The sequence below is a fragment of the Lipotes vexillifer genome, unplaced genomic scaffold (genome assembly GCF_000442215.2).
Source record: "Lipotes vexillifer unplaced genomic scaffold, Lipotes_vexillifer_v1.1 scaffold1403, whole genome shotgun sequence".
NCBI classification, from domain to species: Eukaryota; Metazoa; Chordata; class Mammalia; order Artiodactyla; family Lipotidae; genus Lipotes; species Lipotes vexillifer.
Window position 1 is genome coordinate 6,252 of NW_006775845.1, and position 68,747 is coordinate 74,998.

General features: G+C 39.0%; 2 protein-coding genes across 2 annotated transcripts; both read left to right on the forward strand.

Moving 5' to 3' along the window:
- The first annotated feature begins 6,482 nt into the window (after positions 1-6,482).
- Positions 6,483-52,168, forward strand: ARSK (arylsulfatase family member K). The gene is made up of 8 exons (XM_007450226.1): positions 6,483-6,623; positions 14,179-14,308; positions 20,468-20,627; positions 34,703-34,985; positions 38,091-38,262; positions 40,199-40,423; positions 49,059-49,283; positions 51,782-52,168. The coding sequence occupies exons 1-8, from the start codon at positions 6,486-6,488 to the stop codon at positions 52,069-52,071; spliced, it is 1,623 nt and encodes a 540-aa protein (XP_007450288.1). The 5' UTR covers positions 6,483-6,485; the 3' UTR covers positions 52,072-52,168.
- Positions 52,169-62,993: 10,825 nt separating this feature from the next.
- On the forward strand, positions 62,994-64,289 carry GPR150 (G protein-coupled receptor 150). Its single transcript, XM_007450233.1, has one exon. It carries the CDS (start codon positions 62,994-62,996, stop codon positions 64,287-64,289), a length of 1,296 nt encoding a protein of 431 aa, XP_007450295.1.
- Positions 64,290-68,747: the final 4,458 nt, after the last annotated feature.

Consider the following 68,747-nt stretch of genomic DNA (forward strand, 5'->3'; position numbering starts at 1 on the left):
TACGCGGGCCTCTCACTGTTGTGGCCTCTCCCGTTGCGGAGCACAGGCTGCGGACGCGCAGGCTCAGCGGCCATGGCTCACGGGCCCAGCCGCTCCGCGGCGGCACGTGGGATCCTCCCGGACCGGGGCACGAACCCGCGTCCACCGCATCGGCAGGCGGACTCTCAACCACTGCGCCACTAGGGGAACCCATAAGTAGGTTACTTTTAAAGACCATATGAGACAAACTCCATTCTTCTCTTGGTAACCAGTTCTAATGTTCAATACCCTTCTACATCTCTGTATGTCTCCACATATAATTACAGCTACACTTGCTGCAGTGGAATCCTCTATTGTCCTCCTCCTGTTCCTTATTCATCTGATTTGGCACTTAGCATAATAAGCTAGCACTGAGGCCCCCTCTCTGCACCTAAAATACATATACATATACATACATACATATATATATATATATAAATATTAGTTTCAGAAGATTATTTTTTTTAAAGACAAAATAATCTGCCGCTTCCTAGCCCTGAAAATTTCTTCCCCTTTTTTGGGAAGTGGTGTGGAGAAGGAAGAGGCTCACCCACTCATGTTCTAGACAAAGCTTTACGGAACACTAACCATCTACTAGGTACCATCAAACCCATTTCCTTTCACAAAGTGGAAAGCTAATACCCAAAATGAGTCTATGTAACCTCATATTCCTCTCTTTGGGATACTTCCCTCTATTCCAAGCACTTCCAACACTTCAGAGAAAACTCTGGCTCTCTTACAAGTGTCTTTAATATTCTTCCACAGCCCCACACATTTTTTCCCTATACCTCTCCTCCCATTTTTTCTCCTCAATCTCAATGACTTTTAAAAATATGAGTGTTCATGTAGCACATTTTCACTCAGTGAAGGTTTTTTTTTACTACCAACCTAAAAGGGTTTTTATTCAACAAATCAAGCATAAAGAGCAATAACTATATCTAAAAAAGAAGAAAGTGACAACCATGCCAAAAGACAATGATATACCTCAAAACTAACATCGGTAGATGAACTGATATGTCCTACACATTCCAGTTAAAGCTATGGAACCTTAAGCTACCTCCACAACCTTAAGTTGTGGAGATACAAAGATTCCACAAAGCACAAATAAGAAGAATAATTTAAAAAACAGTAACAATAATGACACTGGAAGTTAATTACAGAAAAGCAAAAAATGATACCTTTAAATCTAATTACAAAAGTCTCAAGTTACTTTGTGATGACCATAACCTACACCATTACATCTTCCTTCTGAAAAGAATCAGTAAAAACAATCATTAAGTAAAAGGAGATTCCAATTACCTATTATTTAGCATTCTAGACACTTACCTTTTACCTATTATCACTTTATCTTCTCTTTAAATTGAATTTCAGATTGCTCCTTAAATGTTCATCCATCTAAATTAAGAAAAATATAAGACAGGCACATAAAAAAGATGACATACACAACCCAAAACATATTGAATTTCTTAAAACATCAGATTTGGGTTCAATTTTCATAATTCATAATTTAAAACATGAGAAATAATTATGTAAAAATTTCCATCTTTTTTCTTTCCCAAAGAGACACTAATTGTAATCTCCAAATTTCTGAATCAGTCTAAACTGTGTTGCCATAGCCACAAGGTGTAAAAGGAACATCAGAAAAAATCAGAAAAAAAAAATTACAGAAACTCAAAATACACTGACTTCAACATAAAAAACTGAGCCAGAAGAGAATGTCACCTATTTCTACGCTACTCTGCTTTGAATCTAGGACAGTTAAGGGCACTATTTACTCACAATCTGCAAGCTGACTACACTAAAGTGAATCTTGTTCTAAGCCACACAAGGAATTACAAACATGAAAAAAAGTTGCCCATATGATGCAACTAGACTAGTTTGTAATTTAATAAAATAGAGCAGACTTTTTAAAAAATATTAAAAATCCATCTAAATAGCCATCTGAAATACTAACACAAACTTTACATAACTACAAATTCTAAGTATCTTTTGATGGTATCTCTGAAGTGGATTCTGTCAAACAAAATTAATCTAGAATGCTTCCTGGAGAGAATGGAGGTAGTTTTGAAAAACTGAATAAAGTAAAAATGGAAAAAATGCTACTTTAGAACTAGGAAATGAACAAAATTTAGGTGAACCTGGTAGGGATGAAGACGTGTACTAGTGATATAAGTACTTAAATAGAAGGGTTAGTTCCACAGAAAAGGGTCTTACTGGTAAGAAGAGAAAGTACTGTGATCCTAATAACGTTTAGGAAAGTAAAATAAAAGTTAAACACGGGGTGAGGAAGTAAAATAAAAGTTAAAGCCTGACTTCCCATTTCACTAACTTCTTTAAGCCGCCATCCAGCTACAAATGATTACCCTCCTCACTCAACCTAATTTTACTGATTTACTCAGTTGTTTCAACTCTGTTCTTACAAAATTCCCCAGATTTTGTCAGCCCCTTCATTCTGCCATATCCACCCACCAAGTCAAGAAAGATGGATCTGGATTCAAGTCTCTGCAGATCTTGGGCACCTTACTTCACCTCCAAGCCTATTTCCTCATTGGTAAAGTGAGAACGAGATCACTTACCTGATGTGTACATAGATGGAGTACCTGAACACAATAGCTATTAGTTCTGTAGTCCGTATCTCCTACCACCCTCTCAATCAACTTCACCATTTTCCCATTCCTAACCAACAGTGGTTATTATATACTTTCTCTACACATTTAAAATCCCCAATCCTTCCTTCCTTGATTTCTCAAGAAGCAACCTTCTTGCCTATGTTCTTCAAAAGACAGCTAACATCAAACGCAAGTATCTCCTTCAAATTAGTCATTACACAAATACTAGACTAAAGCCTGCAACTTAACAGATGCTTTATGTTCTATACAGATGTATTCTGTCCCTCAGGTCAAAAAAAATCCCTAAATAAAGGTGATACATTTTTTGAGTTCCTTACGTATCCAACACCTACCAAACACTATGACCTTCCAGCTTCCAAAGCCTACTCAAAAACATTTAGTTTCCCCCCCTGTCAAAAAGCAGTAATTCTCAATTTGCTAAAATGAGAAAGGAAGAATCCCCTTTTCAATATTAGCTCATATTACTTTTTTCACCACTCCCCAATGCCTTCCACATCTCCTTCTTTACTTCTCCCATTCAGTCTGTCCACACTTGCTTCTGTCTACTCAAATGCTACATGTAATTCAAAGCCAAATTCAAGTGTCAAGCATAAAGCCATCTCAGATAAACCTTACATTAGAGTCTGAACTTACAACACTTACTGTCTCCACTAACATTTCCAAAAATGTATTCAAAGGAATATTAACATGCTTAAAGGTGTTAACAATATGACCTCATAATTCTGTGAATACTACACACTATATGTATCACTCTTTTAAAGTCACAGTGCATGTTAGCATTTTAACGGCTCTGAGAAACCCTATAGTAAAGACCCAAATATAGTTTAACCCAGCAACTCTGAAACTTATATTACTATGGAACTTTTTTTTGTTTTTGGCCACGTGGCACAGCTTGCAAGATCTTAGTCCTACAACCAGAGATTGAACCCACGACCTTGGCAGTGAAAGCGTGGAGTCCCAATCACTGGACCACCAGGGAATCCCCACTATGGAACATTTATTTCAATGAACAGCAGTTAACACTGTGAAGCACACTAGCATTCTTCAAAGTACCATTTGGGATATTCTGGTTTGGGGTTTTTTGTTTGGCAGTTAACTGTATTTTTTGTTACCTTTTATACTGCTATTAAATTTACAGGTCTGTGAGTGTTTGTTTCCCACAACTAGACTGGAGGTTCGTTAGGAAAAAAAACTATTCCTATTACTCTCTTTTATTTCCTAGTGTCTGGTACATTGTGGATATTCAACAAATAGTCATAGAATCACAGCAGGTGAAGAGAATACTGAATTTGTTCCAGATAGTCACTAACTGCACACTTAGTCTCCTTTTCTTAGGGCAGAATATAGTGCTGCTGGTATTTTGGACATTAAAAAACTATGAAGAGCCAAAGCCTAGACCAAGACTTTCAACTGAAGACTTCTCTGAACCGCAAAGTATTTCACTAAAGCAGGTAACCCATAACGTAGATATCTTTAACTGATGATCTAAACATACACATAATGGAGCCCTCCCTCACTACAATACACTATATACACACATGTACACACAGAAAGGTGTGCACAAACAACTCAGAAGTACCTTTTCCGACAGGGTAAGTTACTGATTAGCAAACATGCTTTATGTCCAGAAAAGAGTGATCAAATAACAAACAAACCTGAAATTACATGATAATTACCCAAATGAACTGGGGGATACCTGGGGAAAAAAAAATTGGTGGGGAAGGTGAAAAGGGCTGTTGAAAGGGAGAGATTATTCATGTAAAAGTGAAGGTAAATGGACTAATGAACAGTCAAAAGTAGAGGGAGACTGACTGCAGCTCAAAATATGAACTTTTAATAATTAAACCTGTACAAATATGGCACAGGCCCCTCAAAGGAAGTGTGCTTCCCATCACTAGAGATGAAAAGGCGCAGACTGCACAATCCACTTGGGAGGAATATTGTACCACAACTTGAATGTGAGATGAGAATACTAGAAGTCTCTTAGATTTTTCCAGCACTATATGTCTGGGACCCTAAAATATCTATCTCACTCCAACCCAGTACAGCACCTGCCGCCACTGACACTGCCAAGGGGACAGAGAGAAAGAAAAAGATGTGTTCCTGTCATCCTGACCAGGAACTCAGAACACACGTCCTGTGAAAACAAGGCCAGAGAGAGTAAATAGTTTACAAAACTCAATACTATGCCACAGATAAAGTTAAATATATTTTTTATGAATCTAAATGTCAGTCAACGTTGTTTCTACGGTAAAACGTGATCTACATTCCAAATTAACTCAAATATTTGAAACATAGCCTGTTCATGAGGGAGTCTATGTGTATTACTTTTCATACTGTATTATTATTTTGTTTTTTTCCCTAGAGTGTAAGCTCCTTATGGTCAGGTATTATTGTTTATATATTTGTCTGCTCCCACAGATCGTTAGTATTCTGCTTGATTAAAAATACTGCTTCACTAACAGAGATTAAATTCACTAGAATGGCATAACATTTTGCAGTTAATTAGAGACAGCATGGCAATGAGTTAGGGCAGAGACTACTCAAATTCAAGTCCTACTCAGACTGGCTCCCTGTGTAACCTTAGGCAGGTCATTTAACCTGTCCAAGTCTCAGCTTTCCTATCTGAAAAATGATGAAAGTGAGGATTACAGAAAATACTCCATGTAAAAGTACCTGGCACAAAACAGGTGCTCAATAAATGCATAGTATAATACCCAGCACATAATAAGCACCATATGAGTGTTAAATAAATAAGGTCTGTCTTTTTTACAATTACTGTATGCAAAAAATACTGTCAAATATTAGTATTAAAGGTTGATTTTATGTAAATAAATACTACAACTCCTTTTCCTGTCAAAATACTAAAACGACTAATGTGAGGCACAAATTATATACCTGAAACTATAATAATGAAATCAGGAATCTGGCTCTGGGACAGAAACCTGCTTCTTCCAGATTTCTCCAAAGGAGTTCAACAGTCAAGAGGATCAGTGATTTTTCAAAACCACTGCAACAAAACAATGGTATTCTGAATCTACGTCAGTTAATCGAACACGTCACACAGCCCAACATTTCTCCGAGAACCCGTCCAGCTTCTCTCCCTTGCACTCTGAAGGAAAAGTCCACCTAAGCTTAACCCCACCTAGAAGATGAAACTTTTCTTACCAGGCCCCGCTCCTCACACCACCAGAGCACAATAAATCCTTACTGCACAGGCAAAGAGGCGAATAGGATGAGGCAGGCTAGAAATACCCTTGGGAGGAAAGTATTCGAGGGGCCACCCGGTATCCATATCGCACCTTAGGCGGTCCAGACAGGCCCCACAAAGAACCGCCCAATCCAACTTAAGTGACAGACGCGCTGCCACCTCATCATCTCCCAGTTCACGGTCTCACCTAACACTCAGCCACGCTTGCTCGGCGCGGGCCCCTGATCCCTTCTCTCTCTAGGTAACATTTGAACTGCCTACCGGCTCCAACTTCTGCAAAAGCGACAGCGACCAAAACCAACCTGGGACAGACGCTTCTCCTACAGAGGCCAAATCTTAAGTCAGAGCGCAGGCGCATTTCCCAGGCATCGCTCACGTGACTGGAAATGGCTGGGTTCTAGTTTGCTCGGTATTTGATTAAAAGGTCTTAACGTGAGTCGAGAAAGGGGAATTTCTCCTTTGCGCATGTGTCCAGCCCGAGCCTGATGGGAGTTGTAGTTCCACGGGTGAAGGAAACCGAACTGAGATTTCTGCAGTCCCCGCCCTCTTCTTCTCAGGTGGAACTTCCTAGGGGAAGGGGCAGGGTCCAGCGCCCAGAGGCCGGGCTCCCAGAACAGCTCCCCGTGATGCTGCCGCTGTGGGTGGCGGTGGTCGCAGTCTCGGCGCTGGCAACACCAGCTCCTGGGACAGGTGGGCAGAGGCGGGGAGCAGCTCAGGCTTGGCCAGATGCGCCTAACGTGGTGCTAGTCGTGAGCGACTCCTTCGTAAGTATGGAAAGGCAGGGGAGGGGGCGCTCCGCTACATACCCGCGACCGGCCCACAGCCCTTCCTGTGCTGCTGGCTTTGGGGAGCAGAATCTGAGACTTTCAAACGTGTTTTACCCTTATGCAAAGTAAGAAATGCATTTGCCTTGAGGCCCCGTACACCCATACGTGCACCACATAGATATGCATGTAAAACAAACATACTTTAGTAAGATGCACTCCAATTAGCATCTTTGCAAATTTTTTTTTAATTGCTGACCTCGACCCACTAAATTATCTTACCACTACTAATAAACTTTCAATCCATACCCCCGCTTGATTCAATTGTGGGGAAAAATAACATTCTATCTCAACATAAAAGCCTGTTAGCTTTCCAGCAGTCAACGTTATTTTTATTACTCAGGTGTCTGATAATCCTGTTAGTACTGATTTATATTCATTAGTTGACATAATTTGACACTCGCCCATATTCCAGATTAATTGTGTATGTGTGTGTATGTGTGTTGTTGCTGTTTAATCCCAAACTTAAACAGTTTTTGTAACTCTCCCAAGCCATCAACTAAAAAGAATACTACTGTCAACATTACCTGATACTTTTAGTATTATCCATGATATTAAACCTAATGCTTGGACAAATGTTTGGTTACTAATTATAATATTAGTTTTTTGTGACTGGGTGTTACTGTGGTCACATAGATTATTGGTGTTAAGCATGTCTGGCACCAAAGAGTGCTTTTAATCATTATGTTGTATTGCCTTTCCTCATAGATTAACCCGTGATGATTAAAGTTACATAATCTGGATATACCCATAGGGTTTGCTGAGAATATTAAAGTAATCTTTATGATTATCTAAACTTAGGAAACAGGCAATATTGGAGAGTAACATGAAAGAGGTTTATTAGGGAGTACTCATGAGATCAAAGGGAAAGGAAGAAAGCAGGATTGTGCAGAGAGAAGTTGAGTTTTGTCACTGTCTCACTAGAGGCCTCAGCTGATCTTATGGGTAGTTCTCAAACTAGTATGATGCTTCAGAACTGTTTCCATTTGTGGTGAGGAGACCAGGCCTTTGTACCCTCATGTTGGATGGCCATTACTTGTGGAATGCTCCCAGAATGAGGCATCATTTTGGGCAAGACAACTCTCTTCAGCAGAGAAAATCTTTCACTCTAAAAGGGAACCTAGGTGGTGCATCAAAACATCCTAGAAACTTCTGAAGATGACTGAAATATTTGGTTTATTTTTTAGTGTAGTATAAGCACATAGATTTTTATATATTTGTGTATACAAATATTGTATGCAGACTAATACCTTATGAATATAAAAGAAAGGATCCTGAAAAAATACAAGCAAATCAAATTCAGCAATATATATAAAAGGTTATACACCATGACTAAGTGTGATTTATCCCTGAAATGTAATATCTGAAAATCAGTCAGCGTGGTAGACCACGTTAATTGAATGAAGGGCAAAAAACACGTGATCATATAAATAGATGCAGAAACAGCATTTGACAAAGTTCAATAACCCTTCATGATAAAAGCACTCAACCAAGTAGAAATAGAAGAGAATTTTTTCATTCTGATTAAGAACATCTACAGGGCTTCCCTGGTGGCGCAGTGGTTAAGAATCCACCTGCCAATGCAGGGGACACGGGAAGATCCCACATGCCACGGAGCAACTAAGCCCGTGGGCCACAACTACTGAGCCTGCACTCTAGAGCCCGTGAGCCACAACTACTGAGGCTGCGTGCCGCAACTACTGAAGCCCACACGCCTAGAGCCTGTGCTCCACAACAAGAGAAGCCACCACAGTGAGAAGCTGGCACACTGCAATGAAGAGTAGCCCCCGCTCACCGCAACTAGAGAAAGTCTGTGTGCAGCAATGAAGACCCAACACAGCCATAAATAAATAAATAAATATTTATTTATTTTTAAAAAAAGAACATCTGCAAAAAATCCACAGCTAATGTTATACTTAACTATAAAAGACAATGTTTTCTCCCAAAGATCAGGAACAAGACAAGGCTATCTGTTCTCACTATGTTTATCGCAATTATGCTGGAGGTTCTAGACAGGGAATTAGACAAGAAAATGAAATAAAAGTCATCTAGATTGGAAAGGAAAAATTAAAAGTATCTCTATTTGCACTTAACATAATCTTGTATAAAGAAAATCCTAGGGAATCTACTACAAAACTTTTAGAACTAATAAGTTCGTCTAGCAAGGCTGTAGGATGTAACATCAATATACAAAAATCAGTTGTATTTTTATACACTTGATTGATGAACAAACTGAAAGTAAAATTAAGAAAACAATTCTATTTAAAATAGCATCCAGGGACTTACCTGGTGGTCCAGTGGCTAAGACTCCGCGCTCCCAATGCAGGGGGCCCAGGTTCAATCCCTGGTCAGGGAACTAGATCCCACATGCTGCAACTAAAGATCCTGCACGCAGCAACGAGGATCCCACATGCTGCAACTAAGACCTGGCGCAGCCAAATAAATAAATATATTTTTAAAGTAAAAATAAAATAGCATCCAAAAAGTGAAATACTTAGGATTAAATCTAACCAAAGAAGTTCAATTCTTATACTCTGAAAAACTACAAAACATTGTTGAAAGAAATTAAAGAACACCTATATAAACACCTTATGTTTATGAACTCAGATTTAATATTGTTAATATAGTAATAATCACCAAATTGATCTATAGATTCAATGCAATCTCTATGAAAATCCCTATGACGTTTTTGCAGAAACAGAGAAACCCATCTTAAAATTCATATGGATATTCAAGGGACCCAGAATACCTGAGAACAAAATTGGAGGACTTAAACTTTCTACTTTGAGAACTTACCATAAACTACAGTAATCAAGATAGTGTGTTACTGGCATAACAATAGATAGACATATAAATCAATAGAATAGAATTGAAAGTAGAGAAACTCTCAGGTTTATAGTCAGTTGGTTTTTCAGGAAGGGTGCAAAGACCATTTAATGGGGAAAGAATAGTCTTTTCCACAGATAATGCTGGGAAAACTGACTATCCACCTGCAAAATGCCTCACACCATTTTCAAAAAGTAACTCAAAATGTATTGATGAATGGAACATATAAAACCCTTAGAAGAAAACATAGGGGCAAATCTTTGTGACTCTAGACTAGGCAATTAAAAACTGGGCAAAGGATCTGAAAAGACAGTTCTCCAAAGAAGTTATGCAAATGATCAATAAGCACATGAAAAGATACTCAACATCATTACTCATTAGGGAAATGCAAATCAAAACCACAATAAGACACCAATTCACACCCACTAAGATGACTATAATCAAAAAGAGACAATAGGGCTTACCTGGTGGTGCAGTGGTTAAGAGTCCGCCTGCCAATGCAGGGGACACAGGTTAGAGCCCTGGTCTGGGAAGATCCCACATGCTGCGGAGCAACTAAGTCTGTGCGCCACAACTACTGAGCCTGCGCTCTAGAGCCCACGAGCCACAACTACTGAGCCCACGTGCCACAACTACCAAAGTCTGCATGCCTAGAGCCCATGTTCCACAACAAGAGAAGCCACCGCAATGAGAAGCCCGCGCACCACAACAAAGAGTAGCCCCCACTCGCTGCAACTAGAGAAAGCCCGCGCGCAGCAACGAAAACCCAACGCAGCCAAAAATAAATAAATAAATTTATTAAGAAAAATAAAAGGAGACAATAACTAGAGTCACAAGAATATGGGAGAATTGCAACACTCATACACTACTGGTGGGAATGTAAATGGTGCAGCCACTTTGGAGAACAGTTTAGCAATTTCTAAAATGCTAAACATGAGTTACCATATGATCCAGCAATCCACTTTGAGGTATATATCCAAGAGAAATAAAAACATATGTCCACACAAAAACTTGTACATGAATGTTAATACTGCCAAAAATTGAAAACAACCCAAATATACATCAGCTGGTAAATGGATAAATAAAATTTAGTAATGTTATTCAACAATAAAAAAACAAATGCAGTACTGATAACATGCTGCAGTGTGGATGAACCTAGAAATTGTTACGCTAAGAGAAAGAAGCTACACACAAAGGGCCACATATTGTATGATTCCGTTTGTCCAGAGAAAGCAAATCTACAGAGACAGGTCAGCAATTACCTAGGGTTTGGGAAAATGGGAGGATTAGCAGGTGATGGCTAAGGGATACAAGGAATACATGATGGAAATGTTCTAAAATCGATTGTGGTGATGGTTGCACAGCTCTCTGAATATACTAAAAACCATTGAATTGTACAAATTAAATGGGTTTTATGATGTGTGAATTACATCTTAAACCCTGTTTTTTAAAAGAGAAAATAAGCACCTCTGCCTGGGTCTTAAAGGGCACAAGCATCCTCTCTGCCTCCCTCCTTCCACCTCTGCACCTGCATTGTTTTTAGTTTGGGTGAGGTTTCAGGAGTGGGAGGTGGGCACAGTACTGTATACCAGAGTCTAGTGAGGATCTCATTCAGTCTGGTGAACAGATCTGAAAAGAATGCTCTTAACAGTCTTGCTTGATAAAACATCTAGACAGTTAAAGTTACTGTTACATGCTTTCATTAGAATGATGTCTTGAAATCTAAACTTCACTGGTTTTCCCTGGCCCAGAATGATGAGGAACTGAGAACCAAGTCATGGTTCTAGAAGGAGTAATCCAGATCACAAAATCATATCTACACAAAAAGCTCATCCATCCCAAGGGGGAAAATGCCTGGACCCATGACAGTCCAGAATAATAGCAAAATTCAGAAATTAAGGCAATTGGTATCATCCTTGTCACTTTTATGCAGAAAGCCAATTAGTGGGCCTCTTTTTCTTTTTTAAATGCCCACTGTTAGAGTACTATATTTGTTTTGAACTGTAGGTATGATCTTGAGAAAATTGAAATGGGCTATTATTAAATTATGGAAGTTATTCTGAAAGCCATTCTGTAAGATTTCCTCTCCCAACTAAATGTGATAGAACTATAGTTTGACCTATGACTGACGATCCATTGTGAACCACAGTACCACACTATGGAAAACTTAACTTTCTCTGTGTTTTTATCAGCTAACCATGTTAAGATCCATTTCAGTTCAGAATTAATTATTATGTGGACCACCTCCCATTGATACCATGAGCAGTGGTACCAGTTTTAGTCTATTTTTTAAAGTATTTGCTAGTGTGTTAAAAACTACATGAAGTTAAAAAACCAAAATTTCTAGAAATGTTTAATATTTTCTCTAATAAATAGTAATTCTGATCTTTGTCTAGAGTATTGGTATGCTTTTGACATTGAGAATATGCGTAGCATAATTTAAATATTTTCTAAGAACCTAATCAAATACAAATCTTTCCACTGATGTACTTAATCCAGGTTTATTAAGCTTTGCAAAAATATACTGTTGAATTTTGAACATATTAAATTTGCCTTTTGTAAATTGAACAGCTCTGAATTAAAAACTCATTTCATTTAATTCACTAAATATTTGTGAAGTGCCTTATATATCTTAGGCAGTAATCTTTACGTGGACCACCTTTCACACATTCCACGTTAGAAACTTCCCCAAGTGAGGCAGTTATCCCCTCTGCCATTTGCTATCCCTGCTGCTCTGCACTTTAAAGATCCCTGCTTTCTAGCCTGCTTTCAATGCAGATGAAGTCCTTGTACCAGTCATAGAAATGAGTCAAGAAATTGCTAACATGAGTTATAGATATGCTGCTGTAGCCGTTTGCAGTGGTCGTTACACCCATTTGAACCTAGCCTGCAGGACTTGGAGTCCAAGCCTCACTGTTTGAATCACTGCAGTGCTTCTGCCACATGACTACGTGCTGCATCCCTCCAGCTAGATGAACCTGGGTGGCTGGGTTGTCTAGATTACAACCAGTGGCCACAAATGGTTATTATCCCCCATATCCAAAAGACTGTAGGAATAATACATCTAGGCATTTGGGATTTATGAGGATAAGTTTCTGAGAGTTTGAATTTATGAATTTAACAAAATTCTTATGCACTTTTGTCTTGAGCTCCCTAGCTCATCATTCAGGAAGTCAAGAGTTGTTTGCTTCGCATTCAGTGATTACTCCTGCTCGAAGTGGTATTTATTTCAACATACAAGCATGCTCTAATATTCCCCATCTTTAAAAAAACCTGACCTTAATCCCACATTTATCCTCCAGCTAACTCTAACATCCATCCCATTTTTCTGTTTCGCTTTGCAAAATAACTACTTAGAAGAGGTTTTTTCACCATGTCACCTCCCATTCTCTTTTCCCTGTCTGCTTTAGATGTCCATCCCTACAACTCCATTGGAAGTGCTCTTGTCAGCATCACCAACTATCTCCATCCTACTCATTCCAGTGTGCATTTTCTGGCCTTCTTTTACACACCCTCTCAACACAGCTATTACCCTTTCTTGACACACTGTCTTCTCTCAGCTTTCATGAGACTCAGTCTACTGATATCTTCCTCCCTCACTGGCCATTCTTTCTCGGTTTCCCATGCTGCCTTCTCCTCTTATTCGGGACTCCTCAGGGTTCCTTTCTTTCCTCTCTTTTCACTCTCTCCCTTAAAGGTTTCATTTAGTCTCACACTTTTCAATACCATGAATATGTTAAAGACTTATTTCACCAAGATAGAATTCTCTGAGCCCCAGATTCCTGTCTGAACCCTACAGCCTAATTTATATATCCATTTGGAAATCTCAGACATCTCAAAGATTTATGTATATTCCATATTTTGGATTGGTTCACTTTTAAACTGTTTATTTACAATTACATTGAAAACATACAATAGATATAACTCCAGGACTGGAACATCCTTTTTTCTCTTTTTGCTCTTTACCAAGAAGAGTTCTTCAATTCCCAATTCGATTCCAAAATACATATATCCAACCCAAACATCTCTTCCAATCTTCAGGCTCATTTCTCTAGCCGCTTAGTTGTTATCTCCACTTAAGTCCTGAAGGTATCTCTAACTTTACATGTCCCTTAAGTTATTTGAATGGCTGATCCTTCTCATTCTTTAGGTCTCACTTCCCAGAGAAGCCTTCCCTGTATCAAAGCAGGTCTCCCTTGTTATTCTGTATCTTAGGTTTTTCTCAATGCACATATCACAGTAACTTGTAATTATTCTTAGTTTATTTACGAGTATGTTTTTTGCCTCCCCTACTAGACTGTAAGCTTCATGAGGCCAGGGACTCTGTTTTTATTCACCATTGTATCTCCAGATCTTTCACAGTGCCTGGCACATACTAAATACTCAATAAACATTGGTTCACTCAGTCCATCATCCCCCAAAAAGAAACTTTCCAGGAAGTTCCTTTAATTTATTTACTATATTCAAATGGATCCAAATGTCACACTACATTGAATTCTCAATATTATGAACCAGAGAATGATAACAGTTTCTCTACCTGTTTTTATCTTTTGAGGATTCTTAGGATCATAGTGAAGTCTTTTGCTACTTGTGAATTTTATGGTTAAAATTAAAGGAAATTATTTTCTTTTGTGATGTAATCAATGGTAATTAAATTTCTTTATTCCAGGATGGAAGGCTAACATTTTATCCAGGAAGTCAGGTAGTGAAACTTCCTTTTATCAACTTCATGAAAGCACATGGCACTTCCTTTCTGAATGCCTACACAAACTCTCCGATCTGCTGCCCATCACGCGCAGGTATGAGCATGCTTTAATATTACTGGAAGTGGTCCCATACTGAAAATGTTTTCACAATTTAAAAAATTATACCCCACAATAGGATAGTAAGTCATATTTGGCATCTAATAAAAAAATTTTAATATATGTGATGTGTATTATAAGGTATGTATTGGGTATTGGGGCTTTTTAAGAATAGGAATTTTATCATAACCTAAATTGGTATTTAGTTCAAGTATTATTGTTTCATTTCCCTTAGGATTGGTGACAAAAAATCTTTTGACTATCCAGGCAAATTAGGAAATGCTCATATTTCCTTGAAGAGTTCTATTTCCAAGGAAATTTTTTAGTAAGAGATAGGGAGCTGGGAGGAGACTTCAAAGTATACCACAAAGTAGTTAGAACTTTTCAGATATATCTGGATTTTTCTGTATTATTTCAGATTACATATTTTTTCTCTTCAGTTTCAATTCACTTCTATCCCAAATCTAATTTTTCACTTTTATTATAGTAATTTAACAAATAGGCATAGTTTTAATGGCAAAATAACAGTGATATTAAGACATGACTAACTGAAAAATCGGGGAAAATTGACATTTTTATAAATTCTATTGTCTGATAGAGTTGTTTTCTATCTCCTCTAATTTATGATTGTTTGCTCTGGAACTCATAAATATCACCCAACAATTTTCTTTTGTCCATAAGTTCCTGACATCATATTCTCTGTGATTTGAGTCACAAGTTCTTTCACCTACATTTTCAGCACCATCAACTATATAATCACCAATGATTAAAGGAAACCTAAACTCTATTTTAAATATTTCAATGATGAAGGACCAGGTATATTAAAAACACGTTTGTTAATTTTTTTATTCTTTATTGAGCAAGTGGAATGAGCAATGGACCAGGGTGAGGTGATGTCTGGATTCCAATCCTCAATGGACCACATCAAGCAAGTCCCTCACAGTGTTGTTCCCAGCATCAAATGAGATAATGGATTTTAAAAAGTGCTCAATGAACTCTAAAGGTTTCAAAAATGTTAGGTGATGCTTTTTCTGGAAGAAGTATATTTTGGAGAGTTTGAACAAAGAGAAGGAATAATAGTAATAAAAACTAACATTTATTGCATTCTTACTATGTGCCTGGCAATATAACTGCCTTACATGTCTTAATTTATATAATTCCCCACATTTTCACAAAGTAGATATTGTTATTATCCCCATTTTGCAGATGAAAACTAAAGTACTGAAAGGTTAAATAACTTATCAAAGGTCACTCAGTAACTAGCATCATTGGGATTCAAAGCCAGGTAATGCCCCATTCCACTCCTAAAAAGAAAGCATTTTGTTAGATGAGAAAAGGATTCAACCCTGCCATGTGTGTACACAGAAAAGGGAAAAGGAAAGGGATTTCTTTCCAGTTTTACTGAGATGTAATTGACATATAACACTGTATTAGTTTAAGGTATACACCATATTCTAGAGAAAATAAGAACATTTCCATGAGTTGAACCAGTCAGATTAGGCTTATGTGCATCCACATAACACTTCTGGCAATCTGTCCCCAATATACAGTCATAATGCTACCTCCCAAAAAACCAACAATGAGGTAACTACCAAAGCTAAGCTGCAAACACTGGGGCCTTATTAACACTTGTGTCCCCAAGAGCAACATAACTGCTGAACACATGATAAATGCCATAGTCAACCCACAGTCAGTAAGGACCTGCTATCTGCCTGATCACCAGGTTTTCAGAATCTGAAACACATTTTAGGAAATAATTATAACAATTAATGAAAGCAGGTATGAAGTTCTGTTAATTTTTTATTCTTTATTGAGCAAGTGGAATGAGATAACATAAAGAAAAACTCCATACTCTATCTGCACAAAGCAGAGGAGGCTAAAGTACTGAAGGGATGCTTATACTGAATTATAAAGGCACACAGGTAGACACGGTGATAGATCAGATAAGACACAGCAAATACACTAAGATGCAACATCTCTTCACTAAAAATTTCATTTGGTCTCAATCAGCAATCTAGGTTCATACACATAAGTAATCACACATTTGCTACTGACGGGTTCCTCATCTTTGCTTTCTATTTTTTCATTTACTTGTATCTTCTTCAGTTTCTGTCATCAGTGTCTTAAAGTTTTTAGTGTACAGATCTGTCATCTCCTTGGTTACATTTATTCGTTAGTATTTTATTCTTTTTTATACAATTGTAAATGCATTTTTTGGGTAATTTTTTTCTGATAGTTCACCATTAGTATATAGAAATGCAACTGCTTTTTGCATATTGATTTTATATCCTGCAACTTTACTGAACGTATTGATTAGTTCTAACAGTTTTTTGGTAAAGTCTTTATGGTTTTCTATATATAATATCATGTTTCTGCAAATAGGGACAATTTTACTTATTCTTTTCTGATTTGGATGCCTTTTATTTCTTTTTCTTGCTTAACTGCTCAGGCTAGGATTTCTAGACCTGTGTTGAATAAGAGTGCTGAGAGTGAGCACCCCTGTCTCGTTCCTGATCTTAGAGGAAAAACTTTTAGCTTTTTACCATTGAATATGATGTTAGCTGTGGGCTTCTATATATTCCTTCTATACCCAGTTTGTCAAGAGGTTTTTTTTAATTGGAGTATAGTTGCTTTACAATGTTGTGTTAGTTTCTGCTGTACAAGGAAGTGAATCAGCTATATGTATACATATATCCCCTCCCTCTTGGACCTCCCTCCCACTCCTCCCCCATCCCACCCATCTACATCATCACAGAGCACTGAGCTGAGCTCCCTGTGCTATACAGCAGGTTCCCACTAGCTATCTTTTTTACACATGGTAGTGTATATATGTCAATCCTAATCTCTCAATTCATCCCACATGAATGAATGCTGAAATTTGTCAAAGGATTTTTCTGCATCTATTGAGATGATCATATTTTTTTTTAATCCCTCATTTTGCTAATGTGGTATATCACATTGATAGATTTGCAGATGTTGAACCATCTTTGCCTTCCTGGAGTAAATCCCAATTGATCATGAAGTACGATTCTTTCAAAGTACTGTTAAATTAGGTTTGCTAATATTTTGTTGAGAATTTTTGCATCTATGTTCATCAGAGATCTTGGCCTATAATTTTCCTTTTCTTGTAGTGTCCTTGTCTTGTTTTGCTATCATGGTATTGCTGGCCTCATGAGTTTGGAAATGTTTCCTCATCTTCTCTTTTCTGGAAGAGTTTGAGAAGGATTGTTTTCTTTTTTAAATGTACCTCTTTGGCTTATTCTTTTTTAAAAAATTTATTTATTTAATTAATTTATTTTTGGCTGTGTTGGGTCTTCATTGCTGCATGTGGGCTTTCTCTAGTTGCGTCCAGCAGGGGTTACTCTTCGTTGAGGTGCGCAGGCTTCTCATTGTGGTGGCTTCTCTTGTTGAGGAGCACGGGCTCTAGGCACACAGGCTTCAGTAGTTGTGGCTCATGGGCTCTAGAGCGCAGGCTCAGTAGTTGTGGAGCACAGGCTTAGTTGCTCCGCGGCATGTGGGATCTTCCTGGATCAGGGATCGAATCCACGTCCCCTGCATTGGCAGGCGGATTCTTAACCACTGCACCACCAGGGAAGCTCCAGAAGGATTAGTTTTAATTCTGCTTTAAATGTTTGATAGAATGCACCAGTGAAGCCATCTGGTCCTGGACATTTCTTCATTGGGAGGTTTTTGATTACCGATTCAATCTCCTTACTCATAACTGGTCTGTTCAGCTTTTCTATTTCTTCATGATTCGATCTTGGTAGGTTTTACATTTCTAGGAACGTATCCAATTCTTCCAATTTGTTAGTATAATTGTTCATGGTAGTTAGTCTCTTATGATCCTTTGTCTTATTGTAGTTAGTCCCTTATGATCCTCTGCGGTATCAGTTGTAATGTCTCCTCTTTAATTCCTAATTTTATTTGAGTCCCCTTGTTTTTTTCTTGGAAAGTCTAACTAAGGATTTGTCCATTTTATTTAAGAAAAAACAACTCTTAGTTTTTTTTGTTTGTTTGTTTGGCTGCGTCTTAGTTGTGGCACGTGGTGTCTTCACTGGAGGCGTGTGGGATTTTCGTTGTGGCACGAACTCTTTGTCGTGGCATGCGGGCTTCTCTCTAGTTGTGGTGTGCAGGATTTTCTCTCTCTGGTTGTGGCGTACGGGATCCAGGGTGCATGGGCTCTATAGTTTGCGGCATGCAGGCTCTCTCATTGAGGTACACGAGCTCAGTAGTTGTGGCGCACGGGCTTAGCTGCCCCACAGCATGTGGGATCTTAGTTCTCTGACCAGGGATCAAAACCGCATCCCCTGCATTGTAAGGCGGATTCTTTACCACAAGGGAAGCCCCAACAACTCTTAGTTTTATTGATCTTTTCTATTGTCTTTTTAGTCTCTATTTATTTCCACTCTGATTTTTGTTATTTCCTTTCTTCTACTAATGTTGGGCTTAGTTTGTTCATCTTTTCCTAGATCCTGGAGATATAAAGTTAGGTTGTTTATTTCAGCTATTTCTTTTTTATAATGTAGGCACTTAAAGTTGTGAACTTCCCTCTTAGAACTGCTTTTTCTGCATGCCATTTGTTTTGCTATGTTGTATTTCTATTTTCATTTGTCTCAAGATATTTTTTGACCTCTCTTTTGATTTCTTCTTTGGCCCATTGGTTGTTCAGGAACATGTTGTTTAAACTCCATATATTTGTCAATTTTCCAGTTTTCTTCTTATAACTGATTCTAGTTTCATATCATTGTGGTCAGAAAAGATGCTTGATATGACTTCAGTCTTTTTAAATTTATGAAGACTTGTTTTGTGTCCTAACATATGATCTTCCTGGAGAATGTTCCATGTGCACTTGAAAAGAATGTACTTTCTTTTGCTTTTGGATGGAATGTACTGAAAACCTTAATTCCATCTGTTCTAACATGTAGGTTAAGTCCAGTGTTTCCTTATTGGTTTTCTGTCTGGAAGATCTATCTGCTGTTGAAGTCCCCTACTATTATTGTATTACTATCTATTTCTCCCTTTAGGTATATTAATATTTGGGAAAAAAAAAGATTTATTGACTAAACAATGATAGCTGTAGAAAATGAGAGAGAAAACATAGAACACGTAAGTTTTTTGTGGCAAGCCAGTATATAGACAAGAAATAGGGAAAAGCCTTGAGGATTTTTGGGAAATGAGATCTGTACTTCATTTGACCAACTTGGAAAATTAACCAACAAATACTTAGTGATTATTTTTATGACTCAAGTCAGACAAGCTTTATATTTAATTCCATTTATTTACCTAAACAACTTAACCTGTAAGCCAGGGGTCCCCAACCGGTACCGGTCTGTGGCCTGTTAGGAACTGGGCTGCACAGCAGGTGAGTGGCGGATGAGCAAGCGAAGCTTCATCTGTATTTACAGCCACCCCCCATCGCTCGCATTACCACCTGAGCTCCGCCTCCTGTCAGATCAGCAGCTGCATTAGATTCTCATAGGAGTGTGAGCCCTACTGTGAACTGTGCATGTGAGGGGTCTAGGTTGAGCAATCCTTATGAGAATCTAATGCCTGATGATCTGAAGTGGAGCTGAGGCGGTGATGCTAGTGCTGGGGAGTGGCTGCAAATGCAGATTATCATTAGCAGATAGGTTTGACTAAACAGAGACCATAATAAATCAATTGCTTGAAGACATATCAAAACCCTAGCAGTGAATGGCAAGTGAAAACAAGCTCAGGGTTCCCACTGATTCTGCATTATGGTGAGTTGTATAATTATTTCATTATATATTACAATGTAATAATAATAGAAACAGAAATAATAGAAATAAAGTACACAATAAATGTAATGCACTTGAATCATCCCCAAACCATCCCCCCTCCCCAGTCTGCAGAAGAACTGTCTTCCACGAAACTGGGCCAAAAAGGTTGGGGACCACTGCTGCAAGCCTTAGAGACTCACCTGTAAAATGGAAATAGTAATTCATTTCATTTTTCCCCTTGATAAAACGAGGTAACAATCAAAAATGTTAGGTAAAACACTTACTGCAGATATATCTTGTTGCAGAGCACAAGCTCTAAACTAGTAGTCAGTCTCTTTTCTCTCGGTATAATTGTCTTAATCATTAAAACGAATTGTTAAGCTTTATTTACACTGATCCCATTTTTTTCCCCCAGCAATGTGGAGTGGCCTCTTCACTCACTTAACAGAATCTTGGAATAACTTTAAGGGCTTAGATCCAAATTATACAACATGGATGGATGTCATGGAGAAGCATGGCTACCGAACACAAAAATTTGGAAAACTGGACTATGTTTCAGGACATCACTCCATCAGGTAAAAAATAAAATAAAAATGATTCTAACAGGCAGCCCACTGCTATAATACATACATGTACCCTTTTTGACTTCTTTTATTTCTCCACAAAGGTGAATGTAAATCTCTTAATCCCTAGATTGTGTTAATTTGGCTAAATCTTTAGCTTTCTTTAATCTTCTTAAAATATTGAAATTATATGCTAGTAATTTTGTTTTTCTTAAACATTAAAGGTCTATAAAATTCTTTAGTCCATGATTTATTTTGATTTAGTTATACAATGGCTACTTTATTACTCACCTTACAGTTTGTTCTAAAGACCATAATCTCCTTGCTACTTGCTTTTTTCAGTTCTCCCCAACTTTATTCTATTGTAACTTTTTTTTCTTTCATTTTACTCAGTCCTCAAAAATTAGGCAACTAAGCATAGGGGATAAGAGTAGAGATCTAGAATCAGATTGCCTACTTTTGAATACTAGTTTCTCTGTTTACTACTAACTTGTAGTATAATCTTGGGAATATTATCTAAGCTAACTGAAGTTTAATTTCTTTGTTGTGAGCATTAAATGAAATAATATGTGCTAATTTCACAAAGTTTCACCAGTTTCTCTTTAAAATCCTTCTACTTTTTTGGAAAGTAAGGTTAATCCAAAGTAAGATACAACTATTCATATTATCCTATTTGAAATTGTTTTCTTTCTTTGTTTTCTCAGTCAGTCCAATAATGAAAAGAATCTAAGGTTGAATGCCTTGTATCGCATATCACTATCACTCTCTGTGTGAGGTGGTTAAAATATGATCTAAGTTTTATTCCTCAGTGGGATAATAATTCTTGGCGGGCACAGACCCTGTTTCTCTTTCTCACTACTTTATTCCCACTGCCAACGTAGTGCCTGTACATTGTAGGTACACAATTAAATATTTGTTTAATGAATGAATGAATGGAATAAAAAGTTATAACTTATTATTTGATAAACATTGATATTCTATCTCACCTGGGTTAAAAGGAAAAGAGCCACTTAAACGTTGACATTTGGGAAATCAAAGATGGTTTTCAGTATAATAATTGCTGTAGCATATTTTCACTTTACTTACTGTCTCACCTGAGCTTAGGAAGCTTAAATAAGCTATCAAGACTATTTGTATTAGTGCTATAGGTACCCACATAGTCATTTGACTGACAGATAGGTCAAGGCTGCTGTTAATAGCATGTCTGCAAAGGTTATATGAATTACAGCACGTTATCTTTCAGATTTTTCTGTGCAAGTTTAAAGATGGGTCTCAGAAAAAAAAAAAGGTCTCTCAATATCAAATAGATGCATTCAATGTTTTTGATAGACTGACTCTCAAAACACGTTTTTATAACTTTGAGCTACCTTTACCACTGAAATTAGCCATTTTTGAACCTGTTTATATTTTCAGCCAGAATTACAAGTCCCTTTAGTTTACTACTATAATTCTCCATCTGTATTTTTTTCAACATCAAATGATGCTTTCTGCTTTTACCAGTTTAAGGACACTAGTCCAGCTGTGTGTCCCTTACCATATATACTATACTACACCAGACTGGGAACTTTAAGGGCTACACGCTTGTTTCTTCCAGGCAACTGTTAAACAAGTGCTGGTGGTACTACTCATTAAGATGCCACTTACCGGCTTCCCTGGTGGTGCAGTGGTTAAGAATCCACCTGCCAATGCAGGGGACATGGGTTCAAGCCCTGATCCGGGAAGATCCCACATGCTGCGGAGCAACTAAGCCTGTGAGCCACAACTACTGAGCCCACGTGCCGCATCTACTGAAGCCTGTGCGCTCTAGAGCCTGTGCTCCACAACAAGAGAAGCCACTGCAATAAGCTTGCGCACCACAACGAAGAGTAGCCCCCACTCTCTGCAACTAGAGAAAGCCCACGCACAGCAACAAAGACCCAGCACAGCCAAAAATAATGAATAAAAAATAAATTTATTTTTTTTAAATGCCACTTACTAACAACTATAAGACCAGGGCAAGTTATTTATCTACTCAGGATCCCAATTTCATCAAATGAGCTTACTCTAGATGACTCTAAAGATTCTTCCTTTCTGAAGTTCTGTGACTCCAGTGGAGTACAGTTATGTGGTTTATAAAGTCCTGATATTCATCTGCCCCCTCACATTATAGGTATTGTGCTCATAATAGGTCTGATTAGGTTCAGATTTTCTGTATCTTCTTAGCAATTGAAAGGAAACGTGTACTTAATCCATATGGTGTTTCGATCATTTTCCCTATTGGGTAAAACTTTTGTCATCATATCTCCAATATCTCAAACAGTGGTTCTCTATCAAGGGCAATTTTGACCCCCACAAGACTTTTGACAGTGTCTGGAGACATTTTTGGTTGACACCACAGGGGGAATACTGCTGCCATCTAGACGGTAGAGGCCAGGGTTGCTGCTAAACAATCCACAATGCACAGGACAGCACCCCCTTCCCCAGACAAAGAATTATCAAGCTGAAAATGTCAATAATGCAGAGGTTGAGACACCATGATCTCAAGCTAAAAACTTTGTACTCATCAGCATGGCCTTAGGACTGTCACACTGAAAGTCATTGCCGACATTTTGAATCTTAAGTTTATTCTCCCATACTCTAAGGGATCAGATCCACTTAACACTAGTATGTCAATTTTTTTAGAATCAACAAAATCAAAGAAAATGTTTATTTGGAAGTGTTTAGAATTAGGAGGTTATTGTTTTTGTTTTTGTTTTTTTTTGCAGTACGCGGGCCTCTCACTGTTGTGGGGCCTCTCACTGTTGTGGGGCCTCTCACTGTTGTGGAGCCTCTCCCGTTGCGGAGCACAGGCTCCGGATGCGCAGGCTCAGCGGCCATGGCTCACGGGCCCAGCCGCTCCGCGGCACGTGGGATCTTCCCGGACCGGGGCACGAACCCGTGTCCCCTGCATCGGCAGGCGGACTCTCAACCACTGCGCCACCAGGGAAGCCCTATTGATTTTTTATAGACATTTAAAAAACTAGATTTCTAAGGTCAGGACATTAAAGAAGATAAACATTAAGTAACATTCCTTAAAATACTAAGATGATCCTTAGTAAGGTGATCCTTAGTAAGATTATCCTTACTAAAGTTACAAAGGTAAATCATATGTATGGAACACCGATTCAGAAAATACATATTGAGCCACCTACAGTGTACCAAACACTATTTTTAGATGATGGGAACACAGTAGTGATCAAAACACAAAAATCTCTAGCCTCATGGAACTTATATTCTAATGACATCAGGAGTGAATTTAAGCAAGCTGCTGTCTTATCTTGCCTAGCTAAAAGTTTAAAACCTAAAATCAAAGCCCCCGTCATTTCATCTTACTACTATTATAGTCATAAATGTTCTCAATTCATGTAGCTTAATGTTTTTCTGAAGCCCCGTCACAATAGGCAATATTTAATCCTCTGAAAGAAATGAAAAATAAAAGCCTACTTCCAAAATTAGAGAATTGCTGTGGCAAACTCTTAGGCTTGAGCTTCTTGGCAAGCAGCAAAGGGCAGCAAATCATGGGCTGCTCTTTTTTGTTGTTGTTGTTTTTGCGGTACGCGGGCCTCTCACTGTTGTGGCCTCTCCCGTTGCGGAGCGCAGGCTCAGCGGCCATGGCTCACGGGCCCAGCCGCTCCGCGGCACGTGGGATCTTCCCGGACCGGGGCACGAACCCGTGTCCCCTGCATCGGCAGGCGGGCTCTCAACCACTGCGCCACCAGGGAAGCCCCCACGGGGTGCTCTTACCACACTTCTTGTCCCCTTGGCCTCCAGACCAGAAGCGCGGGCTTCCTAACTAGAACCAAAGTGACCAAGAGGGAGCAACAGAACTAGAAGAGCAACCGTGGAGTCCCTTTCAATTCTGCAGCCTAATGAATAAGTCTGTGTTTATCTCATCCGTATCTACTATTATTTTATAATCTAAGACCATGCGTGCCTTTGGATCAGTTTTCTCCATACTAAGGAGGAGTTTATTTTATTCTTTTCCTTATAATGGAGAAAGACATCCATTCCACTGGTCATTTTAGAAGCTTTTTTAGAACCCCACACATACATACCTTATTATTTTTAATGAAGTTCAGTATCTAAAACAGCTTGCATTATTCTGAGTGCATTCTCAGAATGACTTCTGATAGTGAAAAAGCCTGCTGTTGTTTTTGTTTTATTATTCCAGAACCCTTGTTTCTGATGATTAGCAAATTTTTGGCTGAAGCAGCCGCTGGGGCCACCTTCAGAATGCTGTCTACCATAACTCCTACATCAATTTCTTGAAACATCAGTGATAGCTCTGAGTCTACATTCTCATTACAATTCTTGGACTTTTTTCTATTCAGTTACTAAAGTTTAAGGTACTATGTTTAGCTGCCCATAATGAAGTGTATCTCCTCCTCTTGCCCGTGCTAGCCATTCATGGAAGTTTATTCAAATCTATTTTGAGAAGAGCCTAAAGATATCTAATAATGTGGAGATTTCACTTTTTGATTTAATTTAACATTAGCATTAGCCAGATGTGACCTAGCTAAAGTGACTTACGGTTTAAAAGAGGAGGTTTAAAAAAAAGTCTAGAAAAATTACAGTATAGGGAAAAATGTAGTGAGTTCTGTTTAAAGGAGAAAGCAAACACATAGAGATTTTTTTTCAAGGGGTGGGAGAAAAGGCTGTAAAGTACTATATTTTATCTATTTTAAGGTGCACATTTTTTTTTCACTATTTAACATCTCTGAAATTGTAATGCCTCTTAAAATTGCTGATCACAAAATTGTTATAGTCTTCTTGGCAATGTTTTTTCTTAATAGTGTATATTTTTCAAAAAAGTACATTTTTCATTAATAGCATTTTAGATTTGATAAACTCTTTACTTGCAAAAAGAATCTTCAAACTGAAATTCCTGTAATGTATGTTTTAGTCTGAGATCATTTATAGCCTCATTTGACTAAAATGTTTTTTCCTCAGAATTCTCATTGTTATACCCAGTACTTTCTTTTTTGTATACGAAATCTATTAGAGTCCAGTCTTTTCAAGCTCTGAAAGTATGCCTTTGTAAGTCCAAATCCCTCCCTTGACACCTCTTACAGACTCTTGAAAGTACCTTTTACACTAGAGAAAATGTCAATCCTATTTTGTGATAGTATTGTAAAGTTACTTGTAGGTATCAAGCATCAGAAGAAGTGGAGGATTATGACAGCAAAACTGTCTCAGAATATCTACACAAAGTTGCTGGATCCCCCAAAGTTTAGCACCTATTTCTATTTTTAGCTTGACTGTTGTTTCTATGAATTGTTTGTTTTTTTTTTTAGCAGTTTTGGATCTATTTTCTGGTAGATGCAAAGATAAAGATACTGATCCACATAAAAGCATAAAACTATGAACTTTTTTGCCTTTTTTGAATGAGAGATAGTTTTGTGCCGACACTGTACCATACCTTTAACCAAAATGACAAGATTTCTAAGGTAGTATTAGTGTTAGAAACTACCCACTAAGATCCTGGGTTACTGGGTTACACTCTACTGAGTCCTGAGCAAGGAATGAAAAACACCTTAGATAACTCATAGAGTCAACAAGGCTGGAGACCTAGATTCAGAAAACAGGAATGGAGTAAGGCTCCAGGTCTGAGAGCACACCAAAGTTATGCCAATAGAAACAGGCTGGCCAGGACATTGCTGCTAGTGGCACTGCTGCCTCATTCATCTCCAGATGATCCTATGTCTTTGTGTCACTCCCTCAAGATTCAGAATCCCAGGACCTAAGTATCAAATGGGCAAGCCTAGGTCACTAGCCTACTCCCCAGCTGTCTGAGGTCATAGGGAGAGGGCTTAACACTCATCCTTCAGCTTCTGTAGTGAGCGATGGCATTTCCCCTCTCATTAAAACCCACACAAAAGGGCTTCCCTGGTGGTGCAGTGTTTGAGAGTCCGCCTGCCGATGCAGGGGACACGGGTTTGTGCCCCGGTCCGGGAAGATCCCACATGCCGTGGAGCAGCTAGGTCAGTGAGCCATGGCCGTTAAGCCTGCACATCCAGAGCCTGTGCTCCGCAACGGGAGAGGCCACAACAGTGAGAGGCCCGCGTACCACAAAAACAAACAAACAAAAAACCCACACAAAGCATTGCAGCACTATTTACAATAGCCAGGACATGGAACCAACCTAAATGTCCTCAACAGATGAATGGATAAGGAATATCTGGCACATATATACAATGGAATATTACTCAGCCATAAAAAGAAACGAAATTGAGTTATTTGTAGTGAGGTGGATGGACCTAGAGTCTGTCATACAGAGTGAAGTAAGTCAGAAAGAGAAAACCAAATACCGTATGCTAACACATATAAATGGAATCTAAAAAAAAAAAAAGTACTGATGAACCTAGTTGCAGAGCAGGAATAAAGAGGTAAGACATAGAGAATGGACTTGAGGATGTGGGGTGGGAGGGTGAAGCTGGGGCAAAGTGAGAGTAGCATTAACATATATACACTACTGAATGTAAAATAGTTGGCTGGTGGGAAGTAGCAGCATAGCACAAGGAGATCCACTCAGAGCTTTGAGATGACCTAGTGGGGTGGCACAGGAAGGATGGGAGGGAGGCTCAAGAGGGAGGGGAGATGGGGACATGTGTATGCATATGGCTGTTTCACTTTGGTGTGCAACAGAAACTAACACAGTATTGTGAAGCAATTATACTCCAATAAAGATTAAAAAAATTAAAAGGCACAAAGGGAAATTCCGCCTCCTCTCCCCGCTCCCCCCACCAAGGGCAAGTGGTTTGGAAAACATGTCATATCCACGACTTGGCTGTCTTAGTTGCACCATGTCCAGTAACTCACTGAGCTAACTTGCCAAGTTTTAGTTACCTAAGAGATTTTAAATAATTCACACATGTCATTCATACCCCCATTACCATGAAAGTTAACCAGTTTAAATGAATTTCTTTGATCAAAGTGACCTAGAGAATAATGATATCTATCATTATTAGGCTCTTACTACCTACTAGGCACTGCATTAGGTTTAAGGTAAAATATTTCCAAAAAGTCACTATGTATCTTCGTAGGCTTGGTAGAGTCATATATTCAGAAACATACATTGAACACTTAATATCTATTAGTAGGTAAAGGAACAATTTGCAGATTTATCAAAAGATTAATTATGCAGTGAAAAGGAATTTGGATTATCCGTCTAAGAACAGAGGCTGTACTTATACTAATCTCAGGAGATGGAACTGGGAATAATTCTGATTCTTTTTTTAACTTTTTAAAATTATTTTATTTATTGTTGGCTGTGTTGGGTCTTTGTTGCTGTGCGCGGGCTTTCTGTAATTGCAGCGAGCGGGGGCTACTCTTTGTTGCGGTGCACGGGCCTCTCACTGTGGTGGCTTCTCTTGTTGCGGAGCACGGGCTCTAGGCGCACGGGCTTCAGTAGTTGTGGCTCGAGGGCTCTAGAGCGCAGGCTCAGTAGTTGTGGCTTGCGAGCCTAGATGCTCTGCGGCATGTGGGATCTTCCCGGACCAGGGTTCAAACCCATGTCCCCTGCATTGGCAGGTGGATTCCCAACCACTGCCCCAGCAGGGAAGCCCAATAATTCTGATTCTAATACAACTCTAAGGACCTCAGTTGCAGGAGTTAGGAGAACTTTATCCTGGTTCTCTGTCATTAACATAATTTATGAGTTGTTTGTCTCCTCTCTGGGTCTTTTCTCAGCTACATCATTTCCAACTAGAACTTTGACCTGCATGATGCTTTTTGACTCAAACTCCATCTCCTTTTAGTGACATTCTCTACTTTATAGCTGCATTCTAGGTAATTGCCAGTTACCTGTTTTTCCTTTCCAAATTCAAATTCTGTAAACAAGGATGATAGGCCCAACACATATTTCATCCCAGACTCCATCATAATCACTGACCAGGTTAAGGACCCAAGGATATGGTCCTTAGGTTGGGTGTGCACCCCCGGCCAGTGGACAGGATAGGAGAAGAGTTAAATCCTACACAGTGTGGTCATCTGGGTCACCTCTTTGGCAAGGGCTACGGACATGGTAACATATTCAGTGCAGTGACTATTTGGTTAATTACTAATGAAAGATTTACTGGGGGATAATCCACCCACTTTATCTTTCAGATATAATGACATTTTGTCCAGGTTGTATTTTCTGTATAATACTGAAAAGCAAAAGCTTACAAAAAATTTTAAATGTTAGAGTTGCTTAAGTTGATATATTAAATTACTTTAAAAGTGTAAGAAGAATCTTCCCCTTATGTGATGTAAAAGAAGTCAATGTGATCTAAACCATTAGAGCTATAATCATAACCAAACTATTTCATCACAATTGCTTTTTCCACAAGGTAGCAAATGGGCCTTTATTTTTCAAAGTATAGTAGTAGGAGTTTATGCCTGAGTGCATATGAGGAGGTAGTATCATTTTGGTAGCTAAGGGAGTCACCTCAGGTTCAGCCTAGCACAATGCCTTGTACATGGTAGACATTCAATAACTCTCTTGAATTAAATCAAAAAGCCTGCCTTTATTTAAAACCAAACTGCAGCAAATACTCTGTTAAGGGCTACAGTCACTGTCACCTAGAACTCGAAGTTTTAAATATTGATGTTCCAACAGTGATGAATTCACTAGCAGGCTAGGAAATGGCTAAATGGGAGTTCATAACCTGAAGTCCATGAAACCCCTGAGTACCCCCACGCACACTCATGCAAAACAAACCTTTTGTTTGAAATGTATTTACTATTATATAATTTTATAATATATAATTGCATATATTTACAATAAATATATAATAAAATATAAGACACAGAATGAATAACTATTGTTATTCATTCAATGAAAACAGACTTTTTGTGAGTGATCATATATGTAAAGATAGATGACAGCCTTGTGAGTCCCTCAAAAACAGTGTGTTTCTCAGCTTTGAGAAAAGAACATTTTAATGGGAATGAATATGGATTCCATTTTCTCTTACCAAATTTATCAGGCCGATAATGAAATTTGCAAGGGCATGATTCAGAACTGTAATTTTTCCATGCAAGAGACTTATTTGAGACACATTAGCTGTTAAAGTCCCATCGAGAACAATGATTCTTTGTGTGAAAGGGATCCATTTGCACATAACTCTTAAAGTCTGAGATAGTTGAATTATTTAGTAATCTTAGGAAGCTGAAGGTTTAAGTCGAGGCTCCTAATTCATTTTGAAAGAAAACTGTTATGTTCTCATCAATTTTAATGTATGATACTTTTTCAAATGTTATTGTCCCTATGTAAATTCACCTGGTGCTACCTGTGAGCTGATTGTCTCCAATACTGCAGCAGTGGAGTTTGGCACATTGGCACAGAAAACCCACAAAGCAATGGCTTAGATACAAATTTATGCAATAATTAGTTGCTAATATGTTAGTTTTACATGCCATTTATATTAGGAGGAGATTTTGCTTTTAAAAAGAATAAAATTGCTGATTGCTGGATAGTGCATTTAGCCATCACCTTGTTTTCTGGAATCGATCCAAGGTAGAATAGTTCTCCTATTCATGAGCTACTGTGGAAGCTATTTTAATGATCTTCTCTAAAAATTGAGGCTTTTTTGCATAAAAATTCTTACACTGTTATGTGGAGTGGTGCATCTCAAAATGTAACATGCATGCAGATCACCTGGGCATCTTATTAAGTGCCCTTTCCAGTTCAGTGGGTCTGGGATGGGGCTCTAGATTCTGCATATTTAACAAGCTCTCAGGTGATGCTGATGCTGCTTGAAATAGCAAAGATATAAGGAACTGGACCTCAGAGAGAGGTAAGACAAGGTATAGCCAATTGTAAATGCCTTTATCAGAAACATGTGGTTACTTTTGTGTCCCTTTGAGAAGAGAAGCCTCTCTTACATTTCTACAAAGAGGTAAAGTAAGCCTTGGACCACTTAGGAGGGGCACTTAGTATATATGCACAAAATGACACATTGAAGCCTAAGTTTATAGAGAACAATTTCCTTTGAGATAGGTGTACTCCACATCCAAACTCCCACCTGAGGCTTCGTTACAGTGGTCTCTGCCACTGTACACTCATGAGAGCATGAGAGTGAAAAAGTCAAAAAATGATGTCTTACTATCTTTATGACAATAGTTTTGACCTTGTGGACCTCCTGAAAGCCTCTCGGGTACCTCCCAGAGATCCCTGAGCCACACTTTGAGAAATGCTGGCATATAGGAAACTATACAGTGTATGTTTGTGTCTATTTGCAAGTAACAGGGTAAATTTATAATGAGAGGAGCCAATGAATCAAAGTATCTAAACCACAGGTAGTTTTGGTTCCTCCCCATTAATACCAGCCCTTGTTTATTGTCCTGATTGAAACCATACTCTTAATATTTCAGACAAAGTACATAGAGATGGAATGGAAAGAAATTTATTCAAAATACCCCTGTGACCAACTAATTAGAAAGGTTATATTTGGAGGAGGTTATATAGCAAGTAATGGTGGGTAGAGGGTAGGGGGAGACAACACCGAACAGTAATACAAAGTAGGTCTAAGCACATGGTCAAAAGATAATGTTTCCTGGTGCAACAGTTTGACCTGGTTGAAAAGGGATGGAGGGCTTCCCTGGTGGCACAGTGGTTGAGAGTCCGCCTGCCGATGCAGGGGACGCGGGTTCATGCCCCGGTCCGGGAAGATCCCACATGCCGCGGAGCGGCTGGGCCCGTGAGCCATGGCCGCTGAGCCTGCGCGTCCGGAGCCTGTGCTCCGCAACGGAGAGGCCACAACAGTGAGAGGCCCGCGTACCGCAAAAAAAAAAAAAAGAAAGAAAAAAAAGGGATGGAGACATTGGTTGTTTAGTAGAGAGAATTATAATTTTATGTTATCTTTCTGTCACAGTAATTGTCATCGACTATGAGGTTGCATATTCACATTCTCTTTCCCTATTTTCCTCATTAGTGTTACTGGCCAGGAGAAATTTGGGCTGGGAAAAGGGACTTTGAGCTGAGAATTGCAGCTCCTGGAGCACCTACTGCTTATACTACATACACTTAACAATGGCCCAGGAGGATTGGGTTGGCCCAGGGAGTAGTGAGAGTAGAAGAGAGAATCATCATTGATTATAACTATTAATATATATTGAATATCTAAAAAGTGCTAAATGTTTTTAAGTTATAAAGAAGTAAATTTTATTTTACACTTAGGCACAATGCTTGAACATGGGTCAGCTAACCAAAGTATTACCCTCTTGATCATCTAGCTTACTCAAGATTCTTGGAATAGCCAGAAAGAGTTTAAAGGGAAAATTATGAGAGGCACCTTTACCTTCAACCATAATCCTGTCTCTGCTGCCCCGGTAATGCCGAAAACATTTGTTATACCCTACTTCACTACCAGCAATTATAGCAATCATGCCAAAAGCCCACACACTCAGGAATAGACAAAAGAAGATGCCACTAAGAAAGAAGGGTATATCACGTGTTATTTAGTGAGAGCGCAAAAGTGAAACTAAGTTTGAAATTAGCCATAATGGTAAGACCAGGCCAAAATTAAGTTGATTTGAGCCTTTTTATCCTTAAGGGAACCAACCTGGGCTAAAAGAAACTCAGAAACAAAGAATTAAAAAAAAAAAAAAGAAAGGAAAGGGGCATAACCTTGCCAGAAAGATTAAGTGAAATCACACTTACTCATTGCCGTGGCAAAAGATGGTAATCTGGGTTCAATATAGCCATCTTTCAAGGCAAGATCTTTCCTTGAGATGTTCTAGACTCACTCATGACTGCACTGTAAGGTGAACTGAGTAGTTTGGTTAGCACAGTCAGAACAATAGTCTATACCTGAGTTAATCCAAAGCCTGGTAAAGGCTCTGATCACCAATTAGGGTTTCTGCACCCAATTCCATTGTGTGGGGTGGTTTCCACACACAACCAACTCTCTGGACACCAAGTGGATTGTCCTACAGTTCAACTGAACTCCACAGGTTAAGGGCTCAGTCCTACAAGACTGCCCCACTTCAGACGCAAATCACAAGTCCAGGTTGTCACCTATGATTCTGACCGACCAGCTATAAAATCAGAGGGTCCCATGACCTCTTCCTTGGGTTCAATTAATTTGCTAGAGTGGCTCACAGAACTCAGTGAAACATTTCACTTACTAGACTACCAGTTTATTATAAAAGGCTATAACTCAGGAACAGCCAAATGGAAGAGATGCATGGGGAAAGGGCATGATGCTTCCCCATACCCTCACCTAAGGTGGTGCCACTCTCCCACCCCTCCCCAGTCCGCTCCTTTTCTGGGTTTTATAGAGGCTTCATTACGCAGCATGATTGATTAAATCACTGACCACTGGTGATTGAACTCAATTTCCATTCCCTCTCCAGCCTCCTCCTTCCCTGGGGATCAGTGGGACTAAAAGTTTCAGCCCTCTAATCTCTCCTTTGGTTCTGGCAACCCGCCCAAAAGTAACCTCATTAACGTAACAAAAGACACCTTTGTGTCTTTCACTTAGAAAATCTGAGGATTTCAGGAACTCTGGACCAGAATCAGGGAAGAAGACCAAATGTATATTTTTTATTATAAATCACAATATCACACCGGACAACTAGTTAGGTTGTATGACAAGCTTTCTTGTAATTTTCTTGCTTCCTGCAATAATTTCTCAGCCATATTTTCCCACGTAACACTTCTTTGTTGAAAAGAAAGCACTTTGGTTCCTAAACATCCTGTGTGAATCTCAGTAACCTATTTCTGCTTATCACAAAATCCTAGAGCTCTACCGCAAGTAGTGCTGCTGTGATAAACCCCTAGCATCTCACTCTGCAGTAGCTCCGATAATAGCCACATGTAGTTCTCTCATTCAGCAGTGACTTAAGCAAAATTTACATTGTTTGGTTGTATGATATATTTTACAAAACTTACGATTTTAGGATTTTCTATTTGCTAGATAGAATTAATTAAAATCTGTTAGATGCAATTCTGCTGAGATTCTAGTTTTCATTGTTTTTATCAAAATATATTGAATATCAACTATGAAAAATTATATTTTTATTATGGTTGCTTAAATTTATTTACCTGTCTTCAAAAGGCAGATAAAAGTTCTACTTAGTTCATCTATAAGCCATTAGTCATTTTGTGTGGTTTGAAACTTCCCTTACATGGAGTATTATGTTTTAATATAAAATAGTCTTTATTTTCACGTGGGTATCTGAATTTTTTAAGCTCTTTTCTTAATTGATAGGGCACTTCAGAGGTGTCTGCCTCAACCAAAACACAAAAACAAGCTTCTTAGAAATGTCCAAGAGTTCTTCCTAAACAATTATGCCAACTAAAAATACTTACATAATATGGGGATACATGTATATGTATAGCTGATTCACTTTGTTATACATCAGAAACTAACACAGCATTGGAAAGCAATTATACTCCAATAAAGATGTTAAAAAAATACATACATTATTGAGGAAAAAGTAGTGGTACTACTACATACTTATGAAGCAGTTAGATAAAATATTTAGAGAAATTTAATTGATCAAATCATTTAGCTTTTAAATTACCAGCTAAAGAAAATACATCTAGAAATTTGCATCACCATTAGCTTAGCTTAAATCATAGTCAAAATTGTTCTTATAATGAGAAAAGATATAGCTGAAAACAATGTAAAACCTGAGACTTCAGAAACACGTAAGGAGGTAAGATTTTTCTAAATATAAATACAGTGATAGGAGGAAATTATTGTAGCTTTTGGTTAGAAATACTCTCTCTCTTATTCTGACAGAAAAAAAGACAAAATGCTAAAAAAATTCAAAACAAATACTAGGAATTTGAAATATTTATTTTACTAAATATTTTATTACGAGAAAAAAGTAACCTTTGTAAATAATGTCTTAGTTTTAAAGAACACATAGGTGAATATTTGATTCTTGTTATTTTTTTTCTTGGTTTTTGAATTTGCAATGCTCAGTACCTTAATAAGATCTAGGATAGTCAGTCTGAACATTTACATGACTGAGTCTAAAAATTGTTTTCCATATTGCTCTCTTTTATTTATGCTTAGTCAGTTTTTAAAACTTTTTAAATACCTTACAGTATACCTGTCTTTTTGCCCCCTCAGCAATCGTGTGGAAGCCTGGACAAGAGATGTTGCTTTCTTACTCAGACAAGAAGGCCGGCCTATGGTTAACCTTGTCCCTAAAAAGACTAAAGTAAGAGTGATGGAAGGGGACTGGAAGAATACAGAGAGAGCAGTAAATTGGTTAAGAAAGGAAGCAATTAATTACACTCAACCATTTGTTCTGTACTTGGGATTAAATTTGCCACACCCATATCCTTCACCATCTTCAGGAGAACATTTTGGATCTTCAACATTTCACACATCTCTTTATTGGCTTAAAAAAGTAGGTATACTGTGTGGGCTCAGAAGTAAAAGCTAACATTTTATCTGTATATTATTGGTGTTTGTTCACTGTTTCTTTTATTATCATTTTTAAAGAAAAATTTGAAAATGCAGAGTCACATTAAATCAAACTTGACCAATAACTGGTTGACAGAAACTAAAGGGACAATTTTACAAAAGTATAATGTGTTAAAACTCAGAACCTACTTCTAAGTTGAATACATTTTCATATAATATGTCTATTAAAAAAAAAAAACTAAACTAAAAGATATTCTCTTAGGAGTCCAGGCAGTCCTCACTTTGCATGCTTCAGGAGCGTAAAAATGACTGTGCAAGCTGAAACTGTATAAGGAGATCTTAATGATCAATTGGGAAAATGACCATTTTTCTAGAACTCTAAAAACATTTGTCAAAATATTAAAAACTCTTCTTTTGGGTTATAAATGTATAGGGAAATGACAGAATAGTAAAACTAATGTTTATTTAAGGCACTGTAATTGAAAACACTAGAAACATTAAGAATTAAAGTGTTTTAATTTTTTTGTAAAAAAAACAATCAAGAATAGTTTGAACAGTGCTTGCCTTCTCATTGTGTAACTTAAGATACAGAGCAAGCATCTTCTCTATGTCTCAAGAAATTGTCATATTCCTTTCTAAATTGGGATCACCTTCCAACATTTTACCCTTTGTACTTTCAATGTCATAATATATTCCTGAGAGTTCCTATAATGTGAAGATTTTTGCTAGTGTCACTTCCTCTAGGACATGTTCATCTTTTTCTTCATAACGACCTTCCTCACTTATATCTATGTTTTCACTAAGTTCCTCTGGCTGTATATCTTGAGTGTATCAAATGGTGGCAGTGTCAGCACTCCCAGGTCAGCTATTTCTTCTATAAGTCCAGTTAACATTTGATTCAGGGACCTCCCTGGCGGTCCACTGGTCAAGACTTCGCATTCCAATGCAGGGCGTGCGGGTTTGATCCCTGGTCAGGGAGCTAAGATCCCACATGCCTTGCGGCCAAAAAACCAAAACATAAAAAAGAAGCAATATAATAACAAATTCAATAAAGACTTTTAAAATGGTCCACATCAAAAAAATCCTTAAAAAAATTTTGATTCAAATTTTACTTCCAGTGTTATTGCCTTTTATTTCTTAACTGTATGTTCATCTTTGTTGATCAATTTCCTCTTTTGAGTATCCATTTTTGTATCACATGGATTTATCACTGGGAGACAAGGAGGCAGCATACCTACACACTTTGCAGTCTGTTTATGTACTAAATAAAAGATGTGCAGTGATCAAACACAGACAAACTTTGAAAGAAATGACAATCACTGACTGTGATACACATATGTAATCTACATAGTGATGTAGAGACTCAAGAACTAGCAGCATATGAATGTGAAAGTTTGTACTTTATGCAATAACTCGCAGTTAATATACCTGGGTAATGATGACAAATTTATATGATAATAGAGCAGTCAGAGTCAGGCATACAAACGAGTCGAGCAGCCATTGAGGATCTGGTTTCAGACACATCTCTGCACCACTGAAAACTTGAACTTTCTTTGAACTGTACCAGGCCCAGGGACACCACCAGCTGTATTCAGAACAACACCTGCCAGCTGCAGCCTTACGGTCTCAAGGTCTCCCCTTGTAACTATGCAAACATTTCAGACCCCAAACAACCTAAGCATCCTTACTTCTCATCAACTCCAATTATAATTCTTGATAAACAACTCATGTAACTAACTGTGGCCTTGCAGCTTTTTGCCTTTATAAGCCTCTCCCATTGTATAGTCCTATGGAACACTGCAAAGTGCTTCTTGAATCCATGTCTCTTGGGCTTCAGTCCTAACAAACCCCACATAAACACATTTTTATTTCAATCAGGTCTCCATTTCTGAAATTTTGGTTAACAGTAATTAAAATTTGAACCCTGTTGTTGGGGAACTGGTGCTATTTAACTAAGCTGTGGTAACTGATATCTGTGCATACCTGAACCATGTAAAGCGAAGACTGCCTGTGTTTTGAAGTGTGTCACCTTAAATCAAATTTAAGTTACTTTAAAACCTCTATCCAGAAACACTATGTAGTGCACCCTATTTTAAAGGAAACAATGTCAAAGTTTTAGATACTTCATGTCTTCTTAAAAAGTTCCTTATTTACAAAACAGAAGTAGAGTTGCAGATATAGAAAACAAACTTATGGTTACCAGGGGGTAAGTGGGGGAGGGACAAATTGGGAGATGGGGATTGACATATACACACTACTGTATATAAAATAGATAACTAATAAGGACCTACTGTATAGCATAGGGAACTCTACTCAATACTCAGTAATGGCCCATATGGCAAAAGAATCTAAAAAAAGAGTGTATATACGTATAACTGATTCACTTTGCTGTACAGCAGAAAGTAACAACATTGTAAATTAACTATACTCCAATAAAAATTTTAAAATATAAATAAATTAAATTAAAAGTTCCAACTGGCTCTATCTTAAAAAACTTGTCAGGAGTCAGTACTAGCCTAATGAAATGAGTCGAATAATTTAAGTCGATATTTGAGTTTATTAAAGCTACATGACTAGAAGATATGTATGACTTAAGTCTAGTCTTAATGGTTTTCACCAAAACTGTAAGCATTTATATGTATTAAAAAGTTGTATTTGTTCTTAACAAACACTTGGCTATTCACTAGATATTGGCATTTTTACTAGTGAACTACTGGGAAAAAGGAGTCTAGATTCTTAGGTTACTGATTCTGAAGTTCTGAATTGATCACACAACTATATTAAAATGATTAGACACTTATGGATTAGAATACTGTCTAATATAGCTCATGCTTTTCATTGATATATATAATCTTTAAAATAATTTCACAACTGTCTTACTATATATACAGATATTGATATATACCTTTTGTTGTTACTGGGAATACTAACAATCTGTTCCTAATTTATGTATTTGATTTACTATTTTCTTTACATAACTCACAACCATGCTTTTCTACTAACCTAAGTAATTAAACTTTGTCTAGTTTACCATATATTCTTGTTGGAAGGGAGGAATATTACAACTTTGCTTTTCTCCCCTTTTTAGGTGTCCTATGATGCCATCAAAATCCCAAAGTGGTCACCTCTGTCAGAAATGCACCCTATAGATTATTACTCTTCTTATACCAAAAACTGCACTGGGAAGTTTACAGAAAAAGAAATTAAGGATATTAGAGCATTTTATTACGCTATGTGTGCTGAGACAGATGCTATGCTTGGTAAGTGGTACAATTAAAAAGCAATCATATGAGGAAAAAGTATAATATTTTTCCAACAAACTGTGATTATGCTGGTTGGTGACTTGTATGAACATCCTCAGAAAATTTATTACAACAGTTGCTGAGATACTTCAGACTTAGAATTATAAGATTCCTGACACATATAAAAATTGGATAATTTTGCATTATTAATAGTAGAATAAAAGTCCTTTATATCTTAATTATTCATAAATTAACAGATACTTAGATTTGTTCATATATATATATATTAAAAGGTCATAGAAAACTATCATCTTTTGGAAACAAAACGTTTTGCTGGATTTAATCAGGAATCAGTATTCAGCCAAACACAGTTAATTATAAGGCATCTTGGGTTCTAGGAGATGAAACAGATGAGATGTAGAACCTTTTGACTTCTCCCAGACATGTAATAAGTGTAAAACAAATCCATTCTCCGTAGGCCGTTTAGAGCAAGGCTTAACTAAAGCTGAAATCAGTTTCCCCATGTACATTGATCCAGAATTATATTGAATTAGGGAGTTAGGACTGTGAAAGGTAAAGGTCTAGGGGGTAGCTGAAGGTGCTGAACTTGCTCAAGAATTAGACAGTGGGAAGCTGTGGGAAAGTTTTAAGCTGGGGTGTGACATGATCAGATATTTTAGAAAGATAGCCACCAGAGTGCTACAAGGGATATTATGAAGGGGAAAGAGGAGTGGAGGCAAGAAAACTAATTAGGAAGCAATTACTGTTGTCCAGCTGAAAGACCCTGGTGCCCTGATGGTCTGAACTCCGTAAATAACTCCTGAGCTGTGGGTCTCAAATCTGACTGGACCTCAGAATCACCTGTGGGTTTTGTGGGTTTTTTTTTTTTTTTTTTTAATAATACAGACTCCTGTAGACCAGATTCAGAAACTGCCAAAGTAGAGATGATGCTTCTCTCTGGACTATGCCTTACTGTGTTCTCTTAATTGCAATGAGGAGGAAGTTTCACGTCACTTAGAGAGAGGGAGTGGTCAGAGAAATTTTACTGCCCAAGAATATGCCAAATCACATGCACATACCATCTGTACTGCTTCCAGCTCTTTTTCAAAGGTAGGATTTCCATAACACTCAGCCAGCTTCATGGGCATGATCTGGTGACTGGGAATTTGAGAGAAAGGGTAGCAGGAGGAGGGGTTCTGACACTTTTATCACCTCCCGCTGGGCAGGAATTGTGGGTCGATGGTGATAGCAGTCCTTTCATGAGACATGCACAGTGCTGACATCCAGGCTTGTCTTTCGTTTCTCATTTGAGTCACCTGGGGGTAATGTTTTCGCCCACTGTCTGACAGAAACATAGAAAGCAAGCCAGCATGATCTCCAAATAAAGAAACTTATCCTATGGGTATTGTATTTTCTCCTTCCTCTCTTTAGTCCATCCACTGAGAAGCAGGCACATGAACTCTGGCATAAGTTACTTAAGAACAGTAGATAGGGCTTCCCTGGTGGCTCGGTGGTTAAGAATCCGCCTGCCAATGCAGGGGACACGGTTCGAGCCCTGATCCAGGAAGATCCCACGTGCCGTGGGGCAACTAAGTCCGGGTGCCACAACTACTGAGCCTGCGCTCTAGAGCCGCGAGCCACAGCTACTGAGCCTGCGTGCCTAGACCCAGTGCTCCGCAAGAAGAGAAGCCTCCACAATAAGAAGCCCGCGTACCGCAACAAATAGTAGCCCCCTCTCGCCGCAACTAGAGAAAGCCCACACACAGCAACAAAGACCCAACGCAGCCTAAATAAATACATAAATTTATTTAAAAAAAAAAGAACAGTAGATAACATTCTGATGTTAAGAAGCATCCTGACAAACTCTTAGAGGGTAGAGTTGTTATGAACTTATTGTGATAGAATAAAACATGAGCTAAAAGCTAATTAAGATTTACCTTGATTTATATTACAGGTGAAATTATTTTGGCTCTTCACCAGTTAGATCTTCTTCAGAAAACTATTGTCATATACACCTCAGACCACGGAGAGCTGGCCATGGAACATCGTCAGTTTTATAAAATGAGTATGTACGAAGCTAGCGCCCATGTCCCACTCTTGATCATGGGACCGGGAATTAAGACCAACCTACAAGTATCAAATGTGGTTTCTCTTGTGGATATTTACCCTACTATGCTTGGTAAGTAATGCAATTATGTAAATATTTATTTGTAATAATACTGGAAAATGAATAAGCAAAATAGTCAGAGGCCCTGCTGACTTGTTCATAATCCTTGACCAGCTCATTTAACTGTGAGTCAAATCCATATCTGAAAAATGAGGATAATATTTCTCAGGTTCCTTTGGCCTTCACTTACTCTAGTCATTTTTCCTTCAAAAGATTCACAACCAGGATATGACAATAAAGCCACATATGATATTCAGGCCTATAACTTTATAGATATGATTTGTGTATCATTTGATTCTCTACCACCACCTACCTAAAATGTAAGCATTTCCCTTCTGGATTATTCCATCCACTTTGAAACTACTAATTTTTTTACAATGTTACAAATGTCCCTTAATGTTGATGCTATGAACATATTTCTCCCCAGAATATTTAGATTGTTCTGTACTATTTATTTTACTAGCTTCTAATGTCTATTAGCATAACCATAGGTCTAGAACAGCAACATTTGGATATGGGTAGTTAGCAGTTTTTGTTAAAGATACAAGAATAAAGCCATCGTAAATTCAGAAGTTATATAGAACTGTTTCTAATTTAGAAGAGTACCTTAAATTCAGTAACATTTAAATTCAGTAACATCTAAATACTCTGTTTGAAGGCACCATAAACTGCAAAAAGTACCATCAATTTATAAATAGATTTTGGTGAAAGAAAAAGCTAACACAGCATAAGACATATGTGTTTAATATGTACATATCAAAATGCGAAACAAACATGTGTCTGGAAATTAAAGAAATAAGAAAGTTCTTTTTATCTCCTTTTTTCTGCTACAAAGTCTTTCCCTTCATTTAACTAAAGACTATTACAGGGTCTTAAATTTCTTTACAGTTAATTTAAATCAGTGCCTGGAATTCCCTGGCAGTCCAGTGGTTAGGACTCCGAGCTCTCACTGCCGAGGACCTAGGTTCAATCCCTGGTTGGGGAACTAAGATCCCACAAGCTGTGCAGTCAAAAAAAAAATCAGTGCCCTCCTTTTGTCTTTTATTTCACATCTCTTGTATATTTGGGCACACTTCTTTGTTGTTCTTTTGCCTGATGTATATTTTTAATCTCTTCAGTTTCTTACTCATCATTTGCTGGTTCCCCTTTGTCCCAAAGCAATTATCACACAGCCACGTCTCTGCCACTTTCTGGCTCTATCAATTTCCAGGCAATTCCTATTACTTTTCCTCATTTCTGTTTTTTTTTTTTAACTTTTTATTTTACATTGGAGTATAGTTGATTAACAATGTTGTGTTAGTTTCCGGTACACAACAAAGTGATTCAGTTATACATATACATGTATCTATTCTTTTTCAAATTCTTTTCCCATTTAGGTTATTATAGAATATTGAGCAGAGTTCCCTGTGCTATATAGTAAGTCCTTGTTGGTTATCCATTTTAAATATAGCAGTGTATACGTGTTGATCCCAAACTCCCTAACTATCCCTCCCCTCACCTCATTTCTGTTTTTATAAGAAATGTATGTGCAATTGTGTTTTAAGTGTCTCTCTTATTTTAAGTGTCTTATTTTAAATATTTTAAGTGTCTCTCTTATTATCATCCTTGTAGCTTTAGCAGTATATGCTTCTTTTACAGTGGCATTTCTTTACAGTTTCCTCCCTTAGTTTTTCCTTATAGAACTTCCCCTACCCCATTTCCAAATTTGCGTAACTTTTTATCCTTGTTCTGCCTTCTTGAGGTACACTCATCAGAACTGCAAAAGATTATTAAAGGTTGGGATGATCTCAGTTTTCCCTCAATATATTTCATAGTGATATTTGGCATTTTGTTTGTCTTTTTGACTGTAGCAGCTAAATAATCCAGTATCTGTCTGCAGTGAGTTCTAGTCTATTCCTACTCATCTGTCACTTTATATGTTAGTTGATTAATATGCACTGTTAAATCATTTTTCTTTGAATATTGTTTTATATTTGCCTATAATGCAAATTTTCTTCTCTACAGTCTTGATACACCATTATCATTACTTGCCATTTCATACATCATAAAAGTTAAAAGTCATCTGCAAACTGGAAGATTTCACAATGTATATATCTTAACAGATTATATAAGAAAATACTAAATAAAGTTGTTTGGAATGAGGGAATTTTCATTTATCCACATAGAGGGACAACCTGCCTGTCCCTGCCTAGTTTATGTTACTTGACAATTAGCACTTCTTTAGCCAAACAAAGCATTCCCAGAAACCCCTTTGCATTCCTTCCCCACTCTTCTGGAAATTATGTAGGTTCCCTGAAATTGTAGATTTTTTCCCTATAATTTGTCAATTATTACAATTTTTTAAAACTCATAGTTCTACATAGATTTTTTTGTTTTGTTTTTATCTTTGACTGATGTTTGGTAATAGAGTCCTTCTGAGTCACATTTCCCAGCAGAACATGTTTTATTAACAGCATTTTGATCATGTGTTGATTAGACCTGCCCAACTAAAGTAAGTAAAGCCAAAAATTAGTGTCTCTCCAGTTCTAAACTGGAAATTAACATTTCAAGGCTTAATATGTTTCATAATGAACATTTTTATTATGAAAACGGAAAAGTTACATTTATATGATTGGCGGAGGAGACTACAGAGAATATCTATGCATGGATCTTTATATAAAACACCGAAACAGGGGCTTCCCTGGTGGCGCAGTGGTTGAGGGTCCGCCTGCCGATGCAGAGGACACGGGTTCGTGCCCCGGTCTGGGAAGATCCCACATGCCGTGGAGCGGCTGGGCCCGTGAGCCATGGCCGCTGAGCCTGCGCGTCTGGAGCCTGTGCTCCGCAACTGGAGAGGCCACAACAGTGAGAGGCCCGCGTACCGCAAAAAAAAAAAAAAAAGACAAAAAAATCCACTGAAACATCCTATTAACCAGATGTTAACCAGAGATAAGGTAGAAAGAGAATGATGCAAGGGGGATTCAACAAGAACCTTATGCTGGAGCCAGGAAACAGCATTGTAACATTATTTACCTAAAATTAACCTTTTACAAGTGATAAAAGGTTAATATTAATAGAACTCTCACAAATCTATAAGAGAAAGAGACATACCCTATTAACAAATTGACCAAAATATATAAATAAGCAATTCACAACAGAAGAGACACAAATGGCTATTTTCAGAGATTCAAACTCAGTAGTCAGAAAAATATTAAAAGAAGAAGATACCATTTTTCTTTCACACATAGAGTTTGCAAAGATTTTTAAACAGTAGAAAAGCTTATATTGGAAATAGGCCTTCTCATATTCTGCTGTTGGGAGTATAAACTGGCACAGATTTCCTGGAGGCAAATGTGGCATTACATTCCAAATTACTTAGAAATATGCATACATTTTGACCTAGAAAATTCCAATTTTAGAAATTAACCTATAGATATACAAAAAGATTTATCTCCATGGATATTATTGTATTATGATGTTATATTAAAGAATTAGAAACAGTATGAATACCTAGTAGTAATGAACTGGGTAAAAATTAGTCAATTTTGTTTTAAAAAGTGAAATGATACATGGAAATGGCTCCCATGTATTACTGAAAAGAAAGTGTAGGCTCTAAAACCGTATAAAATTTTTTTGTTTTGGTTTGGTTTGTTGTTTATTGAGATAAGGTATCTATCTAATTTATTGTCCAGATCAGCCCATTTTTTAGAGTAAAAGGATACTATTAACAATTACACCAGGGACTTCCCTGGTGGCTCAGGGGTTAAGAATCCACCTGCCAATGCAGGGGACACAGGTTCGAGCCCTGGTCCGGGAAGATCCCACATGCCATGGAGCAACTAAGCCCGCGGGCCACAACTACTGAAGCCCGTGTGTCTAGAGCCCGTGCTCCGCAGCAAGAGAAGCCACCACAATGAGAAGCATGCTCACCGCAACTCAAGAAAGCCTGCTCGTAGCAGCAAAGACCCAACGCGGCCAAAAATAAATAAATAAACTTAAACAAACAAAAAAACTCCCAGATATTTCTTTAAAACAAAAAACAAACAAAAAAAAACAATTACACCAGGATTAGCATAAACTGAGTCTGTTGCCTTGTTGAACAGCCTTACCAATCAATAAGGCAAAGATAATTCTGATGGTCTATGTTTAATCTGATGTTTAATTCAACCTTGTAAAATGAAATTACTTAGTTCTAGAAGAGTTTAAAGCTATCAGTACCTTTAGTAGTGATTAGTAACTCTAAAATTTGACCTGTGGGACAGTGTATTCTATTTTTCCTAAGCTTAATAAATAGATTTTGATAAAGTATCTACGAAGGACTTCTTATTTTGTGATTCTTCTAACCAACTAGGAGCTTAAAATAGATATAAAATATAATCTATTCTTAGAATTCCGAAGGTCCTTTCTTTATTACCTTAGCCACAGCTGTATTGTTTTGTACGAATCCAATTTATACACAAGAGTATGGGATTAAATTTCTCAGATCAAAGCCTCAAGCCAGACTTCCTCTTCCCTTCCATTCTATGGACCTTAGAAATGTATAAAAGATGGTGATTCAGAAAACCTTAAATAGAAAGATATTAAATAGGAAAAACCAACTGGGATTCCTGTTTTAATAAACCTACCTTACTATAAAGAGCTTGTTGAAATTTAAGATGGTACAATGCATTTATTAAAAGGTCTGAATTTACAAATAGTTTTTAAAGGTATTTTAGAAGAGTGATTATTTTCTATAAAATGATATTTTATGATAAAGTAGGAAGAGTATTCTTAGTCTGTGTATCTTTGTAGGTCCTATCACATTATCATTTTCTAGTACTGGCAGAAGAGTGCCATTTTATGAATAGGAATTCTTTATACTATTAAAGTTGATATCATTATTGAATAGATTATTCTTTAAAAATTGCTCCCCAACCTGTGATAAACCGTAATGGAAAAGAATATGAAAAAGAATGTGTGTGTGTATATATATATTATATATATATATATGAATCACTTTGCCATACAGCAGAAATTAGCACACTATACTTCAATAAATTTTTAAAAAATTACTCCCCCAAATATTTTCTTCTCTAATAATCTAGTATCAACATCCTTTAGCTCAGTTAGAAATAAAGGTAATCTCACTTTTAAATTAAAATTGTTTGGACTTTCTCTTTTAAACTTCTTATTTTCAGGTGAATTTTTTTCATTAATAGTTGGCCTTTTTTTGTAAAACACCTAACTTCTTTCCACATAAAGGATAAATCCAGAATTTTTTTGAATTGTGAAAATGTAATTGTATAAAAATGCAGTTGTGTTTAAAAGAATGCTTCATTGCTAGTGATTTAAATTGCAAAACCCTCCTTATCACAGGGTCTTAGTGGAGGGTTGGGAGGGTCATTCTACATAGACTATTTTGTTTTTATTGGCTGAAAAATATTGGGAAGTTGAATAACTACAGTAAAGCAAGACTTGAGGAGCAGTATAGAAGAGTCCAGACATCCTGGAGTCAAGACTGCCTAAATTCAAATCCTCCTTCAGTATTTACCAACTGTACACCCTTAGGCCAGTAACTTAACATCTCTGGTCTTCAGTTTTCTTATCAATAAAATAGAAATAATAGTGGCTATTCTATAGCTTAGAACAATGACTGGAACATGGTAAACAATTAAATGTTAGATATTATTATCATTAATATTTTTTATTCTTCTTAGGTATGCCCTAAAAAATGTACATAGCTTGCATCATTGCCATACCAGGCTAATCCCTTATCTACCCATACACTCTGGGAAGAAATATAAGCTTATCTTTCTTCAGGAGACCATCACAAATATCCAGGTCTGCATTTTTACCCATTTGATTACTGTTTTAAATTTAAGTCATTTTATTAAGAATAATGCAGTTACTACTAATATTTGCTTCTACTGCCAAGAATGATGAAACTTGCTTAACATGGAATTCTAACGATAGATTTTCCAGAAGAAAAAAACATGAAAAATGGTTTTAAACAAAGATCAAAGAGCTTTCTGAAAAGCAGTTTAAGCTGAAGTGCTTTTAAGGACATAATTGATAAACATATGAAAAATGAATACACAGTTTCCCAAAGCACAGAAAATTTAATAAATATTAAATACATATTTATTAAATACTGTGGATATTTGACAAGGATTTTATTCTTCAACATCAATTTACAAAGGTGTATTATTCTACTGATCCTAGACAGGAAACAAGTCACATTATCACTTGCCTGAACTCCTGCAATAGCTTCCTAATTCTTTCCTTCTGCCCGTACTCACTTTTAATCAATTCACCATACAGTAGTTACTGTCAAACCATGTCACGATTCTGCTCAAAATCACTTAGAGTAAAATCGAGAATCTCTTAATTGGGCCTGAGAGTCCTACATCATCTCCTCCCCTATCTAACACATCTTGTAGAATTTTACCTCTCACTTACTCTGCTCCAGCCACGCTGGACTCCTTTGTGTTTGGGGAACGGAATGAAGCAGCTTCCTGCCTCAGGGCGTTTACAGTTGCTATTCCCTGGGAGAATGCCCTTCCTCCCCATGCAGGTATCTATTGAGCTCATCTAGCCCTTTCTCAGGTCTCTGTCTATGTCAACTCATCAGAGAGGCCTTCCCTGACCACACTATATAGCACAGCACATAAACACATACCTGCCATCGTTCTCGATTCCCCTGATCCTGCTTTATTTTTCTTCACTGCGCTTATCACCATCTGACATATTTGTCTGTCTCCCCACATTAGAAGGTAAGCTCCAAGAGTCTGAGAGAGCTTATCTGCTTCGTTCACTGTTGTTGCCCTACACCTGGAACAGCACCTAGTTTGTTAGATGCTGGGGGGTTCTTTTTTGAGTAAAAAAAAATTAATACTTAAATGGACTCATCCTAGTTTAATACTGACTTCTCACATAAACATAGCAGAATTTTTAAAATTTTCTTAGCCTAACAAGCTTCTTTAGGAAAATTAGGCTAAGAACAGATCTGAAATAAGGTATTTCTAAGTATTAAAGGTGACTAAACTGCCGAATACAGGAACTTCCCAGTCATGGGTATCTGCCAGTTGGTCCCTGCTTCCCAGCCATCTTTAAAGCCCTCTTCTCTCCCTTCCTCTGCCTCGCAGTGGTGCCCCCTGACGGCTGACACACAGACCAGCCCCACCCAGCCTATTCCCTGGCTACTTTCTATCCTTACAGTAAGTAGCCTACTGTCTTGTAGCTCAATAAGTTTCGTCTTGGGCCATCTTTTTCTCTCGTGCACATCGTCTTTAACATCTTTGCTCCTTCTTTTGTTTTTAACCAGTTATCTCTGAAATACTTCTCTTTCTTTCCTTCCTTCCTTCACTTGTTCTTTCACTCTTTCTCAAAAAAGTCCCTGAAGATGATTGGTTGGCAGAATATTAGTACTTGTAATATGCTCCTTCCAAGGAAGTGGAAGATACAAATTTTTTAATTAAGTTATATGTAAAACAAGTACCTTCAGAAGATTTATAGAGGTCTTTGTCTACTTCCTTATTGTCTTTATTTTTCCTTATTGTCTTTTAATTCACTTGTTTTTCCTCAAATATGTACAGTCAAGTTAAATTAATTTTCTTATTCAATTTTAATTTCTAGCATTGCAGATACATTAAATTCTATTTTTCTTTGGAAATATTTAATTATTTCTAAATTAATGTTTCTAAAAACATGGAACATTGAAACCAGAAAAGCTGCAGGGGAGGCAACTACAGATTCCTTTTGGAACTATCACAAGGACCCAGCCATAATTAACGGTAATTTTTTTTTTCGCGGCTTTCGGGGTCTTAGTTCCCTGACCAGGGATTGAACCGGGCCCATGGCAGTGAAAGCACAGAGTCCTAACCACTGGACCACCAGGGAATTCCCAATGATAATTTTTCAATAGGAAAAAGATAGTTTGAGTTTCAAACAAATACCTTAAAAGCAATTTTTTTTAAATACAACCTTTTTTTGACGTTAAACATTTCTCATGCTATTGTTTTCTATGTCTATATTTGATAAGGAAAAAATAGATTATTTTTCTCTAAATCAGTATAATCCAGGATTTCCAAACGTATGTTCTGCAAAATACTAGTTCCTCAAGATGCTACTTCGGGGTAAAAAGATGTTCTGTCATCAAATAACTTTGGGACAGATGGCGTACTACATACCACCCTTGAAGGTTATGATACACATCAGCAATAGCTTTATTTAATTTTAACCACTGTTTGCAAACATATGTAACCACTAGACTCCTTTCTCGTATAGGTCTTGTTAATATCCTGTGGGACCAATTTGAAAAACACCTGTGATCATTCCATCATTTGTAAATAAAGTACTTATGATATTAACTAATATTTGTTGAGGGTTTCCTATGTGTCAGACACTGTTCTCAGAATTTTACATAAATTTTCGTATTTACACCTAAAATAAACCTATGAAATACAGGCATTATTATTATCCCCCTTTTACAGATGACAAAACTGAGGTTCAGAATGGTTAATAACATGCCCAAGGTCACAAGTCTAGTGGAGTAATAAGCATTTGGATCTAGGCAGTCTGTTTACAAAAATCCATATACAGCCTCTAGTCTCTGCGACCTTTAATGATGTCATTTATGAATGTTCAACTAATGAAAGAATGAGTTATTTTAAAATACTGTGTTATTTAGATATTGCTGGAATTCCACTGCCTCAGAACCTGAGTGGATACTCTCTGCTGCCATTATCATCAGAAATGTTTAAGAATGAACAAAAATTCAAAAACCTACATCCGCCCTGGATTCTGAGTGAATTCCATGGATGCAATGTAAACGCTTCCGCCTACATGCTTCGAACTAACCAATGGAAGTATATAGCTTACTCTGATGGTGCTTCAGTATTGCCTCAACTCTTTGGTAAATTTGTTGATATATTTTTTAAGTATAGATTATGTGTAATGAGTTGACCTACACAGCATTTGCTCAAGGGAGCCAGTAATCATGTAAATAAATATCTGCAGTTTCTCATGCTAGGCCAGTTTACAAAAGGTTGCCCTTGTAAGGAGCAGCTTCTTTGCAAATCAGCATCCGAATTCCAAAGCAAGTGCCCTGAGGCTTTTGATCTGGGTCTCAAGATTGCCACCATTGTTTTCTCTGATCAAGGTGTCTTCTAATACTCATGGTTATCTTTCCCAATCAGTAGTCAACACCCTCTTATTGTACCTTGGATTCAGTTGTTCTGGAAAATTAACTGCTCTCTTATGGAACCTGACATTCTACATTTATTATTTAATGTTCACCCCATCCCTACAAGATGTTACTATCATCTTTATTTTATAGAGAAGACTAGAGTTCAGAGACTAGCGTTCAGATACCTGCGTAAGGTTCCACAGCTCAGAAGTGGCAGAACTGGGATTTCAACCCAGGTTTGACTCCAAAATCCATGCTCCTTCCACCCTACAAAAGCCTGCTAGATTCACTACTCTGAATTTGTTTTTAAGCAGCATTATTAGATTTATGCATTTACTTATCCTTTGCCCTCCTTTTGCACATAACATATGTGCTAAAGCTATTTTTAATATTCCTTTCTCCCTAAGTTTTTTTCCCAGTTAACAAATGTCAAAGTTATTAACTCAAAATAATTCTTTAGAGGCCAAACTGATTGACCACCCACCCCACCTTAACTCTAAAAGGAAGAGATTCTTGGCTTCAAAACAAGTCCTTAAGTTTTCAGTCTGTTGAATAATGGACATCTCTTGTTCATTCATTACGTTCTGCAAAAAGGAGGTGTGCCTGTCAAAGAATCAGTGGGGGAGCCTGCCTTTACTGTATTCTCTGGGGTTTATTCACTGACTTCCCTTTCCTAAAGAGGTGCCATCTGAAATCACCTAGCAAAACCATAAATGTCTTCAGGATCTTCTGGCTAATGCACTCAAATAGGCCTGTAGGGGTTTTTCCCTCACTGTGAATTGTTCATTTACTGTCTTAAGTAACTTGTCACAAGATCTTTGATTTGCCATTTTTCCAATTAGACTGGCATCCTAGTTATATCCTCTGTCTTCCTACATTGTAGGTAAAAGGGGTGTTTATGTTATCTGAAATATTTATCATTTTCTTGATAATAGTGATCGAGAGTTTTTATTTCCATGGCTATTTGCTCAAATAGACACAATCAATGAATGTAATTTTCAAAAATTCAAGCATAGGATGCTAACATATATCTAAAAAAAAAACAAAAACAAAAAAAACTAGGAGTAAGTGAAGTTGCAAGAATTTGACTCCACTATATAAAAAATTCTTCAGCTGGAACATCTGGGGTTGTCGAAATGGGACAATATAAGCACTATTATATATATATATATATATATATATATATATATATATATATATATATATATATAAATACATATACATACATATATATATATATATATATATATATATATATATATAAATACATATTTTTTTGCATGTCAAAGTAAGCAAGGCATCACAAATAGGAAGAATTGTGGCTAAGCCATCTAAGAATAGATAAGAAAAAAAAATGGGATAGCAGGATGATGGTAAGAAGGAAGATAATTTGGACATACATTTAGAGAGGTGTTTAACTTTCGGTATATTATTTTTCCACTTACACTGTCCTTTAGCTTACTATACTAAGAAGAACTGAGAAAAAAAAAAAAGAACTGAGAATAAAATAAATTTTAATATGTTATTCGTCACAGAGTAATGACATTCTCAAAGATGGTTTTTAAGCGGATAATTATAACAGAGCAGGACCCTATGGGGCCTTCCTGAGACAGGCCCTCCCCCATATCCTCTGCTTTAGCTCCTCTCTGAAGTACTTAAATAACTGTATTTGAGGCACATTTCCTGAGTTGTTTTACAGATGTGAAACCCCCCCACCAAGTGGAAGATGTTCTAACTACTTGATGACCATGAGCACATGGAGCCTAAGGACTGATAAAGTTAAGCCCTGTGACACCACCCTGTTCCCTCATCAGCCAATCAGAGAATTGTGCATGAGCCGATCATGTACCCTGCGAGCCCCCTCCCTCAACCTGCCTTTAAAAATGCTTTGCCGAAACTCTTTCGGGAGCTCAGGGGGTTTTAGGGCATGAGCCACCCAATAAACCTTTCTCTGCTCCAAACTGCGACATCTCAGTGTGTTTAGCCCCACTGTGCATCAGGCGCACGAACTTGCGTCCCAGGAAGGCCCCATAGGGTCCTGCTCGGTTACAACTCCCCCCTTTTCTCTGATACTCCTCAATCTTGAGGAGAACAAGTTTTGAACAGGAAAAGGACTAAAGATTCAGATAAGGAGGTTAATCATAAACTTGACGGAGGTACCCACAGGGTCCTGCTCGGTTACATAACTATTTTGAGAGGTATTCAATTTTTTTTTTTTCTTTCAGATCTTTCCTCAGATCCAGAGGAACTAACAAATATTGCTACGAAATTTCCAGAAGTTACTTCTTCTTTGGATCAGAAGCTTCGTTCCATTATAAACTACCCTAAGGTTTCTGCTTCTGTCCACCGATACAATAAAGAGCAGTTTATCAAGTGGAAACAAAGTATAGGGCAAAACTATTCAAATGTCATAGCAAATCTTAGGTGGCATCAGGACTGGCTGAAAGAACCAAGGAAGTATGAAAATGCCATTGATCAGTGGCTTAAAATCCACTCTGATCCAGAAAATATTTGAACAAAAATAAGAAAATACTGTTCTAGAGCTATATAGAAATATGTTAAAATATCATAATTATGCATTTTAAACATTAGTTTTAATAATTACTGATTTTCAGTTAAAGAATGTACTCTTCTAAAATAAAATATCAATCATTATAGAATTACATACTTTCAAACTCATTACTATCAAGACCTTGTTCTTATAAACTTCTGACAACTTAACCGAAATATTAAAAGGGTAGAATCAAATACTATAATATAAAGTTGTGTTCCTCTGAATATTATGGAATATAAAATATTTTAACAATTTTTATTACTTATGACCCATAAATTAGTTATTTTTGAGTATTTGATGGTGTCTGATGAGTTATTTTTATTTGATGGGATATAGATCATTTGGATGTATTTGATGGGAGTATTTGGAGTATTTAATGGTACACAGACCATGGATATGGCAGAAATTATTATTTTTTAAAATAGGTAATACATGCACAAGGTACAAGCTTCAAAAATGTTCTAAACAGTTAACAGTGAGCATGAAGTCTCTCTCCTTCCCCAGTCCCCCAGCCACCCAGTACCCCTTCCTGGTGGCAACTACTGTAACCACCTATGTATCCTTTGAGAGACACACAGGCTTCTACGAACTTTATATTCTTCCCCAGCACCCGCCCCTGACACACACACACAAATGGTAGCATACTATAAAAGATGTTCTACAGCTTGCTCTCTTTTTTTCCATTTAACAGACACCGAGGACTTCCCTGGTGGCCCAGTGGTTAAGACTCCACGCTTCCACTGTGGTGGGCATGGATCCCTGGTCCAGGAACTAAGATCCCCACATGCCGTGCGGCACAGCCAAATAAATAAACAAATAAATAAATAAATAATTTTAAAAATGAAAAATAAAAAAACACCTAGAAGTGAAATTACTGGGGCAAGACTATATCTAGCAAAATTACTCTAGATACCACCAAATTACCCCTAAAGAAGTTATACCAATTTATACTCTTACCAGCAATGCATGGCCTCACATTTGCTGCCAACTGGGTAGATAAAAAATACTTTATTGTTGTTTTTCTTCTTTTTCTATGAGTAAGGTAGATCATATTTTCATATGTTTAATAGCCACTGGAATTTCCTTTACATGACCTTTCTTATTTCTATTCTTTGCCTATTTTTCTGTTGGTTGGTTGTCTTTTTTATTACAGGCATACTTTAGATATTAGCTGTCTGTTAGAGAAGCTACAAATTTTTTTTTCCTTTTCATAATTTGTCTTTTGACTTTGCCCTGGTGTTTGCTGACATGTAGAAATTGGTATTTTCATGCAAAGTTATGAATCTTTGCTTTTGTGCCTTGGGGATTTTGTGTCATATTTAGAATGGCCTTCCCCACTTATCTTCTTTTAGAATTTTATTTTTTACCCTTAGATCTTTGACCCATGGGAATGCATTACATATTAGAGATCTAACTTTCATTTGTTTTTTAAGATGGCCACCCCAACTGACCTTTTATTGAGTAAGCTAATATTAGTCCCATTAGTTAGAAAATGCCACTTTATTATATAACATCTTTTATTGAACAAATTATCTTTTCCTCTATTGATCTGAAACGCCGTTTTTATTATATACAAGTCACATTGACATTTGGGTCCTTTCAAAACATTTTCTACTTTGCAGTGGACAATTCTATTTTGTTTATTAATAGGGTAGGCAATATCTGGTGATACTATTTTCTTTGCAACACTTTTCTTTTTCGGAATTGTCCTTGGCTATTCTTGCTAACTTATTTTTCCCATACAAATTTAGAATAAGTTTGTGTAGTTCCAAAAATGAAAAATCTTGTTAGTCTTTATATGATATATTAAATTTATAGCCTACTTTAGGGCAAATTGAATTCTTTGTGATATTCGGTTATTCTAAAGAATATAGTACACTTTTCCCTTTCTTCAAGCCTTCTTTTTATTGCTCAGTAGCCTTCTAAGTTTTCTTCATATAGATCAGTTTCTTCTTAGAGATTTTTGGAAAGTAGGGACCTTGAAAAAATACCACCTAGGGCCCATCCCACACCAGTGGAATTAGAATTCTAGGGATGGCACCTGGGCAGTTTTGTTCTTATTGCTGTTTTGTTTGCTAAGCCCTCCAGCGGATGATCCTAATGTGCAGCCAGAGGTGAGTTTATTCCTAGGTGTTTTATCATTTGTTGGTGTTGTGCTATTTTAAGTAGATGTTTCTTCCATTATATCTTCTAATTGGTTATTTGTATATACAAATTTTATTTCTATATATTTACTTTGTACCAATAATACAATTTTTTTGGTACTAATAGTTTTCCAGTTGGTATCTTGTATTTCTCTGGTAAAAAGTTTATCTGCAAATAATAATTTTACCCAATTTCCTTTTAACCTAACTTCCTTTTTCAAACTGTCTTGGAAGTTTTCTTCATTAGACAGCTCATCACCTTTACTTTCTTTATTGTTCTTCAGTGAATTGGTATGAGCTTATCTTTGTAGTTATGTATGAATTTCTGAGAAATAATTTTCACTTCAGATATATTCTGAAGTAAAACCCTTAAGAGAAAGATCTCAATATTTAAAATTAAAATATACAAATCTACCTCTCATCTCCTAATTAAACCTAAGGAATAAAAAATAGCTAATGTGTGATGTATAGGCTAAACATAGGGAAAAATAAAGCAATAATAATAGAAATGTGGTTTTGAAAACATAAGCATGTGAAGATAAATATAATCTACCTCATTCTATTCAAACGCTTTAAGATGCATTCATTGTTAGAATTTACCAAGCATCTGCAATGTTTTAAGCATATTCAATACAGGATCATAATTAGGTAAAATTGAGGTTTTAAGATAATATCTAATTCAAAATGGTATCTAACAACCATGAAAACAGAAAAAGAAGAAAAACTTGGAAAACGAGACAAATTATCTAATGCCAGAATCTGACAGGAACTGACACTAATTATAAACTGGATTGAGGACAATCTTTGGGCTTCATCTTTCCCAACCTCCACCATTACCACCCTGTTCCAAACTACCATAATCTGTTGTACGGAATTTTGCGATAGCTTCCTAGGAGGTCTCCCTGAGTCTGCCCTTGGCTTTCCTCAGTCTCTTCTCAACACAGCAGCCAGAGTGATCAAATCACATCACTGGATACTCAAACCCTCCACTCGTTTCTCACCTTACTCTGTGAAAGCCTGTCGAATGAAAAAAAAAAAAAAGCACAACCTACAAGTTGAGAATTGTGTTTTATTCCGGGAACTTGCTGAGGACTTGAGCCCAGCAGGTAGCCTCTCAGATAACTCTGAGGGAGAGGCTGCTCTGAAGAGGTAAGGGAGGATCCAGGATACATGGTTTTTGCAACAAAAACCAGGCAGTCGGAATATCAAAAGATTACTGTTAATTAAAGAAAACCAGACATCTCAAGTTAATGAATTTAGTGCTTTTCTATGTATGGGAAGATGCAAGAGTCTGGGCTCAATGAAATCATTCCTTTGATAGGCACCTGAACTATCTAGGGCTAGTATCCTACTTTCTAGATCCTGAATCCCTTCAGAGTGCACAGTCGGGGGTGGCTGCAGTGACTGATGGCTTGATCCTTAGTTTACTGATATGGCAGGTGACATTCTTGGTCACAAGCCCAAATCATTACAGTGGGCTTCAGGGCTCTAAATGATCCGGCGGCATATTGTACATCACCCGCACTCTACTTGGTTCACTCTGCTCCAGCCACGCTGGCCTCCCTATCATTTTCCAGGCGCACTAGGCAAGCACCACCTCAAGACCTTTGTGCTTATCAACTCTTGGTCTGGAATGCGGTTCTTCCCTCAGATTTCCACATGGCTCTCTTTGTTATCTCCTTCCGGTCATTGCTCAAATGTTACCTAATCACAAGGGCTTCCCTGCTTTATTTTTCTGCATATAAATCATTACCGTCCAACTTAGTGTATGTTTTACACACTTAATTTGTTGATACTGTCTCCCACCCCTCCTACCCACTAGGATGGAAGCTCCATACAGGAATGGCCTTTTGTCCTTTTTGTTTCCTAAAGTATCCAAGGGCCTGACACATAGTAGAAGCTCAGTAAATATTTGTTGAATTAATATGAGAGGAATTCGAGTTTCTCAGATATCACATTGTATTGGAAAACCAACACATTTGTCCATGGCAGGGCAGGGGGTGAAAGGGAATAGCCTTCTCATAAAACAGAGCCTTCTAGAAACAGTGAATTCTAAAAAATCCTGCACAGGAGAATTGATAAAGGGACTCTATCCCTCTGTTTTTTCTTTTTCTATGAAAAAGCCAGATACTAAATATTTTAGGCTTTGTGAGCCATATGGTCTCTTTCACAACTGCTCAATCCTGCCATAGTAGCAAGAAAGCAGCAGCAGACACTATGTGAACAAATGAGAGCAACTATGTTCCAATGAAGCTTTGTTTACAAAAACACAGGATTTGACCTGGGGGCCACAGACTGCTAACTGCTAGTCTAGAGCAATGGTTCAAAACTTGCTGCAAATTGTAATCACCTGAGGATGTTTAAAAACCATTATGCCTAGCTCCCACATGCAAGCATTGAGATTTTTTAAAACTCCCCAGGTGATTCTAACGTGCAGCAAAATGTGGGAACCATGGGTCTGGAACCTTGTTATTCAAACTATTGTCCTTGGACCAGAACATCAACTGGAAGCTTTATATATTTTTATTTGTCTTTGCAGAAAGAAAAAAAAGTGGATTCTGTATTCTTTCTACTGTTTGTGGTTTTCCATTTCATAAAACCCAGGAGATCCTAGTAAAAACTATTATAATTGATGAAATTTGTTAAATGGCTGCATATATATAAATCAATACCTATCTGTAAGAATAATCACTAATTAAAAATAGAAATTAGGAAAAATATTCCACTCACAGTATGACATTCTATAAAAATAGCTTAAAGTTTAACAAGAAGCACAAATCTAGATGAAAAAAATTATAAAATTCTATTAAGTTTACAAACAAAATATAAACATGGAATGACAGCATGTTCTGGGATAGGAGGCTCTAATATTAAAATGCCACTTCTCCAGAATTAATGCATACATTTCATGCAATCCTGATCTTAGTCCCAGTAAGGGTTTGTTGTTTTTTAATTGGACTAAATGATCTGAAAGTTTTCAAAAAAAATTGAATGTCTGAAATAACTAATAAAATTATGGAAAATGAATATTGAGGTGGGACAATTCTTACTGGCTATTAAAGCATATTGTAAATCACTGAATCAAACTAGAACTTGGTGATGAGGGGCCATGAGCAAAAAAGAGAGATCTCAACACAAATTAGGTGAAAGAAGTTCAATGTGGAAAACAAAAGATCTAGATCCCTTCTACACTGGTCAGATATTCTGGGTATGTGTGTGTGATCTTTACAATTATGTATATTAAACGCTCAGTTAAGATTTTTAGCCCCCTTTCTTCTCATAAAGTTACAAAGCAGAATCTTAAATTCTTGGGTCAAAAAATTAAAGGTACAGGCTATTTTTTAAATAATGAAAATGAGAAAACTTAGAAGAACATATGACACAAGCAAAGCTATACTCAGCCTTAACCTTTTTATTATTAAGGGGAATGAAAAATAAATAAACTGTTCAAGAAGTCAGAAAACAAAATAATCATAAATGTTGTAATATTGATGGTAAAGGATTGGTATCCTTAGTATCTTGAGAGCTCTGCTTCCACATAGGATAGGGATTATTGCTCCCACAGGAAAAGAAATCAAAAGGAAAAGAAAAAAGCTAGATAATCTACAAAATTAAAACTTTTTTGAGCCTCTCATAGGACGGGTAAACTGAACTGAAAAGGGTGGCAAGCCCTTCTGAGGACAGCTGAGACACCCAAACGGTCCCACCTTTGGCAGTACATGAGAAGAAAGACTAGAAGCCAAAAGAGGAGGTAAGAAAACAACTGAGGGCTTCCCTGGTGGCGCAGTGGTTGAGAGTCCGCCTGCCGATGCAGGGGACGTGGGCTCGTGCCCTGGTCCGGGAAGATCCCACATGCCACGGAGCGGCTGGGCCCGTAAGCCGTGGCCGCTGAGCCTGCGTGTCCGGAGCCTGTGCTCCGCAGCGGGAGAGGCCACAACAGTGAGAGGACCGCGTAGCGCAAAAAAAAGGAAAACAACTGATATTTTGACAAATTCATAAAAGCCAAATGTCTGTGAAAAAAGCAGCAGAAACTAGGAGCCGCACACACAAGGGAGACCACCTCCAGTAATGAGCTTTTTCTCATGAACCTTAACCAGCACTCATGAGAAAGATGGGGAGCAGGGCAGGGGACCTGACAGAGCCTCTACAGTGGGACAGACGAACAGATGGGGAGGGGCTGCCTCCGCAGCAGAAGCATAAAACCCAGAACCTTCTCTCTTACAAAGCGAAAACTCATCTGCCACTGGGGCAGGAGCAGAAAATCCTCCCAGCCCCAGTCCTCAGCAAAAGGTCAGCTATCACTGGGAAGGGGTAGATTATAGCAAAAGCTCTCAGCTGCTGAGGAGAGGCAGAACCCCAGTCATGCTCACAATCCTGCACTGAGAGAAAGCAGAGATCTCTTGCAACAGCAGTACAGACAAGAAACTTCCTCTTCTGCAAGGTACAAGGCCGAGTCAGCTGCCATAGGGGAAAGTGACAAATGTGGATAAAGTCCCACCCTTAAGGCTCAGGCCCCCAGGGCCTACATAAGACTGAAGCTGGAGTTAAGTGAATTTCTGTAAAAAAAAAAAAAAGAAAATCAGCCTGCCCCCACCATGAACAACAGCACACGACTTCTGGGAGAAAGGTAAGAAGCATGGAGAAAGAAACCTCCCACCGCACTCCCCGTGGCCGGGTGTGCTGAAAGCTAGGGGTGGAGCAGGAAGACTGAGAAAAACCCTCCAGTGTTCCAAGCCTCTCACTAAAAGCAAGACAGCAGCAGTACTGCAGGAGTCTGAAATCTGCAGGAGAATAATGATAACTATACCAACATCAGAACCCAGACCTAGCTCAACTACTGCCTACATGTAGTCAACCCCTCCACACTACTAGCCTGACAGATGAAGAGGCACGCCCATTTTCAGGAGTGAATACTATTTACATCAGTCACTGTTTTTCACTTACATATAATGTCTGGCATTTGGTCAAACTCACATGGCAAAGAAGCAAGAAAAGACCCATTTTGAAGAAAGAAGGCAGTAAACAGAACCAGACAGAGAGATGGCCCAGAAGCTGAAACCATGACCGCGTAGCGCAAAAAAAAGGAAAACAACTGATATTTTGACAAATTCATAAAAGCCAAATGTCTGTGAAAAAAGCAGCAGAAACTAGGAGCCGCACACACAAGGGAGACCACCTCCAGTAATGAGCTTTTTCTCATGAACCTTAACCAGCACTCATGAGAAAGATGGGGAGCAGGGCAGGGGACCTGACAGAGCCTCTACAGTGGGACAGACGAACAGATGGGGAGGGGCTGCCTCCGCAGCAGAAGCATAAAACCCAGAACCTTCTCTCTTACAAAGCGAAAACTCATCTGCCACTGGGGCAGGAGCAGAAAATCCTCCCAGCCCCAGTCCTCAGCAAAAGGTCAGCTATCACTGGGAAGGGGTAGATTATAGCAAAAGCTCTCAGCTGCTGAGGAGAGGCAGAACCCCAGTCATGCTCACAATCCTGCACTGAGAGAAAGCAGAGATCTCTTGCAACAGCAGTACAGACAAGAAACTTCCTCTTCTGCAAGGTACAAGGCCGAGTCAGCTGCCATAGGGGAAAGTGACAAATGTGGATAAAGTCCCACCCTTAAGGCTCAGGCCCCCAGGGCCTACATAAGACTGAAGCTGGAGTTAAGTGAATTTCTGTAAAAAAAAAAAAAAGAAAATCAGCCTGCCCCCACCATGAACAACAGCACACGACTTCTGGGAGAAAGGTAAGAAGCATGGAGAAAGAAACCTCCCACCGCACTCCCCGTGGCCGGGTGTGCTGAAAGCTAGGGGTGGAGCAGGAAGACTGAGAAAAACCCTCCAGTGTTCCAAGCCTCTCACTAAAAGCAAGACAGCAGCAGTACTGCAGGAGTCTGAAATCTGCAGGAGAATAATGATAACTATACCAACATCAGAACCCAGACCTAGCTCAACTACTGCCTACATGTAGTCAACCCCTCCACACTACTAGCCTGACAGATGAAGAGGCACGCCCATTTTCAGGAGTGAATACTATTTACATCAGTCACTGTTTTTCACTTACATATAATGTCTGGCATTTGGTCAAACTCACATGGCAAAGAAGCAAGAAAAGACCCATTTTGAAGAAAGAAGGCAGTAAACAGAACCAGACAGAGAGATGGCCCAGAAGCTGAAACCATGAGAAAGTGACTTGAAAATACTATGATTAATCTATTGAAGGATCTAGGGGGAAATGTGGTTAACATGCATGAACAGAGTGGGAATTTCAGCATAGAGATGGAAACTATTTTTTTAAAAAGGAATAAAACTGATTCACTAGAAACAACATGCTATCGTGGATGAAGAAATCCTTCAAATGGCTTATCAGCAGACTAGACACACAAAAAATTAGTGAACTTGAGAGAAAAAGAATTAGTGAACTTGAATATAGGCCAAGCGAAATTTTTCAAGATAAAATACTGAATTTCAAAGGGTAACAACTTCCTCTGAGGAGAGATGGGATAGGGAAAAAAAGAAGGAAAAAAAGAAAAAGTGAAAGGTAGAGAAAAAAAGAGCAGGGCATCCAAGAACTGTGGGACAATATGAAAAGGTATAATATATATGCAATTGAAATAATAGAATAGAGGCAAAATGTCAGAAGAAATATCTGAAAAGACAATTGCTGAGAATTTTCCAAAATTAATGAAAGACAACAAATCACCAAACTAAACGTTTAGAGAAGCCCAAGCAGAATACAAAGAAAAACACACATAGGGACTTCCCAGGTGGTGCAGTGGTTAAGAATCCGCCTGCCAATGCAGGGGACACGGGTTCAAGCCCTGGTCTGGGAAGATCCCACATGCTGCGGAGCAACTAAGCCCCTGCGCCACAACTACTGAGCCTGCGCCCTGGAGCCCGCGAGCCACAACTACTGAGCCCACGTGCCACAACTACTGAAGCCTGCACGCCTAGAGCCAGTGCTCCGCAACAAGAGAAGCCACTGCAGCGAGAAGCCCACAATGAAGAGTAGCCCCCGCTTGCCGCAACTAGAAAAAGCCCACGTGCAGCAACGAAGACCCAACACAGCCAAAAATAATAAATAAGATAAATTAAAAAAAAAAATTAAACCAGGAGTTCGATTTCCCAAGGCTATCGCTCTACCTCTTAAATGTACCACCAAGAATGTCTATTCCTACATCTCCCCAGAGCTTCCTTGAGCTCTTCTGGATGATACTGGCACAGGTATAACAGGCATTTTTTTCTTAGGTTGATGGATTTATAATCAAGGTAGAAACATTTGCTCAAAATTATCTGAAATGCATCACATATCCATTAATTCATCAACTCAAAACATATTTACTGATACCTACCATGGGTCAGGTCCAGTGATAGGCACTGGGGATATAATAAAAATGACAAAGTTCCCTGGCCAAAGGGCAACAGCTTGGGAAATGAGATTCCCATTCCACCTGGCAGGACTGTCTGCTACACCCACCAAACCCTCCTATCCCGCACATCTTAAAGTGTCAAATATTTCCTCAGCCTGGGAATGTGAACCCCAGCAGACGCCCAGACCAGGAAGCATAGGCTGTACTTTCACCATAATTAATGTGGAGGGTGCATAAAAAACCAAACTGATGCTTCCAACAGGAAAACTAAAATTTGTTTGTGAGGAGGTAGGGCTAAAATAAAAGAGATTGCATTTAATCTAAACCATTTCCTGTGAGTTGGATTTCTTTTTTAAAACTTGGCCGCCTTATCATCTTCTTAGTCACCTTTTCTCCAGGCTTATTGGAGGCGTAGTCCCTCCTAGCAACCTCCCATCTGCTAGAAAACAGAATCAAGAGAATGAAGAGCCGCGATGATACATCTGTCACTGAGCGAAAATATTAGGAGAAAAGCAATAAATGTACTACCATTTGCATAAAACCTATTAATGCCCTCTTCAGACTAATGAAATGAATTTTACTTCATGGAGAGCAGCTGTGATCTGCTGTTTCTAGTAATGAGGAGTATTTGAAACGATCTGCAAACCACTGCTGCTCCTAATTGCCAAGCAACACCTTTGACTTTAGTTCTCTCCGAGTAAAATACTCTCGTTGGCCAGAGGAAGATTTATTTGTTGGGCTCCTCTTTGCTCAAAACGCTGTTAGGTTTCTTGGGTTCCTGTTTTTCTCAAGCTAGTGCAGAACCATGGCATTTCAAATCTTTCTCTTCTGTATTTTAATCAAAACTAGTGCCTTTTTTTTTTTTTTTCCTACTGTCAATCTGAAACCATTTTGAGGGGTATAGTCTCAGTCAGGACTTTCCTCTCCAGTGTGCTGGTCCCGGGTTAACGTTGGCCAGGCAAAGCGACCTTCTGTCTGGCTGTGCTATATGTAAACAACCAACGGGAGAGGTTTGTAGAGCCCAGCGGTTCGCGGCTCCCGCTAGGGCTGCACGGGGGCTGCGGCAGAGACTGGAAGGGGATCTACCCGGATTGGGAGGGAGACGCGGAGAGGAAGGTGGAGAAGAGGAATCATGTGTGTTCCTCGAGCGCACACCCCCCCCCCCATTTGAGGGACAAATGACGAGGACAACCTATAAAAACAACTAAGCGCAAAGCTACCTGCATCGATCTCCCTCTCCGTGCGTGTGCGTTTTCAACTAACTTTGGGAACTCGTTAAGACCCGGCATCGCGCCCAGCGGAGCCTCGCCTCCACCTTGGTTTCCCGCGCCCTGCCTGCCCTGTTCGGTACCTCCTCTTCCTCCAGGCTACGGATGGAGGATCCCTTCAGCCCCTCAACTCCGGCGCCGGCGCCAAACCTCTCCGTACCCATCTCGCTGGGCTGGGGTCTCAACCTGACTTCCGGACAGGGAGCCCCAGTCCCGGGGCCGCCGCCGCCGCCGTCCGGGCCGCCCAGCCGCCGCGTCCGCCTGGTCTTCCTGGGGGTCATGCTGGTGGTGACGGTGGCCGGCAACGCTACGGTGCTGTGCCGCCTGTGCGGGGGCGGCGGGCCCTGGGCAGGTCCCAAGCGTCGCAAGATGGACTTCCTCCTGGTGCAGCTGGCCCTGGCCGACCTGTATGCGTGCGGGGGCACCGCGCTGTCGCAGCTGGCCTGGGAGCTGCTGGGCGAGCGGCGCTGGGCCGTGGGCGACCTGGCGTGCCGCTTCGTGCATCTGCTACGGGCATCCGGCCACAGCGCGTCGGCCCACCTCGTGGCGCTCATTGCCCTCGAACGCCAGCGCGCCGTGCGCCGTCCACAGGGCCCGCCGCTGCCCGCGCGCGCCCTCGCCGCCCTGGGCTGGCTGCTGGCGCTGCTGCTGGCGCTGCCCCCGGCCTTCGTAGTGCGCGGGGGCGCCCCCTCGCAGCCGCCCGCCGCGTCCCCGGCCGCTCGCGCCTGGCCCGGGGAGCGTCGCTGCCGCGACATCTTCGCGCCGCTACCGCGCTGGCACCTGATGGTCTACGCGCTCTATGAGGCCGTCGCGGGCTTCGTGGCGCCGGTCGCGGTCATGGGCATCGCTGGCAGCCGCCTACTCTGCGCCTGGCGGCAGCGCCCGCCCCAGGTCCTATCGGCCGCGGCGCCCAGGTCGGCCAGTCCCGGCCAAGCCCCCGCGCCCAACGCGCTGCCCCGCGCCAAAGTCCAGAGCCTGAAGATGAGCCTGATGCTGGCGCTGCTGTTCGTGGGGTGCGAGCTGCCCTACTTCGCTGCCCGGCTGGCGGCCACGTGGTCGTCTGGGCCGATGGGAGACTGGGAGGCTGAGGACCTAGCGGTGGCCCTGCGCCTCCTGGGGGTGGCCAACAGCGCTCTCAATCCCTTCGTCTACCTGTTCTTCCAGGCGGGCGACTGTCGGCTCCGGCGGTGCTGGCGGAGGCGCCTGGGTGCAGTGTGCTGCCCGCGGGAGGGAGTCGCGGAGGACGACGAGGGCGCCCGGGGCCACCGGGCGCTCCACCGCCACCGCTGGCCCCACCCACATTATCACCACGCTCGGCGGGAGCAGCCGGAGGAGGGTTATTTGCGCCCACCCCCGCCGCGTCCCCGGTCGCTGCCCTGCTCCTGCGAAAGCGTCTTCTAGGTGTTCGATGGCCAGAGACAGGTCATCTGTCGCTGCGGCACCGCCTCCACGGAACACGAGGCCGGCCGGGCTCCGTCTAGATCACAACCGTCAGGACGGTCTCCAAGAGCGTTACACTGAAGCTGTCCCCATCCTCCACCCCCCTATTACATTTCTTTCTAATGTTTACATTTTTCTACACACTTCCAGGTTCTTTTCTCCTTTTCAGTTCTCACATTTCCCCATCTGGAGACAGAGAGTGAGCCATTTGTTTGTAAAAGCAAAGTTACAGAGTTATTTTTGTAGTTCTTTATCACTCCCATAGCGTTCTGGATAAGACCATTTGCTTTCGTTAAATTGCCAAGCTTTCATTACTTGCTGTGTTATCATCTGTTTTTCCTTATTTGGGGTCGTGTTTAACTGTAGCTTGGGGACCAGAGAATGTGCCTTTCTTTCCGGGAGGAATATCCTCACATTGCCCTGAGAAGCCTGGAAATTGTACCAGTGATACTGTCAGAAATGTAATCCCGCTGTCACTTCAGAGCCACAGAGTATTTGTAAAATAAAAACATTTCCCACAGAGCAGTTAGGACTTTTTTTTAACATGGTAATGTGTTTTCTCAGAAGAAAAATCAGTGTGGCCTTTATTTCTGGTCTAGCTTCCACTTCAGGAGAAGCCGGGATTGTAGGAGGGAGACATAAAAGCTTGCCTTCCAACCTTTCAAATATGCCCCGTTTCTGTAGGAAATTGTTCCTGTGCCCAGAGCAGCCTCTACAGCTGTGATGCTTTGCACAGGTGGAACCTCTGAGCAGAATCGCCAGCAGACTAGAGAGGGGAAGCACCTGAGTGGTGCAGCTCACTGTCCCAGGTGGAGCCTTAGGGATATTCGCAGCTAGGAAGAAAGCTGCAACCTCCCAATGCTGCATGGATATATAAAACTCTCTTTTTTACAAACAAAGGCAATGCCTATTGGTGTGGACTGCTGAGAACAAGGTCAAGGAGCAGATTTAGTCAGTGACCTCTCCTCCTAACTGTCCTTGGTTCTAGAGAGAAGTGGCAGTGCTTATGAACAAATATCCATCTGTTTACCAATGTTTCATCTGAGAATCTGCAAGCTTTCCATTACAGTGTTTCCTGTTCATGCACAAATGCAGGACTAAGATCCAGAAAGGAGAAATGACTGGTAAAGTTCACTTGTGAAGCCAGTGCTCTCTCAGGACTTCCTTGTTTTGTTCATTGATGAATCCCAAACTCTTAATGTTTGATACATAGTAGGCACACAACACACATTTGTTGATTAATTCATCATATGAATCAGGCATAGATAGAATGGAAAAAAGATTTACAAAAAGAAATCTTCATTAAACTTGGCTTACCTTCCTCCAAAATCTTGTCCAAAAATGTTATATAGTTAGAGGTTTTCCTTCCTCTCTTTCATCCTCCCTACCCTGCTGAGGAAGGTATGGCATGCAATATACCAAGAATAAGCCACCGAAAGAGAAAAGAACACAATTGTCTTCATGGACCTAAATCTGGGTTATAGCATTATTTTTTTTTTTTTTTTTTTTTTTTTGCTTTTTGGGGGCCTCTCACTGTTGTGGCCTCTCCTGTTGCAGAGCACAGGCTCCAGACACACAGGCCCAGTGGCCATGGCTCACGGGCCCAGCCGCTCCGCGGCATGTGGGATCCTCCCGGACCGGGACACGAACCCATGTCCCCTGCATCAGCAGGTGGACCCTCAACCACTGCACCACCAGGGAAGCCCTATAGCATTATTTTTATTCATTAATAAACATTTATTACTCACTTATTTTGTGCCAAGCAATGTGCTAGGCATTGGAGATGCTAAAATGAATAAGACACATTTTCCCTCAAAGACCTTATAATCATATGTAGGAGACAATCTGACAAATACAGCACAAAAACAGTCAGAGGTGCTTTAATAGGGGTTCCAGTCTGGGTGTCAGGACACTGAAGAAGAACATCTAACAACCTTGGGAGCCTGGGGGATGGTGGGGGTGACCCATCAGATAGGGGAAGGTATTCTATGCAGTTGGGACTAGCATTTGTAAAGCATAAGTGAGAGAGAACATAGCATGGTCAAGGAATGGCAATAGTTGAAATATCTAGCATTAGAGTGCCTGTGGGGTCTGACCTGATGGGATATGTGGCCACAGAGATCCAGCCCAGACCCAGTGAAGAAAAGTCTATTTGCCACACCAAGGAAGCCAAAAATAGCCTTTGAAAGATTTAACCAGAGTTGCAACATGATCAGATTTGAATTCTGCAAAGTCATTCCAATGATGGTGTGAAGGATCAACTAATTGGAAGGGGGGAATACCTAGAGGCAGGGATCAAAGAAGAAGCTCAGAGACTTCAAAATATGACCTATAATGTTTTATCACTTAGAATGCTCTCAACAAGGTAATTTAAGCCAATTGAGTCAGATTTTCTGTTTTCTGCAGTTGAGAACACACTAACAGAAAAACAGATACAGCTGGCTTAAATTTATTATCTCACATAACAAGAAGTCCAGTGGTAGGGCTGCTCCAGGATTGGTTAATTGAGTAGCTTCATAACTTCATAACCAAGGACCTAAATCCTTTTCGTCTTTCTATTCTGCCATCCTGAGCTGGTGGGCTTGACATTAAAGTCAGTTTCCCTTGAGGTCACAAAATGGCTGCTGCAGTTCCAGGCATCACATTCAAACATGACAATGTGCAGAAGGAGATTCTCTCTACTTTTCACTCTTTATAAGAATGAAGAAACATTTCTTGGATGTCCTGGATAGACTTTCCCACATGGTTCATTGGCCAGTCCATATCTAGACAGATCATTGCAAGGGAAACAGGGCCACCATGACTGACTTGGACCTGGAACTGAAGATATGAGTTGCATAGAGAAGGGGTGAAAAATGAGACTTTCATTCTTTCTTTTAGGAAAGAAAGAAGGGGAAATGCTTGTTGGGAGGCCAGACTAAACTTTTACACAATTGATTGATTTTTTTAAAAATCTATTAAAGATTTACAGCTGATCGCCATCTAGAAATTATGAGAAATTTCCATCTGGGTCAAAAATACAGAATTCCAATTCAAGTAGTTAATTTAAAATACAATTAAACTACATTTCCCTAGATTTTGTGGAAGATTTGGTTAAACCCACTTCATACTAAAATGCTTCTCTTCTATAACTATGAAACTTTCTCTAACTCTATCTGAAATTTGAAGGTAGATCTAGGTGACTTCGTTCCCATCCCTGGTGGCATTTCTAGGTTAAGAAACTTAAAGCACCACCTCAGAATCATGACCACTGATCCTAGGAATCTACATTGCTAGAGACAACTCATAATTTCAGCTCTGTCCCAATCAAGGAAGCCCCCAAAGGTTATTCTAAATTTAGACTCTTCCTAGAGTAGGACATACCACTCAAACTGCACAGCAAAGGGAAATGAGCAGGTGACCCTGAACCTGATCTCTTTTCTAGGTATCACCCAAACAGGAAATGACTAGAGGACCATCAAGACCACATATTTGGAGTTTGGGAGGAAGCAAATAACATCCCCTCACCCACTGTACATTCCCCTTGGAGTTAGATTTTAACTAAGCTGCTGCAAACAGGTCTGGACTTCAGGACTCCAGAGAGCACTATTTACATAGACAACAATGCAAATGTCACCACAACTTAAAAGACTAAATTCAAATAATTCTGTATTTTTTAAAAAGAACTAGCCACACAGTAACATACAGCTAAAATAAGTAAACATGAGCTATTACATAATTTGAAGGAGAAGATATGTAGAAAACAGCCAGGAGTGTAACTAAAACCACAACTAGCTATAAATCATTTACTAAAAATAGAATAGTCTAGCTCATTTGTGGAATAGATTTAAAATATTTTTTTCTAAGCCACTTCCTAGGAAACACGAAAGGAAGTAGAAAATTTGAGCAGTTTCTCTCCCATTCCAAAAATTCCCTCGATCAAAGGGAAAACATTAATAAAATACTAATACAAATGAATAGTCTAATTAAATTAAACATGTTTTGCTGAGTTGAGAGGCAGTGTAATATAATGAAAAGAGCAGAGTTTATGGAGCCTAAAGACTTGGACTTGTTTCATCTCTACAACTTAAGCTGTTTGCTGAATCTTTTTTGTTTGTTTGTTTGTTTTGTTTTTTTGTGGTATGCAGGCCTCTCACTGTTGTGGCCTCTCCCGTTGCGGAGCACAGGCTCCAGACGCGCAGGCTCAGCGGCCATGGCTCACGGGACCAGCTGCTCCGCGGCATGTGGGATCTTCCCGGACCGGGGCACGAACCCACGTCCCCTGCCTCGGCAGGCAGACTCTCAACCACTGTGCCACCAGGGAAGCCCTGCTGAATCTTTTTGAGTCTTGGTTTTCTCATCAATAAAATGAGGTTTCTGTTACCTTGCTTCATAGGATTCATGTATGTAAAATACTTGATTGCTGGGGGGGGGGGGGGC

Bases quoted from the DNA above. Each gene is read 5' to 3' on its own strand.
- ARSK (XM_007450226.1), top strand. From the start codon at position 6,486: ATGCTGCCGCTGTGGGTGGCGGTGGTCGCAGTCTCGGCGCTGGCAACA. The intron at 34,986-38,090 runs GTAGGTATACTG...TCCCCTTTTTAG, and splicing joins CTCTTTATTGGCTTAAAAAA to GTGTCCTATGATGCCATCAA. The intron at 49,284-51,781 runs GTAAATTTGTTG...TTTTTCTTTCAG, and splicing joins AGTATTGCCTCAACTCTTTG to ATCTTTCCTCAGATCCAGAG.
- GPR150 (XM_007450233.1), top strand. From the start codon at position 62,994: ATGGAGGATCCCTTCAGCCCCTCAACTCCGGCGCCGGCGCCAAACCTC.